The sequence below is a fragment of the Elaeis guineensis genome, chromosome 3 (genome assembly GCF_000442705.2).
Source record: "Elaeis guineensis isolate ETL-2024a chromosome 3, EG11, whole genome shotgun sequence".
Classification (NCBI taxonomy): domain Eukaryota; kingdom Viridiplantae; phylum Streptophyta; class Magnoliopsida; order Arecales; family Arecaceae; genus Elaeis; species Elaeis guineensis.
Genome location: NC_025995.2, coordinates 104,374,776 through 104,446,643, shown reverse-complemented (window position 1 = coordinate 104,446,643; position 71,868 = coordinate 104,374,776). Strand labels below are relative to the sequence as shown.

The 71,868-nt window shown below is 36.0% G+C and overlaps 5 protein-coding genes and 1 pseudogene across 8 annotated transcripts in view; all 6 read left to right on the top strand.

The window, feature by feature from the left end:
* Positions 1-2,855, top strand: part of LOC140856305 (LEAF RUST 10 DISEASE-RESISTANCE LOCUS RECEPTOR-LIKE PROTEIN KINASE-like 1.2) — a 3,174-nt gene extending 319 nt beyond the window's left edge. The window contains exons 1-2 of the mRNA XM_073253415.1: positions 1-387; positions 2,755-2,855. The exon at positions 1-387 is cut by the window's left edge and continues 319 nt beyond it. Coding sequence (XP_073109516.1) covers positions 1-387; positions 2,755-2,855 — 488 coding nt within the window. The remainder of the gene's footprint in view (positions 388-2,754) is intronic.
* A 1,621-nt stretch (positions 2,856-4,476) lies between these two features.
* Positions 4,477-5,787, top strand: LOC105041568 (LEAF RUST 10 DISEASE-RESISTANCE LOCUS RECEPTOR-LIKE PROTEIN KINASE-like 2.2). The gene has a single exon (XM_029263424.2). It carries the CDS (start codon positions 4,553-4,555, stop codon positions 5,627-5,629), a length of 1,077 nt encoding a protein of 358 aa, XP_029119257.1. The 5' UTR covers positions 4,477-4,552; the 3' UTR covers positions 5,630-5,787.
* A 14,354-nt stretch (positions 5,788-20,141) lies between these two features.
* On the top strand, positions 20,142-21,265 carry LOC140856304 (LEAF RUST 10 DISEASE-RESISTANCE LOCUS RECEPTOR-LIKE PROTEIN KINASE-like 1.2; annotated as a pseudogene).
* Positions 21,266-24,019: 2,754 nt separating this feature from the next.
* LOC105041264 (LEAF RUST 10 DISEASE-RESISTANCE LOCUS RECEPTOR-LIKE PROTEIN KINASE-like 2.4) lies at positions 24,020-43,198 on the top strand. Of its 3 annotated transcripts, XM_073254217.1 has the most exons (4): positions 30,463-30,601; positions 37,594-38,373; positions 39,879-39,911; positions 41,912-43,198. In XM_073254217.1, exons 2-4 carry the CDS (start codon positions 37,629-37,631, stop codon positions 43,012-43,014), a joined length of 1,881 nt encoding a protein of 626 aa, XP_073110318.1. In that variant the 5' UTR covers positions 30,463-30,601; positions 37,594-37,628; the 3' UTR covers positions 43,015-43,198. The 3 variants fall into 3 exon arrangements, with proteins under 3 accessions (XP_073110317.1, XP_073110319.1, XP_073110318.1); XM_073254216.1 differs by lacking the exons at positions 30,463-30,601; positions 37,594-38,373 and adding an exon at positions 24,020-25,024; XM_073254218.1 differs by lacking the exon at positions 37,594-38,373 and having other exon boundaries at positions 29,138-30,601.
* A 1,729-nt stretch (positions 43,199-44,927) lies between these two features.
* LOC109505683 (LEAF RUST 10 DISEASE-RESISTANCE LOCUS RECEPTOR-LIKE PROTEIN KINASE-like 2.3) lies at positions 44,928-63,880 on the top strand. Of its 2 annotated transcripts, XM_019849500.3 has the most exons (3): positions 44,928-45,665; positions 46,994-47,032; positions 62,662-63,880. In XM_019849500.3, the coding sequence occupies exons 1-3, from the start codon at positions 44,960-44,962 to the stop codon at positions 63,780-63,782; spliced, it is 1,866 nt and encodes a 621-aa protein (XP_019705059.1). In that variant the 5' UTR covers positions 44,928-44,959; the 3' UTR covers positions 63,783-63,880. The 2 variants fall into 2 exon arrangements, with proteins under 2 accessions (XP_019705059.1, XP_019705060.1); XM_019849501.3 differs by lacking the exon at positions 46,994-47,032.
* Positions 63,881-65,341: 1,461 nt separating this feature from the next.
* LOC105041569 (PR5-like receptor kinase) lies at positions 65,342-70,110 on the top strand. The gene is given in 4 exon segments (XM_073254215.1): positions 65,342-66,092; positions 67,574-67,612; positions 68,891-69,802; positions 69,805-70,110. Coding segments are annotated over 4 exon segments (1,761 nt in total). The 5' UTR covers positions 65,342-65,377; the 3' UTR covers positions 69,900-70,110.
* Positions 70,111-71,868: the final 1,758 nt, after the last annotated feature.

Here is a 71,868-nt window from a genome sequence, read left to right as displayed (position 1 = left end):
CCCATCTAAACGTCTCACTTGATCTCTCACCATTCAACTTTAGCTCGGCCAATACGGCCCTATTCTTCTCTTATTGCCCAGAACCACCGCCGAATCAGTATAGAGTACCTTGTGCTTCTACCAATACTTCTGTCTATCTTGGTGGTAGTATAATGCCCAGCCACATAAATTCATCGAACAGTTGTGATATTGTTGTTGCACCAGTCTTGGCCTATCCAGGAGCTAATAGCAGCGATTATGCGACCCTTCTAAAGAATGGATTTCTTTTAGACTGGACGGTCCCCGATTGCACGGCGTGCAAAACAAGTGGAGGCAGGTGTGGGTATGCGAACGCGACACAGCAATTTATCTGCATTTGTGCTGATGGAGCCTATTCCACAATCTGCGGTAAGTCTTTTGTCTCATATTCTTATAGTTCCTTTGCCATGGTATGGAGCAACGACATGTGGATGTGATTAAGACGACCACTTCCAAGAAATGTCATAAAAAATTTCACTTGTATCAATTGAGTCCATGATCATATTTTCGAGTTCTATTGTTCTCTGCTTCTAGGCTTACTACATAGTATCAAAAATCTTGTAGCATTTATGAGATTCCACTTACCAGAGTTCTAATTCATCTCCTTTAAGGGAGTAAGGATATGGAATGTAGCTCTCCTGTTAACTGAATCCCCGTTTTCTGGATCCTGTTTTCCTGCATATCTTCTTCTATGTGGTGTGTAAGTTACTGCATGTTGTTGCTCCGCTGAGGCCTTCTCTCACTGCTGTCCTCCTTCTCACGTGATACTCCTTAACGATGTCAATTTAACGTTTAATCTAAACTTACCAGCAAGTATGGCTTCCTTTTCTTCTTCCTCCTCTCCCGTCTTTCTTTCTTTTCTTTCTTTTTTTTTTTTTAAGGATGAGGAAGGGGACCGAACGAGCGTGACTTCCTTGATCCATCAACTTGGTTCTTCCTTGTTATCAGGGTATGATCTGTCATTATCGAAAACATTTTATGACCAAATCTCAACTTGGAACTCATCCTCCATGGATCAGTTCCCATTTCTGAGTCTAAAACGGCTTTTGGTAGTAGGTTAATTTCCAAATTAGCTTCTTGTTGAGCTGCTGCTTAGGACTGCCTTGATATTTTTTTTCCCTTTTTTCTTTTCTTTTTAAAAGAAAATTGCATAAAGCACCACTGTTTCGTAAGGAAGACGAAATGATCGCAGAGGGGTCCAGTAAAATCCCTTGTAAACAGCGGCAAAAAAGGAAAAACAAGATTTAATGAATTTAAAAAAAAAAAAAAAAAACAAAACAATAGGAGAGAGAAGGAACAAAGAAGTAGATCACGACGACCTGGAATCAACTGGCTGATTGGATTGAGCAGCACAACATAGCCTCTTGAGCAAATATGTTGACCTCTCTAGCAATCTCTTGCAAGGGTCTTAAATGAAAAACAAGAAAGTTGGTCAAGGCTGCAGAGTCTGCACCAACTGATCTAATTGGTCCAACTCTTTTTAATTTGGGCAAAACAATCAATCGACCCAAACTAATATTTTGTTTTGCTTTCTTCCATTGCTTTTACACCTCCCAAAGGGTGACCATAAATTTAATGAACCACCTCTGTTGCCATGTATATATTATGAATTTAATAAAATGGGGGTAGCTCACCTGCCTCCTACATCAATCAAAAAAAAAAAAATTTCAGTGAACTAAGGAAGCTCAAATCTAGTCCATCTATCCATGACCATCTTGAGCAAATTGCATTGTAGATGAATTATTTGACATAGTCGATGGTCTCTTTTTAAAGAGTACATAGTCGATGGTCTCCGACATTTGGTTGGAATACAAGATTATGAGTTATGCCTGAGATAGTTGACATAATTTTGAATTCTTGGAATGCAGAATTGATGCGATTTGGGTTTTAACTACGTCAAGAAGCAATTTCTAGTTCATTAATTCAGAACAACAGGGTGCTGTCTCTAAGAAATAAATTGGACGAATTCACAATCTAACCAGAAATTATGGTCCTCTTTTGAAGTAGAAAATTAAACAAAGCCATAAATTCAATCCTCTAAAACTTTATCACTGAAAAAGATGCCTCTGAAAGGAAAACTTTAATTTGCCCCTTCTTTCACCCTTTCGGCTCCTTTTTCACTTTTTGTGTTGCTTACAAAGACCAAGTATTGACACCGTTTTCGTTAACTTGGTTCCAGGGGTGAAATATCAATTTGACCAGAGTAGGATAAAATAGAATAACAAGAGATTAAAAAACTTGGTGGGTGGTATTATGTATCCCATTGAACGCTATAAGAGAGAAAGAAGTAAACAGTACCAAAATTTTGTAGTTATGATACTAGAACTTGTAAGTCTTCAATCCATATGATTAAGAATTAATAGACATGATATAAGATACTTGGTTGATTTTTATCCAAAAAAAAAAAAAAAGAAGAAGATACTTAGTTGATTTACCATGTTTTATGTCAATCTTGTGCTAACTGAAACATTTATATTTGCAGAAGGCAATTCGGCTAACAAGAGAAAGATTGTAATAGGTACATCCTCTTCACCATGGCAACCTCTTAAAGATTTTTCTTCTTGAACTACCAATGGATTCTTTTTTTTTCTTTGAATATTGGACAGCATGCTATTTGCTTAAGGTATTCAAGATATTCTGGACTTTCTAGCAGCAGAAAACAATTTCTCTAATTCTTGATGCCAAATTTTATTGTCAATGAAGAAATGCATTACCATTAAATTGCATGTCTTTCAGCATCTCCACATCACCCTGTTTTATCAAGTAACGTCTTCAGCATCAGCTTAGGCTGTGATGTTGATAATGTGAGGAAACCTGGAGGCGCTAAATCTGCATAGTCATAATAATCTTCTTCCATGGATTTATGGAAGTACATCAGGTGAACCACGTCAGAAATAAGGCACCCAAATGCATGAATTGACTTCTTAAATGCACCCAAAGATGTGATAAGAAGTTGAAATAATTGAACCATGTTTTACACGTAAGAATATGTCAGGCACTAATTTTCACTTATGAGTTCTACTATTTACACATGGTTAGTTAATGTGCTCTGTTTGTTGTTTGTTATGAGGAAAGTATCCTTAATCTGTCTACACATAATTTTGAAGAGCTGTATCAACGTCATTTTAGACAGGAGTATTATGTTTTTAGTATCCAGGGATCTCTAGAGTTTTCTCCTTGATATCCCTTGGTCAAGGAAAATGTTACCATACCTATCCATGGAAACACCACTGGATAGAGGTGAACCTTTCCCTTTGCAAGTTTGAGGGTTCCATCTGTTTATCCATATAACCTTTGGTTTTTGTACCCTGAATTCTCTTTTGGACTCTTTTCAGTCAAAAAAGAATTCTCTTTTGGACTGTCAATGTAATGTAATGCTATCCATTGACATTTTATTTCAGAAAAGAATGTTTATCCATTGACATTTTCATTGCATAACATGTTTTATCTCCACGATCATTCTTATGAAGGAAAAAAGATCATGGAAAAAGAAAATATCCAAAGATGACAAGAAAGAAGACAGGGAAGAATAAGAAGAAGACCCCTATCATTCTTAAACGAGAAAACGTATGATAGCAAAAGGAATGGAAGAAGGAGAAGAAGTAGAAGAAGAAGAAGAAAGATGAAAGAATTGTTGAAATGCTTGAGACTACTCAAGTTTGGCAAATCCATCCTTTAAGCCACAAGCTTTATTCAATTCTATGAAGAAATTGCCAACTATCTCTGCAACAAATGTTATCCAGAAAACAATGGAACAATGGATTTGCCAGCTTTAATAAACCACGACTTTCCTAAGGCAGATGTGTACAACCCAAATTAGCTAACATAAGCAGGAACCAGCTTAATATTATTTGCAGCACTAGACTTATTGACATCAAACCCTAATGCCCAATCTCTGATGTCGATGTTTTTTTTTTTTTTTTTTTTTTTTTTTTGAGAGCATCCACTACATGAGAGATTGGACTAGAGCATTAGATTTATTTAGAAGTTTTTTGTGACAAACTATCTACTAGATTGTGTCTTATGGTCAGATTAGATAGACAACTTCCTAGAAAAGGAATTCTTTTCAGCTACTGTAATTGGTGCAAAACATAACGGAACAGAGTGCTAATATTTTTCATAGAATTTTGTGTTGATCCTTTCAGGGGCACGAAATTTTTATGACCAACATTCTTTTTTCACTTCTAACTTACAGTTGAATGTTTTCCTAAAAGAAACTTGAAGATAAAACCACCTAATTCTTAGTGGGAAAAAAATACTAATCACGTTATTTTTAAGACCCCAGATTCATTTTATGTATTAAGAGCTTAATCTTCTTTTAAGGTTTCAAAGCTCGTTGTTCTTACGTTTCTTCCAATCATGTTAAGCAGTAGATCTGACAATTTCAAAGCATATGGAAAACAACTTTCGCAGAATTGATATTTTCTCACTGCATATCCCCTGTTCCTTTTCAGGTTTAACAGCAGCAGTTTCTGGTTTCCTACTGGCGTGCACTTTATTCTTTCTCTATCGGTTTCAGCACAACAGACTTCCCATGTCAATCCTATTTTGGAAAAAGATATCAGACAATGCGAAGAACATTGAAGCCTTTTTAGAGAGTTATGGATCCCTTGCTCCAAAAAGATACAGGTACAGTGATGTGAAGAAAATAACCAAATCCTTCCGTGACAAACTTGGCCACGGTGGCTATGGAACTGTGTACAAAGGTTGTTTGGACAATGGTTGTTTGGTGGCTGTGAAGATGTTAAGCAGCTCCAAGGGCAATGGCGACGAATTTGTTAATGAGGTTTCCAGCATCGGCAGGACCTCTCATGTGAACATTGTCAGTCTTCTAGGATTTTGCTCAGAGGGATCCAAAAGAGCTCTCATTTATGAATTCATGCCTAATGGATCTCTGGATAAGTACATCTATTCAGAAAAACCAGAAGCAACTCTTGGATTGGAGAGCTTATACCAGATAGCGATTGGCATTGCCCGAGGATTAGAGTACTTGCATCGAGGTTGCAGCACACGTATAGTACATTTTGATATCAAACCTCATAATATACTACTCGACCAGGAATTTTGTCCCAAGATAGCCGATTTTGGGTTGGCTAAGTTGTGTCCACCAAAAGTAAGCATACTTTCCATGGCAGATGCAAGAGGAACAATAGGATATATTGCCCCCGAAGTCTTCTCCAGGAATTTTGGAGTTGTCTCTAGTAAATCTGATGTGTATAGCTACGGAATGATGGTGTTAGAAATGGTTGGAGGACGTCAGAATATTGAAGTCAATGACAGGAATACAAGTGAAATTTATTTTCCACACTGGATTTACGAACATCTAGATCAAGATGGAGATTTACAAGTTTGCGGAATAACAAAGGAAACGGACGAAATTGCAAGAAAGATGGTCTTAGTTGGTTTGTGGTGCATACAAACACAGCCAAAAAATCGACCTTCTATGAGCAAGGTTGTAGATATGTTGCAGGGAAGTGTCGATGACTTGCGAATGCCTCCAAAGCCATATCTCTCTGCTCCTTCAGAATCAGAATCAGTAATTGCTTCACCATCAGAACCAGCATCCGAACTTGGTATTGTGGAGTTGATGAACTCTTTGGATCATTTATAAAACATTCCTGAACGGCAGTGTTGAAGTGTTTTCAAGTCTGTACATAATTTGGACCCTTAGCATGTATCTCATGCTCTAATGGATAATGAGGTCGTGATCTCTTTTAGACAAGTGGATGCTACATAACTTGATAGGCAAGCACCTGCAAGAAGCCATTTTGGGTGATATATGTGAACGCTCTCTGTAAGAACCTGGTCCCTTTTATTTTTCCTGCATGAATTTTAAAGCAAACAAAAGAAGCAAAAGAAACGCGGGGGGAATTCACCTCCTCTCCCTGAATTCGGCATGAACAGAGATTCTAGGGCTCGATGGAGCTCTAGATACTGGCTACAAATCTCCTCCCTTCTCCCTCTAAGCTAAGTCATCCCTCATCCTCGATTCATCGCCGGCGAAATCCATACGTTTTCCTTTGTTTTCCGATGAGCTTCCATTTTCTCTGGGAAAGAGAACCAAATATCTCACTGGAAATTGAGGTAATAGAACTCTAAACCATTGCTTCCTCTTTTACCGTCCTAAGGCTGCCATGTCTGGCCGGTTTTGAGCCGGTTGATTGTCAGAATTTCCTTCCGATTTCTTTGAATCCTAGCCTCCCCTATTTTTGTTTTCTTCTTTCCTTCCGTTGGAGAAGCCACGTCATCGACCATGCTCTGGCTACCGAAGGTTGAAGCCACTAGGGTTCACTACCGCCAGATGTTGCTAATTGGGGGTCGCCTCCATGGGAGGTGGTTGGCCTCAAAAAAAAAAATTTTTATATAAAAAAAAATTTAAAAAATAAATAAATAAATAAATAATTTCATCTCTTTTCAATCTTCTCTCTTTCACTCTCTACTATATTATGTAGAAGAGCAATTGCTAATAAAAAAATGTCGAACTAAACATCTTGGTCTCAAATTCGTAGATCGAGAAGTAGTTCAATATGAATATGAGATAAATAGAGATAAAGATCTCTTTATATAATCATCTGTATATATGTTTTTGTACCAGATATGACAATTTGGGCACTATTTGGATCTATAATTCTTTATTATATAGGTATCACATGTTGACTATTTTAGTTCATGAAAATATTATATTTGAGTTTTTTTTTGAAATTAAGCAAGACATATCATCCAAATTAATGAATGGTGTATTAATTGTGTAAGAAAATTTAAGCTAGCAATGATATGAATTATTGGTCACGGACCGCATCGTGATACCTTTGATTGCCAGTTATGGACTGAATCATGACATCCTGGTTTGCCACCACAATCAAAACGTGGATTTTCTAGTTTATCACCACAGACCAAAATACAGATATCTTGATTTGTCATTGCGGACTAAAGCGCAGATATTATGGATCGCTACCACAAAGCAAAGTGGTTTATGGTTTGCCGGTCATAGGCCGAAGTGTGAGCATGATTAGTCAAAATTGAAGGACAACTATTGATTTAAAATATATTAATGAAATATAAATGATATGTCATACAAAACCATTGCTGATATTGATGATGGATTTGTGATAATATATGATTCATGATCTATGTTGAGTTATATTGCATGCTTGATACGAGATTTTATAATTTATGATTTCTCTTGGATAGTTATCTATTCATTATTTTTGAATTATAATATTATATTGATATATATATATATATATATATATATATATATATGATGGAACTTTTATTAGACCGTAAAGCTCACACCTCTAATTCTCTGACTTTTTTTTTTAGAATTATAGGATGTGCAGTTTTGGTCGAATTGGATGTGAAATTTGAATACCAGAATCATTAGTTCATTAGTTAGTTCAACATCTAATAGCGATGAATATTTGAACAAGGTTATTTAACTATCATGAATCTATCTAGTTGATATATTTGATCATTTATTATTTTAAATAAAATTTGATTTTATTGGAGATTTTGTGTAATCACGATGTTTAGGATTGAATCAGGTACCAGATTAGGAATGTGACACTCTCTCTTTGAAAATTCAACAACGTATGGACTGACGTTCAGAGTTTCAGCCGTTGGACAAAAGCTGTCGCACCTTCTACTAGGGGTGGCAACAGGTTCGACATGGGTTGACCAATATCTGTACCCACTCTGTCAGAAAAATATTCATGCTCATACCCATTCTGTACCCATCTCAGGTCGGATCGGGTTGGGCTCTAAGAACTGATCGGGTCAGGTCAAATATAACCGAATCCCTATACAGTATAAAAAAAGAGTTTGTAATGGAATAGAGCCTAAATTTTTTTGTAGCCAAAGAAGAATCCTTTCAATCAAAAATCTCCAACCCTACAAAACATCATGCTTCTATTAAGATTAAGCTCTCAAAACCTTAAGGAACCAACTCACACTGCCACAACTCAAACAGAATATAACACCCGGCCCATTTGAGCCCTAGACCAAGCCCAAAGCCCATATATAAAAAAAGAGAGAACAAAGAAGACTTTCGCTGGGAGTCTTCTTCCACCCAAATCACTGGAGGAGAAGTTGAATCTGAGGGGGATTCGACCTCCCCTCCACTTTATAAGACCCCCTCTCCCCCTCCTCAACAACCCATGATGATCACCGGTCTCTCTCTCTCTCCTTTCTCCTTGTTTTCTCCAATTGAAGTCAAGGTCTCCCGTACTCGTGCTCGCCAAAAATTAGAGCCGACGACGCTGTTAAAGCTTGAGGTAAGCCCTTCTCCTCCTTCCTCTCTTCCTTCCCCTCCTTTCCATGGCTTCGTGCACCCTCGTCGGCCTTCGAGATCGTCGAAAAATCTATAAAAAGGATGAATCCTGTTTTGCTCTGTTTCGGTCAGACTATTTCTTCTCTTTTTCGGCCACCGGCGCCGTCGGTTGCGGCGTCTCATCCCTAGGATAGGATCCTCATCCCTTTATCTCTCTTCCCTGAAGGTATTGGCCGTCAGAGACCGACCAATGATCGAAAAATAAAAGAAAAAGTAGCGATCCCCTATTTTTCCGATCTCTTTTTGATTTCTCGCTAGCCGAACCTTCCCGCTGGCCATCCTTTGCTCCACCGCCACCTCCACCTGCTGCCGGACCTCCGATGAAGCCGTCACCCTCACCGGAGCCAAGCTGGAGCCCCCTCGTCTGTCCCCTGTTTTGGCCCAAGGGAGGTCGTGGGAAGAAAAGGAAAAAAAAAACAAAAAGAAAGAAGAAGAAAGAAGAAAAAGAAAAGAAAAAGAGAAAAAGAAAAAGAAAAATAGAAAGAGAAAAATAAAAAAAAAGAAGAAGAGAGAGAAATTTTCTCTCTCTCCTCTCCCTCCTTTCTCTCTCTTTCTTCTTTCCTCTCTCTACATTCTCTCTATATTTTCTCTCTCTAGATTCTCTCTCTAGACCTTTCTCTCTCTTTATGAATTTTATCTCTCTAGTGTCTTTCTCTCTCTGATTTCATCACGAATCCTAGGATAAAATTGATATGAAAATATGATGACCTGAGATTACTCCAAAATTCGTGCAGTAGATTAGATTTCGATCTGATCTTTATTCAAAATTAATAACATCAATCATGGTTAATTTATATTGAGTCATCCTGATATGACCTCTGATGATCTCGACCATGATTGCCTCATCGGAAGGATAGAAAGATTCTATCCCCACTTTCTCTCTCTACTTTTTTTCTCTAAAATTTTCTCTCTCTTCATGGATTTTCTCTCTCTAGAAGTCTTATGGATCAATGGAGGATCCAAATATTTAGACAAATCTTAATTTTGATTAATCTTGAGAGAGGTCTTAGATTTGTGTTATTAAGATTGATTATCGAATAATTTTTTTCATATATGATTTTTATACTTGATTAGGATTATGAAGAGATGATTGTCTGTATATGATATCGAGTAAAATATTTTGTTAAAGAAATTCATAAATCAAAGAAGAACATTGATTTCTGTGCTTGGATCAGTCACCGGTAAAGGTAAGAATCCCTGTACATGATCATCATTATATATGTTATTTTATCATTAATTTTATCTTATTGATTTTGCATCGTTGGATTTAAGATCGATGAATTTGTTATATCTGAGATACTATTATTTATTTATGTGATTTTGAGCATGAGTATGTTATATCAATACATATGTATCAGCGATTGATGGCATGATTATATGGGTATGACATATTTATTACACAGCAAAATTTGAATTGATTAATGAAGTCAAATATTATAATTTCATGAAAATAAAAAGAAAAAAAAATATGATTTGGACTGACCTTATCATGTGGAATAGCCTGCCAGGAGCTTATGTCTGGGACAGCCCCCACAGGCTTATGTGTGAAAGAATCTAATCCGAGAAAGATCATGAATGATTTGATCCGAGAAAAATCATGACCACTTTGATCCGAGAAAGATTTGAATATTTTGATCTGAGGAAGATCACAGAAATCGATCCGAATAAAAGATCGTCGTATGATCCTGGTAGTCCAAAGCCAATCGTTGATTAAAATTGAATGATGTGATAATAGAAGAAAATAGAAAGATAAGACATGAAACAATCGTTGAATAAAATTGTTTCGCTTATTAACATATGATAATGCATCTCTTTTGATAAAATAGATAATCTATAAATATTTGCAGTATTCTGGACAGTGAATATTGGCTTTTATATGTTATTGCTTATCTTTATTTTCAGATTATATTATTATATTGGTGTGATATGAAAATTTTTATTGGGCTGTAAAGATCACACTCCTTCATCTTTTTTTTCTTTCCAAAGTTACAAGATGTCCATGGTTGGCTATGGTATAGATTTGTGAGTGAGCGGATGCATAGATAGAGTACCGTTGATACCTAATCAGAGGATTGAAGAAATGTTACTTGTAATTATGCAAGTTTTATGAATTATTATTGAAATTAAATATTATGGTTGATAAGGTTGTAATGATTTAATTTGGCCTTGCATATTCTTTAGGGCTTGCTCTAAGGAGTGTGCGGCCATTACGTATCCGATCCGAATGTTGGGTTCGGGATGTGACAGAGTGGTATCAGAGCTTAGGTTTAAGATCATCAGAAATTATGAAGAGATATTAAAACTTTATGTAAGATCAATAGGATGTGACAAAGTGGTATCAGAGCTCAGATTATGATCATTAAGGATTATAATATAAGTGATTTAAATATTATAGAGTAATAAAAGAGTTTAGGTTATGATCATTGAGGATTATGATATAAGTGATTAGGATTTGATAAAATGATATTAGAGCATAAGTTTAAGTCACTAGGGATTATGAAATGATATCAAAACTTTATGCATGATCAATAGGATGTGACAGAGTGATATCAGAGAATATGATAGAACAGTACTAGAGCTCAGGTTTAAGGTCACTAGGGATTGTCATATAAGTGATATCAAAACTTTGAGATTATAATCAATAGAGTATGATTGATAATATCAGAGTTTAAGATTATGATCATTAAAGGTATGATAGAATGATATTAGAGTTTAGGTTATGATCACTAGAAAATATGATTTAAGTGGTATTTGAGTTTAAGGTTATAATTATTCAGAATTATAATTTTAGTGATATCTGAACTTAGGTTATGATCATGAGGAACATGATAGATATAAAAGAGAAGATTCAATATTTAGATTTCGAATCAATAGATATTAAGATGAAATTTATGCATAAGTGGCATATGATATCTATAATAGAATTGACGAGTTATATCTTGGATTTCAATTAGTAGGGTGGCCTGAATATAAGAAGAGTTGACCCTGGAAGGAAGCGGGAGGTATTGATATGTTATGTTGAGTATACTCGATGATTTTAGAATGCTAAACTTATATGGAAGGAAATCATGATAACTTTTTTGATTTTGATATTAATTATCTGAGCATTATAAATTTTAAATTTATCAGAAGGAAGTTAGGATATGGTCTAAGAAGAAATTTCATCATATGAGAGAGAAATATTTTTGAGTATTGAACCTATAAGAGGATCATATATGAAACTCAATCTTAAATGAAAAAATATACTTGAATTTTATTATGAGAATATGAGATACACATCTTGGTGAAATCTTTGGTTACTCAAAATATCATATTCTGAATATGATTCCTTGATCTTTCAAGTTGCATTGAATTTCAAGTCGAAAGTTTACTTTTCTAAGGGGATCAAAAGTATTTTAATATTATTATTAAATTAAAAAAAAAATTATTTTGTCAGAGTATGATATACAGGTTGTTGGTGCAGAATCCCGTCGAAGTCGGAGAAGCTGGAGCTGAGATGACCGCGGTCGCCGCCAGAACCTGCAAGGAAAGTCTAAACCGAAGTTGGGGATGCTCCGGCAAGATCCTCCGATGCTCAAGTCAGTACTCTGCTTCAACAGAAATAGAGTGTTCGAGCAAAAATTTTAACAGAGTTTCGAGATAGAGTTTAGAGCTTAGAGAAGAACGTATCTAGGGGTCCCTTTTTATAGACGGAGAGCGTAACTGATTGACAGTGACATCTGTAACTGTCTGGTAGTGGGCCGTTCAGAGCCACGCGGAGTTTGTTACGGAGAGTAGTAGCGTCAGGCGCCGTTCAGAGTCACGTGGAGTTTGTTACGGAGAGTGGAGTGGTGTCTGTTGTCGCGACTTGCCAGAGAGTGGTGGAGCCATGTGAAATCTATTGCAGAGAGTGGAGTAGGATGTGGCCATTTTTGTGACTTGTCAGAGAGTTCGGATCTGTCGGCTGGAGCTCGGCTGAGATATCTGATGGAGCAGAATGGCTCTCTATCTCGTCGATCTAGGAGAAGCTCGAATATTTTTGAGATTGCTGATGAGTCTACTGTTGTCGGATGCCTCGGACGCTGATGCTACAGGCGGGAGTCATCTGCTGTAGAAGCTCGGATGGAGACTTCTGTTGGTGAAGTCCGGTAGGAGTTCGATTGCTAGAGAAGCCCGTCTAGGATTTGTCTGATGTGGAAGCTCGTCTGAAGATTATCTATCGAAGAAGTCTGGTTTCATGAAGGATTTGGTGGAGGGTCGGCCGGCGGTGGACTTCAGATGGCCTTGGAGAGGTTTGTCCGCTGGAGGAGTCTGAGAATCCTATGGAAGTCTGGATAGCATTGTGGAAGTCCGGCTGACGCTATTGAAGGCTGATGGCTGGGAAGGTTCGGCAGACACCGGAGACGATCGGCCGTTGTAGAAATCCAGCTGCTGGAGTCTGTCTGTTGTAGAAGCTCGTCCGAAATCCATCCGCTGTGGAAGTTCAGACGGAGTCCGGTTCTTGTAGAAGGCTGAAAGGAGGCCGCTTGTTGTAGAAGCTCAGTCGAAGATCAGTTATCGTGGAAGCTCGGAGTAGTGACCTAGCTAATGGAGTCTGCCCCGTTGTAGAAGCTCGTCTGGGATCCGTCCATTGTAGGAGCTCAGCTGGGATCCGGCTATGAAGAAGCTCGACTGAAGTCCACCATTTGCAATAGAAGTTCGAAGTAGATCGCTTACAGTAAAAATTCAGAGTAGAGATCCGGCTGGTGGAGCACTTCCGTTGTCGAAATTCGTCTGGGATCCCTCCACTATGGGAGTTCGACTGGAATCCGGTTCTCATAGGAGCTTGGATGGAATCCAGAAGATGGTCGACCGTCGTAGAAACTTGGATGGAGTCTGATTACTGTAGAAATCTCATTGTCGGAGAAGCTCAAACACTGACGAAGTCCAGACGAAGTTCGGAGTAGAGTCGTCCATGGCCAAAAAAAGTCTGGAAGAGATTCGGAGAATAGTCGATCACCATAGAAAATCGACTGATAGCGGAGTTCAGAGGGCATTTGGAGCAGTCCGATAGATGAATGGGGAAGCTCATTATCGAAGAAGTCCGGATGGTCGAGGGAGTTCAGAAAGACGTCACACAAGGTCGGAAGCCGAAAAAGTCCTGGAAGGGTCGGTCTTTTACAAACTTTGGCTGGGGGTATTTTATACCCAACACAGGTTATAATGAAATCTTTAATAATTTGTATTACTATCTGTAGATTAATTTTTTTTTTAATTTTTTTTGTGATTGTTGAAGATGGTGAAGTGTATTAATTATTTAAGCCAAAGTTTAAATTTTGTTTTTAAATTGAACTAAGACATCTTGCTAGTGTTAAATTTTGAATGACTTATACAAGGGATAAGATTTTGTATGGATTTATTGATTAATATTAAGGGTTGTGATGAAAGGAGCTCTATAAGAAATAATCAAGTTGATTCTACTTAAGGATATTGGCTTGAGTTCTTCTAGTTTGTCAAGTTAGAATTAATTCTTTTAAAAAAAAAGATTGATTTAGAAATTATCTAAATGATTGTAAGGTAAATCTAAGGTTAACTCCAATTGATTCTAGATATGTTGGATTCTTGAAGAGTGATGAAACTTATGCAATGATTTCAAACATAGGAAGTGGATCAAGATTTAATTTTTATATGCTATACCCAAAGATAGTAAAGATAAAGAAACTTAAAATTTTGCCCTAAGTCTTATATGAAATTTGAAGATTGGATCTATCCTGGATTGATCTAACATATAAGGATATTTTTATCTTTGATAGACTTATATAATTTGATAAATTAAGATCAGAGTGCGCAGCAAAAGCGTGGTGGATTAAATTGATTAGAAATATTAATCTTTTAAATCAAAAGATATTATGATGAAATACATTAGTTGCAAATAAGGAAGGATTTTATTGATAATAAAAGGATGCTATAAATTTTGATCTAATCTGATCATAGCCGAATAATTTTTGTCAGTAGGTTGCTTCATTGTAGATAATATCAAGAAATTCTAGATATCTCAAGTTTATTAACAGCTTGATAGTTCTGATATTAGTTCAAACTTAGAATGTCCTGACATAGATCTTATATTTTTTTTTAAAATTTAATATTATTACTTGGACTGATATAGAAGATTGAGATTTTCTTAAGATGAGAGTCTACATATAAAATTTGTTGGAAGGTCAAGAGAAGAAAAAAATCGATGATTGTGAAGAGTGCCCGATGTTTGACCTTTATTTATTTTTTTTTCAAGGGTAGTCTAAGATAATTATGAATTTCAAGTGGAATGTATTAGATAAATAACGGTGGTATATTAATACAAGTCCAAAATATTACAGTTCTTCAAAAAGTTGAGAAATCAATAAGAGGAGATGAATTTGAAATTTCAAATAATTTTTGTTATAACAAGATCATGAGAAATAAATAATATATAAGATATTATTGTAAGCTTGAGAATGACATGAAGAATATATATTTTGAAATATGTATTTTGAACGACATAACTTAATTTCAAGGATGAAATTATTGAAGGGGGGAGAATGTAACACCCGGCCCATTTGGGCCCTGGACCAAGCCCAAAAGCCCAAAGCCCATATATATAAAAAAAAATAGAACGAAGAAGACTTCTGCTGGGAGTTTTCTTCCACCCAAATCATCGGAGGAGAAGTCGAATCTGAGGGGGATTCGACCTCTCCTCCACTTTATAAGATCCCCTCCCTCCTTAACAACCCATGATGATCATCGATCTCTCTCTCTTTTCTTTCTCCTTGTTTTCTCCAATTGAAGTCAAGGCCTCCTGTACTCGTGCTCGTCGAAAATTAGAGCCGACGACGCTATTAAAGCTTGAGGTAAGTCCTTCTCCTCCTTCCTCTCTTCCTTTCCCTCCTTTTCATGGCTTCGTGCAACCTCGTCGGCCTTCGGGATCGCCGAAAAATCCATGAAAAGGGTGAATCCTGTTTTGCTCTATTTCGATCGGACTCTTTTCTCTCTTTTTCGGCCACCGACATCGTCGATTGCGACGTCTCATCCCTAGGATAGGATCCTCATCCCTTTATCTCTCTTCCCTGAAGGTATTGGACGCTGATGACCGGTCAATGATCGAAAAATAAAAGAAAAAGTAGCGATCTCCTATTTTTTCGATCTCTTCTTGATTTCTCATTGGCCGAACCTTACCGCCATCTATCCCTTGCTCCACCGCCGCCTCCACCTGCTGTCGGACCTCCGATGAAGCCGTCGCCCTCATCGGAGCCAAGCTGGAGCCCCCTCGTCCGTCCCCTGTTTCGGCCCAAGGGAGGCCGTGGGAAGAAAAGGAAAAAAAAAAAGAAAGAAGAAGAAAGAAGAAAAAGAAAAGAAAAAGAGAAAAAAAAAGAAAAAGAGAAAGAGAAAAAAAAAATAAAAATAAAAAAGAAGAAGGAGAGAGAGATATTTTTTCTCTCTCCTCTCCCTCCTTTCTCTCTCTTTCCTCTGTCCTCTCTCTACATTCTCTCTACATTTTCTCACTCTAGACCTTTCTCTCTCTTTATGGATTTTATCTCTCTAGTGTCTTTCTCTCTCTGATTTCATCATGAATCCTAAGATAAAATTGATATGAAAATATGATGACCTGAGATTACTCCGAAATTCATGCAGTAGATTAGATTTCGATCTGATCTTTATTCGAAATTGATAACATCAATCATGGTTAATCCATATTGAGTCACCCTGATATGACCTCTGATGATCTTGACCATGATTACCTCATCGAAAGGATACGAAGATTCTCTCCCCACTTTCTCTCTCTACTTTCTCTCTCTAAAATTTTTTCTCTCTTCATGGATTTTCTCTCTCTAAAAGTCTTATAGATCAGTGGAGGATCCAGATACTTAGATAAATCTTAATTTTGGTTAATCCTGAGAGAGGTCCTAGATTTGTGTTATTAGGATTGATTATCAGATAATTTTTTTCATATATAATTTTTATATTTGATTAGGGTTATGAAGAGATGATTGTCTGTATATGATATTGAGTGAAATATTTTGTTAAAAAAATTCATAAATCAAAGAAGAACATTGATTTCTGTGCTCGGATCAGTCACCGGTAAAGATAAGAATCCCTGTACATGATCATCATTATATATGTTATTTTACCATTGGTTTTATCTCATTGATTTTGCATCGTTGGATTTGAGATCGATGAATTTGTTATATCTGAGATACTGTTATTTATTTATGTGATTTTGAGCATGAGTATGTTATATCAATACATATGTATCAGCAATTGATGGCATGATTATATGGGTATGACATATTTATTACACTGCAAAATTTGAATTGATTAATGAAGTCAAATATTATAATTTCATGAAAATGAAAAGAAAGAGAAATATGGTTTGGACTGGCTTTGTCATGTGGAATAGCCTGCCAAGAGCTTATGCCTGGGACAACCCCCACAGGCTTATGTGTGGAAGAATCTGATTCGAGAAAGATCATGAATGAGTTGATCCGAGAAAGATCATGGTCACTTTGATCCAAGAAAGATCATGAATATTTCGATCTGAGGAAGATCACAAAAATCGATCCGAATAAAAGATCGTCGCATGATCCTGGTAGTCCAAAGCCAAAACCAAAAAGAAAAAGATTAAAGACGATGTGATAATAGAAGAAAATAGAAAGATAAGATATAAAATAATCATTGAATAAAATTATTTCACTTATTAACATATGATAATGCATCTCTTTTGATAAAACAGATAATCTATAAATATTTACAGTATTCTGGACAGTGAACATCGGCTTTTATATGTTATTGCTTATCTTTATTTTTAAATTATATTATTATATTGGTATGATATGAAAATTTTTACTGAGCTGTAAAGCTCACACCTCTTCATCTTTCTTTTCTTCTCAGAGTTACAAGATGTCCATGGTTGGCTATGGTATTGATTTTTGAGTGAGCGGATACATAGATAGAGTACCATTGATACCTGATCAGAGGATTGAAAGAATGTAAATTGTAATTATGCAAGTTTTATGAATTATTATTGAAATTAAATATTATGGTTGATAAGGTTGTAATGATTTAATTTGGCCTCGCATATTTTTTAGGACTGCTCTAAGGAGTGTGCGGCCATCACGTATTCGATCCGGATGCTGGGTTCGGGATGTGACAAAATGGTATCAGAGCTTAGGTTTAAGATCACCAAAGATTATGAAGAGATATTAAAACTTTATGTAAGATCAATAGGATGTGACAAAGTGGTATTAGAGCTCAAGTTATGATCATTAAGGATTATAATATAAGTAATTTAAATATTATAGAGTAATAACAGAATTTAGGTTATGATCATTGAGAATTATGATATAAGTGATTAGGATTTGATAAAATGATATTAGAGCATAAGTTTAAGTCACTAGGGATTATGAAGTGATATCAAAACTTTATGCATGATCAATAGGATGTGACAGAGTGATATCAGAGAATATGATAGAACAGTACTAGAGCTCAGGTTTAAGGTCACTAGGGATTGTCATATAAGTGATATCAAAACTTTGAGATTATAATCAATAGAGTATGATTGATAATATCAGAGTTTAAAATTATGATCATTAAAGGTATGATAGAATGATATTAAAGTTTAGGTTATGATCACTAGAAAATATGATTTAAGTGGTATTTGAGTTTAAGGTTATAATTATTCAGAATTATAATTTTAGTGATATCTGAACTTAGGTTATGATCATGAGGAACATGATAGATATAAAAGAGAAGATTCAATATTTAGATTTCGAATCAATAGATATTAAGATGAAATTTATGCATAAGTGGCATATGATATCTATAATAGAATTGACGAGTTATATCTTGAATTTCAATTAGTAGGGTGGCCTGAATATAAGAAGAGTTGACCCTGGAAGGAAGCGGGAGGTATCGATATGTTATGTTGAGTATACTCAATGATTTTGGAATGCTAAACTTATATGGAAGGAAATCATGATAACTTTTTTAATTTTGATGTTAATTATCTGAGCATTACAAATTTTAAATTTATCAGAAGGAAGTTAGGATATGGTCTAAGAAGAAATTTTATCATATGAGAGAGAAATATTTTTGAGCATTGAACCTATAAGAGGATCATATATGAAACTCAATCTTAGATGAAAAAATATACTTGAATTTTATTATGAGAATATGAGATACACATCTTGGTGAAATCTTTGGTTACTCAAAATATCATATTCTGAATATGATTCCTTGATCTTTCAAGTTGCATTGAATTTCATGTCAAAAGTTTACTTTTCTAAGTGGATCAAAAGTATTTTTATATTATTGTTAAATTAAAGAAGAAAATTTATTTTGTCAGAGTATGATATACAGATTATGATAAAATCTTTAATAATTCGTATTACTATCTGTGGATTAGTTTTTTTTTTAATTTTTTTTGTGATTGTTGAAGATGGTGAAGTGTATTAATTATTCAAGTCAAAGTTTGAATTTTTTTTTAAATTGAACTAAGACATCTTGCTAGTGTTAAATTTTGAATGACTTATACGAGGGACAAGATTTTGTATGGATTTATTGATTAATATTAAGGATTATGATGAAGGAAGCTCTATAAGAAATAATCAAGTTGATTCTATTTAAGGATATTGGCTTGAATTCTTCTAGTTTGTCAAGTTAAAATTAATTCTTTTAAAAAGAAAGATTGATTTAGAAATTATCTAAATGATTGTAAGGTAAATCTAAGATTAACTCCAATTGATTCTCAATATGTTAGATTCTTGAAGAGTGATGAAACTTATGCAATGATTTCAAACATAGGAAGTGGATCAAGATTTAATTTTTATATACTATACCCAAAGGTAGTAAAGATAAATAAAGTTAAAATTTTGTCCTAAGTCTTATATAAAATTTGAAGGTTGGATCTATCCTGGATTGATCTAACATATAAGGATATTTTTATCTTTGATAGACTTATATAATTTGATAAATTAAGATCAGAGTGTGCAGCAAAAGCATGGTGGATTAAATTGATTAAAAATATTAATCTTTTAAATCAAAAGATATTATGATGAAATTCATTAGTTGCAAATAAGAAATGATTTTATTGATAATGAAAGGATACTATAAATTTTGATCTAATCTGATCATAGCCGGATAATTTTTGTCAGTAAGTTGCTTCATTGTAGATAATACCAAGAAATTCTAGATATCTCAAGTTTATTAACAGCTTGATAGTTCTGATATTAGTTTAAACTTAAAATGTCCTGACATAGATCTGATATTTTTTTAAAAATTTAATATTGTTACTTGGACTGATATAGAAGATTGAAGTTTTCTTAAGATGAGAGTCTACATATAAAATTTGTTGGAATGTCAAGAGAAGAAAGAAATCGATGATTGTGAAGAGTGTCTGATATTTGACCTTTATTTATTTTTCTATCAAGGGTAGTCTGAGATAATTATGAATTTCTAGTGGAATATATTAGACAAATAACGGTGGTATGTTAATACAAATCCAAAATATTACAGTTCTTCAAAAAGTTGAGAAATCAATAAGAGGAGATGAATTTGAAATTTTAAATAATTTTTGTTATAATAAATTTATGAAAAATAAATAATATATAAGATATTATCGCTTGAGGATAACATAAAGGATATACATTTTGAAATATGTATTTCAAATGACATAACTTAATTTCAAAATTTACTTAGGGAAACAACCTCGTGAGCCCATACTACGATACCAAGAAGTCGACGGGATTTGAATTACCTGCGCGGGCTCTTGCCTTCGAAGTTTCCCTGTCCCGTTTCAAATCCAACCATGGAAATAAATAACTGTAATGCAAGAGACCTGCTTATGAAGGAAAAAATTTGCGTTTCTTCCCACAAAGAAACGTGTACCTGCAATCCCTTCACCATTTCCCTTCTCCTTTTTTTCTTCATATCATCATTCCTGCCGGCTTGTTTCTCCGATGCCTCCTTGCATCAATACACGGATTGCTCTCCGGCCCCCTTTACCTGCGGAAACCTCAACATCAATATCTCCTACCCGTTCCGGTTAGGTAGCCGTCCTGACTACTGTGGCTACCCGGGCTTCGAGCTCACCTGCACCAACAACTCCGCTCTGACGATCCGCATCAACAACAAGCGCTACCAGGTGATGCACGTCGATTACTCGAACCGGCTTCTAACCATCGTCGACCCCGATTTCATCGGTCAATCCTGCCCCCGGCCACATGAGAACACCACCTTGGATCTCCACCGCTTCAGGTACTCCGACAGTGACCAGAACCTGACCGTGTTCCTCAACTGCACTCTCTCTCTTCTCCGATGTTATACAGCATCGACTGCCTCGTTAATGATACCGCCAGGGCCGAGATGCGATCTTATTATGGGATCCAGAACGGTAGTTTGGCTGGTCTTGGGGGGATTTGTGGTGCCACTGTGCTCGTTTCGGTGAGTCAGACGGCTGCAGGCCTTCTGATGAACGGCAATTTGAGCTTTGGGGGCGCGCTGCGGGAGGGGTTCACAGTGAGTTGGAGGGCGGGAAGAGCGTGGTGCGGCGAGTGTGTCGACTCGGGTGGGTTTTGTGGATTTTATTCCAATTCCACCGATGATCGACCCTGCTTCCGCGCCAGTCGTTTGGCTAATGGCTCGTGTTCGGCAGTAGGTTGGTTTCTCGGACCCTCCACCGCATGGTCTCCAATGTAACTCCTCTCCGATTCCAGCTCTATTTCTCTTTCTATAAGTAGCCTCTCCTTAATAAACACAGGTGGCTGGTTCTCTCAGAAATCTTTTCAACCTCAAAAAAACAATGGAAGAACAGCTTCGGAATTGGCAATCATGAGATTAAGGAGCTTTAGAATGATTCTGTGGTTTCCTTGCCTCTTAAAAAAGGGGGCATGTCAGCGACTGTAAAAAATTTAGTTATGGAATCACTTTCTTCTTGTACTAACCTTGTCCTTTTATGGTCTGTACTGTTCCAGGCAGGAATTCAAGTAAGAAAAAGATAATAATAGGTACCACTTGATCCCAGCCAATCCCTTTTCATATCTTTTTCCCAATTTTTACTGCTTCTGTAACAATGTTAGAAATAAAGAGAATAGCTAGATGAAAAATAACTTAAAGCTTACTAGGTTTTAGCAACTAAAACAAATGGCATGCTATTTGATCGAATTGACGGTTGTACTAAAAAAAAAATTAGCAAGCTTTTTAAAATTTTTTCTTCAATTCATTTCAAAATACTTCAATTGGTATGCAAGAAATAGGCCAATTATGGAAGAGAAGATTGCTAGCCTTGCTATTCTGTTGCTGCTTTTGTACCGTGCCACGTGTGGGGAAGAAATATTCTGGTTCTATTATTTGGTTCAAAATCTGGTTTAGGAGGCTTTTGAATCTAGGTCCTTGGGATGGCTGCTGCCCCCATCATTCTTTTCTCCTTTCTCGATCTCCCCTACTGCCATCACCGCCCCCCTTCACTCTCAACCCCGATGATGGATGCTCCCTCCTCTCCCGCTCTTAGATCTCTCCCTCCTCTCCGTCCTCCGCCAAGCCCCCGACAACCCCATTGCCTTCTCTACTAGTCTCAACCAGCCTTCTCCCTTCCTCCCTATCGACGATCCTATTGACTTCCCTCCTCCCACACTGGCATACCTCATGCAGCCTCCTACCCCATGCAGACTCCTAATGATGGAAGAAACAGAGGAAAAGCGTCGGGGGCAAACCCTAGCCATTCGATTTGGTCTCTCCAAGCCTCCTCCCACCCGATGGAGACTCTTGTAGATGGAAGAAATAAGGGGATATTTGGTTCACAATTAGAATCGGAATTGAAATTGGAATGGAAATGGATTGGAATCGAAATCAAAATGGCCAAATCATCCGAAATATTTGATTTGTGATCGAAATCAGAATCGAAATAGATGATTCCCATTATTGTTGTTTGGTTTATATAAATATAGAAATCGAAGTCAACTCAAATTTTTATTTTTATTTTTAACTAAAATTTTTAAAAATTAATTATTTTAAAAATTGATATTAAATAAAAATTAAACATAATAATATCTTTAATTTTTTTTAAAAAAATTCATTTTTTTTGCAACTAACGAGGGTTCCTCTCTCGAGTCTTATCGGCCCAACCGGTGAAGAATTCCAAGACGAAGGAGGCCAGAAAGCTGGCAAGGGCGCGATGCTACGAGCGTGCTGCCGGCCACTGGAGCGATGGCTCCTATGACACTTGGATCTGAAGCCTCACATCTCTGACGACTTCTCCATCGCAATCGTCCAGACCAACTCCTCCTTGGAGGACAAGGGCCAGGTCCTCACCTCCCCCTTCGCCACCTTCGTCGGCATCTTCGACAGGCACGGCGGCTCCGAGGCCTTTCACTTCATTAATAACCATCTCTTCCCCCACCTCCAGAGTACTCCACCATTTGCCCCTCATAGAAGAGGTTTTTACTCGATCTATTACTCTAAATTGGTAGGTTTTTTGACAGAGTTCACATCGGAGCAAGGGGGATCTCGAGAGAGATGATAAAGAAGGCATTCGATGCGACAGAGGAGTTCTTGCACCTGGTGAAGCGGTCGTGACCGTCGCGACCGCAGATTGCATCGGTGGGATCGTGCTACCTCGTGGGAGCAATCGTCGACGACGTGCTCTACGTAGCGAACTTGGGGGACTCGTGGGCGGTGCTCGACCGGTGGGGGCCCGACGAGAGGGTCGTGGTGGCGGAGCGATTGTCGAGGGACCACAACATCGCCAAGGAGGAGGTCAGAAAAGAGCTCGCGGACAATTTTTTTTTTTAATCTCATTTCACTGGAATGAGATTTTGATTCCATTGGGATGAGTTCGGATTCAGCAACGAATGGGAATTAGAATGAAACTCTCCTTAATTAAACAGTTGGAATGAGAGTCATCTATTTCAATTCCTATTCCAGATCTTAATTACCCCAACCAAACACCACCTAAAGAAAAAAGATCGGAAGACCCTAGCCCTTCGATTTGACTACTCCAAGCCTCCCACACGGCACCTAATCAAGACTCCCGAGGATGGAAGAAAACACAGAGGAAAAATTGGGGGAAAACAAAAGAAAAATAAAAAAAATTAAAAGATAAGACCTTCCCACATAGTTTGACCATTGTTTTTCTTTTACACTTCTTTTTCTATTCATTTCATGCTCTGTTTCAGAGATCTATCACATGTGATTGAGCATTTGAGAGAAATCGAAGCACTTGAGCATAGATTGACTGAGCTTTGAGGTATTGAGAGAGATCTAATCCGATCCAATTCCATCCAACTTTATCTGACCCGATCAGGTGGGGATACCCAAGCCAACCAGATCTCGTCCACATCCTCTATTTTACACAACTCGATCTGACCCGAAACAAATATGAGGTCGATATGGATGTGGGTTTTTCATATCGAGATAGATACGGATATTGATCAATTCAATCTATATCCGGACCATTGCCATCCCCAGCGTAGAACGGTTATAATTTATCTGAAAACAGGACCGATGTCATCGTCAGCTAGCTAGACGCGTGCCTATGTTGTTCATACGCGAACCGATTGACTCGACTCAGTCAGACAACCAATATTCCACACGGCACATAAGATTCAACCAGTGAGAGAAGAAATATCTGTCCCCAGCCCTGCCTTTTTATATTTGGCACCCAACCCCGCCTTGACCGGCATGCCTGCCATCTAGATGGTGGGGCTCCTCCCTTCTGATTTCGTCCTCTCTTTTTGTAATTTTCTGCTATGAGTAATTGCTTGGAGCCGCCATCTTCTGTTCCACCTTCTCTATTTTTCTCATTTAAACAATTGATAATATGCCAACAACATGAGAACCAATTCATCTCAGTGTCCTTCTATTTCTACTGTTCAAAGTTGCTCTGTTAGCTCCTCAAAGCTGTCGAACCAATGAGGCAAAAGGAAGACAAAATGTTTCTTCTCCTTCAACAAATGTTTCTTCTTCCCTTCCTCCCTGTTCTCTTCTTCACTTTCTCATCGCTGCTGCCTTCTTTCGCTGATGCAACCTACAAGCAATACTCGGATTGTGCTCCGACTCCCTTCACCTGCGGAGACTTGTCGATCAATGTGTCCTATCCTTTTCTTATACATGGCCGTCCCGACTATTGTGGCCACCCAGGTTATAACCTCACTTGCGACGACAAGTTCATCATGATCCAAATAGACAACATAGAGTACCAAGTGAAGGGCGTCGACTACTCGAACAGCCTTCTGACCATCGTAAACCAAAAATATGTTGGCCAGTCCTGCCCCAAGCCAGACGAGAACACCACCTTGGATCACCTCCTCTTCGAGTACTCAGACCGTGACCAGAACCTCACCGTGTTCCTGAACTGCAACAGCTTAATTCCTAACCTACATGATATTGGTTGCCTGAGCGTCTTTGACCACAAAACCAGGCTGTACTGGTATTATTGGTTCGACAACTATAGTTTGCCAGGCGTGTGTCAATCGTTTGTGACTCTTCCGATGAATCAGACGGTTGTGGAGCTATTGATGAGTGGTGGTATGTCCTTCGACGACGCGCTGCAGGAGGGGTTCAGCGTGAGGTGGACGGTGGGAAGCGGGTGGTGCAAAGGCTGCATGGACTCCGGTGGATTTTGTGGGTACGATTTAGACGATGATCAACCCTGCTTCTGTCCCAACGGATTGTGTAACGGCACATGTTCTAAAGGTATGTATTCGAAGTTGTTCTCTTTCAAGTAGTTACTCAATTCATTGTCGACAGAACTTGGAGATCGAAGGCAAATCACACAGCTTTATGTTTTGAGAAACATGAGCTTTGTTATAGGTGCCATACTTATATAAAAAAGATAAAAATTTTCAGAAAAGAGCCAAGAAGCCATGGAATTTAGATATAGTACAAAGTCATGTCTGATGAATTAGGTTGATCAGAAGCGCATGACCTGTTCATCCTCAAGCGCATATATTTTTATCATCTCCACTGCTAGCTCTCAGATTTTCCCCCCATATTTCTGATTTTTAGACGTATTGCAACAAATTATTTAGATATTTATGAAATCAAAAGGACAAGATTATAAGATTTTATGTGTCCATTTCAGCTATCCTGATGTCCATGTAGTTTCCTTGCATCTTGACACGGAAGCATAGATGACTGTTTATCCAATACATAGGAGTCATAAAGAATGAAGATTAAAGAAGACGGAGATGCAAAGAGCTCTTTTCCGGAATAATACAAAAAAAAAAATTAAATATCAAAATAATTCAAAACTTAATTTTTTTATCAAATTAATGCAAAAGGAAAAAATGCCATTTTGAATGACGTTTTTTCCCCCTTCCACGTCACCCTTTTTTCCACGATGGCATCGTCCCCAAAAAAAAAACGAAACGCCAATTGAAATGGCATCTTTAAAAACACCATTTTGAATGGCGTTTTTAAAAACGTCATTCAAAATGGCGTTTTCAATTTTTTCCACAAAAAAAAAGAAAAAAAATCAGAAAATAATCGAAAAAAAATTTTAAAATTTGAAATTAATAAATAAATTAAAATTTTAATTTTGATTGAAATTTAAAATATAAATATTTGAATTTGTAATTCAAAAAATAAATAAATTTAGATATTTTTTTTTCAAATTTTTTTTAAAAAATGTCAAAAAAAATCTTAAGAAATTTAAAAATAAAAACTATCATAGAAAATGGAAAAAAAAAGAAAGAAATATGAAAGAAATAAAAATTTAAAATTTAATTGAAAAACATCACTTCAAATGCTTGTCAAAAAAATTAAAAAAAATTAAAAAATAAAATGTACTATTAAAAAATAAAAATTTTTAAAAAATCAAAAAAATAAGAATTATGATTTAAAATTTTAAAAAAAAATAAAATTTTAAAGATTAATTAAAATAAAAATATTATTTCAAATTACTTTCTCAAATTAAAATTAATTTATTTAAAAAAGATTCGAAAAAATTTTTAAAAATAGCCTAAAAAAATTTCATAAAAACATAAAGAATTCAAAAAAATAGAAATTATAATTGTAATTGAAGAACAAAGTTTATAATTTTTAATTTTAAGAAATAAGAATTATAATTGTAATTGAAATTAAAAATAACATTTTAAATAACTAAATTAATTTAAATATAATTTTTTAAAAAATATTTTAAATTAAAAAAAAAATATGTAATAGAATGTCAAAAAGATAAAAATGGAAGAAAACTAAAATTAAAATTTAAAATTATAAAAATTATAAATTAAATTAAAAAAATATATCATAAAAGAATAAAATTAAATTAAATTAATTATAATTTTTTTTTAGAGTATTTTATAAATATGACTTAAAAAAATTTAATTTGAATTAAATTTTGATAAAAAAATAAATACATAAAAAAGTTAAAAAATGAGGAAAGATGTGGAAAAAAAAATTGTAAATTGAACTTAAAAAAAAAAAAAATTTTTTAATTATTGTAAAAAAATTATCTCAAGAAAAGAAAAAAATATTGTAAAAAAATAAAAAATATCCTAAAAAAGAAAGAAAGGAAAAAAATAGAATTGAAAAAAAATAGATATTGTAATTCTAATTGAAAAATAAAATTTTTAATTTTAAAAAATAAAAATGATAATTATAATTGAAATAAAAAATACTATTTTAAATAATTAAATTAATTTAAACATAATTGTTTAAAAAATATTTTAAGTAAAGGAAAAGAATACGTAATAGAATGCTAAAAAGATAAAAATAGAAGAAAACTGAAATTATAATTTCAAATGATAAAAATTTTAAAATAAATTTAAAAAAATATCATAAAAAAATAAATAAATAAATAGTAATAAAATAGGAATTATAATTATAAATAAAAAAATAATTTTAATTTAAATTAAAAATTATCATTTAAATTATTATTTTCATTATTTAATTAAATTTATTTATTAAAAGATCACAAATAGATAATTAAAGAAATTAAAAAAAATTAAAAAAACTAAAAAAAAATTAGGGTATTTTTTATTTTTTTACAATATTTTTTCCTTTTCTTCAGATAATTTTTTTACAATAATTTAAAAAAAATTATTTTTTTTAAAGTTCAATTTATAAATTTTTTTTCCACATTTTTCCTCATTTTTTTAACTTTTTTATGTATTTATTTTTTTATCAAAATTTAATTCAAATTAAATTTTTTTTAAGTCACATTTATAATTATATAATTTTTCTATTTTTTTACGTTTCTTTCTGTTTTTATGAAATTTTTTTAGGCTATTTTTAAAATTTTTTTTGAATCTTTTTAAAATAAATTAATTTTAATTTGAGAAAGTAATTTAAAATAATATTTTTATTTCAATTAATCTTTAAAAAAAAATTTAATTCTAAATTATAATTCTTATTTTTTTGATTTTTTTAAAATTTTTAATGGTACATTTTATTTTTTAAATTTTTTTTTAAATTTTTTTGACAAGCATTTGAAATGATGTTTTTCAATTAAATTTAAAATTTTTATTTCTTTCATATTTCTTTCTCTTTTTTTTCATTTTCTATGATATTTTTTATTTTTAAATTTCTTAACATTTTTTTAGACATTTTTTAAAAAAAAATTGAAAAAAAAATATCTAATTTTTTTTTTGAATTACAACTTCAAATATTTATATTTTAAATTTCAATTAAAATTAAAGTTTTAATTTATTTTTTAATTTAAAATTTAAAAAAAAAATTTCCATTCTTTCCTGATTTTTTTTCTTTTTTTTTGGTGGGAAAAATTGAAAGCCATTCAAAATGGCTTTTTTAAAGACGTCATTTAAATTGGCGTTTCATTTTTTTTTTGGGACGATGCCATCGTGGAAAGAAGGGTGACGTGGAAGGGGGAAAAAATGTCATTCAAAATGGTGTTTTCCCCTTTTGCATTAGTTTGGTAAAAAAGTTAGGTTTTAAATTATTTTGATAATTATTTTTTTTTTTGTATTATTCTGGAAAAGAGCTCGAGATGCAAAGGTTCCACTCCTGGAGCTTATTATTTATAAAAAAGATATTGGAGTGAATCAAAAATAAATGATGAATTGCTAGGGAAAATATATTAGGGAGATCAAGTGATGATAATTAGATTCTCAAGAAGGGGTTTATGAGCATATTGCCATGAAGCAAGCAATGTTTCTGATCAAAAGGAATTATATAAAACCAATTTCATTTTTGATAGGAAAAAAATATAGTAACATTATGGACATAATGCAACATATGAAAGGAAATAAGATATAACAAAATAGGATCTTACTTAAAAAAACTAGTTGAAAGATGTTAGTTAAGTTTCTTGGCTCTATTTTAGTATCAAGATCTTTCTGGCGCATGACTAATATGGGACTGAATATGTATTCATGCTCAAAGAAGTGGCATAGCACGTTTTATGCCATCTGCTTAGTTTTCACTTATTAAAGAGTTAAATGGGCCGCTAAGCCTCATATTTACATACCCTTTAGGCTACACCACATCACACAGATGATGCAAATATGACTTTGAATCAGCCTAGGTGCTAGGTTAGGGATAAGGCATTAGAGAAATTATATTCTAGATTGTATATCACAGTTGACCTTGCCTAACAAAACACCCAGGTAACATGGGCTAAGTTATAGTCTAATCAATTTCCAATTTGGGCCATGGACTGTGCCAAGTACGTTGCTCTAAATCAAGAAGCAGGCTTTTGCATGCAATCCTTTCCCCTAGCACCCCCAGCAATAAAGTTGGCTAAACGGTACGCATGACATGAAAGTGGACGAAGGTTAGGGCATTGATGAGAAAAAGCATAATAGCATTTCCATGAATGAGTTTAGGATGGTCAAAAAAGTGTTGCAGGTTCATGTCACAAACCAGTCTAGAAACGTATCATGCATGGGAGGGGGTGTTGCATGGCCATGGCACAAGACGATTCTAATTTCTATCGAGGGAATCCTGTAAGTGATATGGAAGTTTCCTTCCCAACAATTAAGGGCCGAGGCCTTTGAATTTTATTCTTTTGAGGAAATCTGTCTTTCCCAACAAGGACCAAGGAATGTGAATTCCGTGAGCATCCATCTACTTGGGACCATGGCGCTCAGAAGGTCTCCATGTTTACACTTCGCTGAAGACCGAAAACACCGCTTCTGATTTCTGGACACCCGGTTAAGGTTGCCCCAACCTGAAGCGACGCTAGGTCGCCAGGCCCCCTTTACCAGGTCCAGTTAAAAATTGATGGGCTTCAGTTGATGGCCCAGAATTAATACTCCTTGCGGTCCATTTGATGATTCTCCAAATCCACCCAACCAGCACCTGCCAGGTGTTCTATTGGTGGCGGCCTGGAACCGGAGAACCACACACACATCCATTGGTCAACAAGTTGCTCTCCACAGGAACAAGAAATATCAAACGCCTCTCGTCCCTCACCTGCTTTGAATGAATCAGCCTACCCGTTTTCTTTATTGGCCCTACTTCCTATCTCTTTCCTATTGACTAGGATTCTCCAACCCCATCTGCTCATCTAGTCGTCTCTAATGTCCATAGCTTTCTTCCCATGCCAAGGTTCCTAGCATTAGGTAACAGAAACCAGGATGTACCACTCATACTCCCTGCTCTCACCCATCCTTCTCCTCATGCTTTCTTTGCTTTCCAAAGCCGATAACGGAACCCTATTCATAGAATGCGTTTCCGCTGCTTCGTACGACTGCGGACGCAACCATTATAACATCACCTACCCATTCCGGCTACTTGACAGTCCTGAGAAGTGCGGCCTTCCAGGGTTCGAGCTCGCTTGCAACACGGATCAATCCCTTCTGACAATTAATATGGGCAAGAAGTCCTACCGAATCAAGAGCATCGATTACGCGAACAGAGTCCTCACAATCATCGACCCAGATCTCACTGGAGAAGACTGTCCTCGTACCTTCACCGACCCCATCATCAACTCCTCCATCTTCAGCTATGCCAGGCTCGATTTCAATCTCTCCTTCTACTTCAACTGCACCTTTGACCCCTCTCTCGACGGGTTCCATCCAATCGCCTGCCCAACCGGAGGGATTCAGCCGCATTCATACTATAGTTTGCTCGAGCAGCCTCCTCTGGGGCAGTGGAACCCGTTGGGGTGTAGCTCGATGGGAATCTTTCCTATAAACCGGACGATACATGAGTTGTTGTGGTCCGGGAAGACTTTTGGGGAGGCGATGCAGGAGGGCATCAGCGTAACGTGGACGGTGGGGCAGAGAGCGTGCCAAGGCTGTCAAGATTCTGGCAAGGTCGATCCCCGAAGACCGACGGGGGCTGCCAACTGTGCTGACGCCTGTGGGGGTATGCCTTACCTTCTTCTTCCTTCTTTGTCTTTCATCGTTTCAATTAACTGAAACAAAAAACTGGTTAGGAATCGAATCCATTTTGCCTTTGCTCCCCCTTTCTCAGCCTACATCTTGAAACAGCATGGATCCGTGCTGTACCAAACCAATCGCCAATCGGTATTTTCTCAGATACCGATTCAACGGATCTTGCCAGTGATTATTATAAGTTGTATCGGCTAATATAATTATTTTGAAAGTTTTCTATTATATTATTTTCTATGTGATTATTTTTAATTAATAAAATTAATATTATTATTTTGTTATAGTCGTAATATAATATGGAAAAAATAGCATTTGCTTTTTGACTTTTCATTGTTCATTCAAACAAAATTATATTTTATTCAATTTTTTTTAAAAAAAATTGATTTTCTAATAATGGTCTTATAAATAATATTATTATTTAACGAATGCTACACTTTACCGTTCTGACTAGTCTAGTCACCATAAGTCAAGCATGCATACGTCACAAGATTAGGCTTTTTTTATTTATTATTATTATTGCAGATCTTATATTTTGTATATGCTCCTTCAAAAAGAAAACATTGGAAGATAAAACTATACATCAACTTGGACAAGGAGTATTAATCAAGCGACACTATTTCTTCTTGAATAAGAAGCCAAGGCTTTTGATATTTACTATCATTAGTGGAATTCTAGGTGATGGATGGTTATTTAAATTTTATTGAATAGGATTTTAAGTTCATACCAAAAAATTGAAAAAAAAAGATTTTAAGTGAATGAAATCAAATTTTCAATTAGACGGTATGGATTATTCATGTCTCCAACAATTTGACAAAAACATAACAATGATGCTATAGAGCACTTGTTTCATGTCCACGAAAAGTTTCATGTATTATGGGGCAAGAGAGTACTAATATATTTTTAAAAAATTAATATGATAAATGATTAGTGTGATGTGCTACGGTGATTGATAATTGTTGTCAAATAAAACAGGGAAGATCACATAAACACAATGACGTATTTAAAACAACATCATCAAAAACATAAAAATCCAAAAGTCTACACAGCCTGATCGACATTAATACAAAGACATATTTTAGTGGTTACTGGCCCCCATTCTCTGTTGGTCAACCAAGTCATTCTTATGAATTACGGCTCTAATTGCTAAGATAAAGTTATATTTTTTTTAGTTTAGAATTAAAATTTTTAAATTATCAATTTTAAGGTTTGAAAGCGACTTCATGAATTTTAACTACACCATTGACAATGAGGTGAAAATTATGCATCTAAAAATCTAGCATGGATTACAAGTGCCAGTCAGTCCTGAATGGAAATTTCATTTCCACTTTTCGTTAACGCTAAACCGCGTCTCGGTGCGTGCATTTTCTCTGTACACGACCTGTGTGCGTTCTCTGCACATGGACTTCCACAGCCCATTCATTTCGGACTAAAAAGGAAGACTTTCGGAAATAAGACTGGTCAAACCGCCATCAATCACCCATCCCCTTCTCATGCCTGAAACGCACATTCTTTTCCGTTTATGCTCTGGCTCTCTCCTTCCTCATTTTTTGATTTGACCTTGCTCATTCGAAAATATATCGGAAACTCGTCAAACCAATCATTTTTATCACGAGTGCTTTTTTTAAATAATATAAAAAAATTATTTATATAAATAATATAAATTTGAATTTATTTATCGATTTGATGCAAAAATTTGAAAATATCATTTTGAACGACGTTTTATTATCTACGTCATCTACCCCCAATTTTTACGTAGACCATACGAAAAAAAAAAAAAACCGTCATTTGATATGATGTTTTTAAAAACGTCATTTCAAATTATATTTTTAAAAACATCATATTATTTGACGCTTTAAATTTTTTTTAAAAAAATAAAAAAATGAGTAAAAAATAAAAATTTTAATTTTAATTTTTTTAAAAAATAAAAATTATGATTTTGATTAAAATAAAAATTAATTTTTTTTATTTCAAATTATCTTTTCAAATTAACTTTTTAAAAAAATATATGAAATAACTTATGCTGTCGAATCATCTACGGACTGAACGATCCGCTCAACCCTCTCATCTGGATACACAGATGGGCCTGAAAAGAAAGTATCATACTCATGTGGCCAACTGGTACCCGGTGATGTCATCTAGGGGATGTAGGAAGAAGAAAGTACTGCCATCTGTGGATCAAAAGGCGATGGCATCTGTGCAGCATCTAATGATAACATCTGCGAAATATGTGATGATGGCATATGTGGAACATATGGTAACGACGTATATCTCATATCTGGCGCATCGACTGCTTAATACCAAGACGCACAGCTATATGGATTAACACCAATCGCCACCAATGTTCCAGAATTTGTTCTCTCTATCTCATGCAGTATCCGAATCCGTTCATCCTCATCAGTCGTAGATAAAGCAAGACGAGCATCCAACACAAGATCCAACATAGAATCAATCTACAAAATTAAAATAAAACAGTCAATATACTGTAAAATATAAAACAAAAATATAACACAAACAACATAAACTAATTTTTGTAGTCTTACCAAAAGATGCATAGCAGAACTCTCACCCTCGTATTCGGAAACTGCATACCGAGATTGTCCAATGACTCGCATTATAATACTAAAAATCAAGCCATGTAGTCATCGGTATATGAACGACCTCTCAAAATGGGATCATCATGAACAATATAATCTCAACGTGCATCCCAAATATCGATATACACTGCATGTCTGATACGCCAGTCAATATGAGCTCTACCTCGTCGATCAATACAATGAAGTCCCTAGCTGGTATCAAACTGCTCTGGGATGTCCTGAATCTGACCAAACTGTCGCAGAACACGATCGGAAAGATGCCACTCTACCACATCAAAACAAATAAGTGGCACCCTAGCAGTCCATATATCATGTCCAACTGTACACATCTGCGACAATATAGCCAATATCTCATCTGTATATGGCTCCCATAAAAACTGATAGAGTTAAAATAAAAAAAATTAGTAAGCTAAAATTTTAATAGATTATGACAACTGTAAAATGATATTTGTAAAAAATTTGAAATTTACCCATCTATATGTATCAACTAATGTATCCAACTAGCACCTATAAATCCGTGCCACTCTCGTCGATACGTGATGAACGTTGAATGCAACATTCCATCTGTTTCACAATCTACTCATGTTAAATAAATTTTATCGAATTTAAAATAGTAAGTTTCAAATAATAAAAATAATATTTTTATACCTATATCCCAATGGTCCGTCTAGTCTGAATGGAATATTAGGATCATGCTGCTCTGATGGCATCTCGAGCAACTGACGTCGTAATGGACTAATAGTCGGGAATTGCATTAATTCTATAGGTTAACTACATTAATCAAATGATATGCAAAAGGGTCCGAAAAAAATTTCGACAGCATTTTCTCTTAGTTTTTCCCACACGACTAAAAATATATGAGGAGAACTAAAGAAAAATACTGTCCGAAATTTCTCTCGAGCCTTCCGCATATCATTCGAATAATATAATTACCTATAGAATTAAATGTAATTTTCAAACTGTCTAAACTGGACAATCAATTGACCAATGTATATATTTTACGGTATCTGTATAAAAATATATAATCAAATATATATTTTATATGGATATCGTAGAATATCCTACATTGCTCAACTGATAGGTCTACGTTTTCATAAAATGCTTAAAATTTTTAAATTATGATCGAATCGAATTTTAAAATAAATCTTAATCTAATGAGATAAAAATAAAAAATTAAAATTAATAAGATAAAAATTAAAATTAAAAAGATTGAAATAGAAAGGTGCCGCAGGGCCGCACGGACCCACCGTCGGAGGGCCACTGAGGTCGGCCGTCGGGGCTCGCCACCGGGTCCCGCCGCCGCGGATCGAAAGAGAAGGGTGCCGCAGGGCCACACGGACCCGCCGTCGGAGGGCCGCTGGGGCCCTCCATCGTGGATCGAAAGAGAAGGGCACCGCAGGGCCGCACAGGCCTGCCGCCGGAGGACCGTCGGGCCCACCGCCGCGGATCGAAAGAGAAGGGCACCGCAGGGCCGCACAGGCCTGCCGCCGGAGGACCGTCGGGCCCACCGCCGCGGATCGAAAGAGAAGGGCACCGCAGGGCCACACGGGCCCACCGTCGGAGGGCCGTCGGGGCCCGCCGCTGCGGATCGAAAGAGAAGGGCGCCGGAGGGCCGCCAGGGCCCGCCGCTAGCCGTCTGTCGTCGGCGGCTAAGGAAAAAGAGGGAGAGAGAGAGAGGAAGAGGGAGAGGAGGGGCCGGCCAAGGGAAGGGGATCGTCGGGACCCGCCGTGAGGGGCCGCCGCCGACCGTCTGTCGCCGGTGGCCAAGGAAAAAGAGGGAGAGAGAGAGAGGAAGAGAGAGAGAGGAAGAGGGAGAGGAGGGGCTGGCCAAGAGAAGGGGATCGTCGGGGTCTGCAGCGGGGGGCCGCCGTCGGGGCGCGTCGGCCGCCGCCAGCTGTCTGTCGTTGGTGGTCAAGGACAAAGAGGGAGAGAGAGGAAGAGAGAGAGAGGAAGAGGGAGAGGAGGGGGCCGGCCAAAGGAAGGGGAGGGCTAGGGCCCGCCGCCGGCCCTCTGACGCCGGCGGCCAACGAAAAAGAGGGAGAGAGAGAGAGGAAGAGGGAGAGGAGGGGTCGGCCAAGGGAAGGGGCCTGTCGCGGGGGGCCGTCGCCGGGGCCGCCGCCGGCCGTCTGTCGCCGGTGGCCAAGGAAAAAGAGGGAGAGAGAGAGAGAGAGGAAGAGAGAGAGGAGGGGGCCGGCCAAGGGAAGGGGCCCGCTGCAGGGGCCCGCTGTCGAGGCACGTCGGCCACCGCCGGCCGTCTGTCACCGACGGCCAAGGAAAAAGAGGGAGAGAGAGAGAGGAAGAGAGGAAGAGGGAGAGGAGGGGACCGACCAAGGGAAAGGGAGGGTCGGGGCCCACTGTCGGGGCACGGGGCCTGTCGTCCGGGCGCGCGGCCCGCCGTCGACCCTCTGACGTCGGTGGCCAACGAAAAAGAGGGAGAGAGAGAGGAAGAGGAAAGAGAGAGGAGGCAACTCACTACCGTCGGGAGCTCGCCGTCGTGCCGCTGGAGAGAAGAAAATGCCGGAGATTGCCAGAGAAAAGGGAGAAGAGAGAGAAAATACCATTCCCTTTGGCATTTTCTTCTTTTCTTTTCTCTTTTCTTTTTTTTATAATTTTTTTAATTTTTTTTAATTTCTTTAGTTATTTTTATGTGATTTTTTAATAAATAAAATTAATTAAAAATATGGATAGTAATTTGAATGATAATTTTTTATTTGAATTAAAGTTAAATTTTTTTTAAATTTATAATTATAATTTTTATTTTTTTACTATTTTTTCCCTTTTATTCACTTCTTTTATGGCATTTTTTTTGAAATTCAAATTAAAATTTTTATAATTTCAAATTATAATTTTAATTTTCTTCCATTTTTATCTTTTTGACATTTTTTTTATTTAGAATATTTTTAAAAAAATTAAATTCAAATTAATTTAATTATTTGAAATGATATTTTTTATTTGAATTATAATTAGAATTTTTATTTCTTAAAATTCAAAATTATAAATTTTATTTTTGAATTAGAATTAGAATTCCTATTTTTTTCAATTCTATTCTTTTCCCTTTTTTCTTTTTTTATGGTGTTTTTTATTTTTGTACACCAATTTTTTTCTTTTCTTCAGATATTTTTTTTAAAAAATAATTTAAAATAGAGAAAGTAATTTGAAATGATATTTTTTTATTTGAATTAAATTTAAATTTTTTTTAAAATTTTTAATTTATAATTTTTTTTCACATTTTTTCCTCTTTTTTTCACTTTTTTATGGCATTTTTTTCTTTTATCAAATTTGAATTCAAATTAAAAATTTAATTTTTTTAATTTAAAATTATAATTACAAATTTTTTTATTTTTTTATTTTTTTTTATGAAATTTTTTTAGAATATTTTTTTTATTTGTTTGGAATATTTTTTAAATAAATTAATTTGAAATGGAGAAAGTAATTTGAAATGATATTTTTTATTTTAATTAAAATTTTATATTTAATTTTTTTAAATTTTAAATTATATTTTTTTTTATTTTTTAAAATTTTTAACTTTTTTATGACATTTTTTATTTTTTAAAATTTTTTTTTTGAACATCTTTTTTTTAAATTAATTTGAAATGGGGAAGAATTTGAAATGATGTTTTTTATTTGAATTAAAATAAAAATTTTAATTTTTTTTAAATTTAAAATTATAAATTTTATTTTTTTCATATTTTTTTCTCATTTTTTCTTTTTTATTATATTTTTAATTTTTTTAATTTTTAAGATTTTTGTTTAGATATTTTTTAAAAAATTAATTTGAAAATAAAAAATATATTTAAAATTATCTTTTTTATTTGAATTAAAAATTTAAATTTTTATATTTTAAAATTCATTCAAAATTAAAAATTTTATTTATTTATAAATTTTTATTTATAAATTTAAAATTATAAATTTTATTTTTTTATTTTTTTTGAAAAAAAATTAGAAAACGTCATTTTAAATGGTACTTTTAAAAATACCGTTTAAAATAATATTTTTTATTTAGATGACGTCTATGTGAAAAATAGGAGATGACGTGATAATGATAAAATATCATTCAAAATAATATTTTATTATTTTTATATCAAACTAATAAATAAATTTAAATTTATATTATTTATATAAATATTTTTTTTTTTTTTTTTTGTATTACTTCAGAAAAGAACTTCCTTCAAGAACCCACGGCGTGGACCTTATTTTCTTGTCTGTTTGATCATATTCCCGATAGACTTTAATGAGTTGCATCGAGAGAAACGTTTGTCAGCACTTCCATTCAACATACGACTTTTTAGGCATCAATTTGGAAAATGAGACTTCCAAAGGAAAGTCAAAACACTCAACCATCACCCTCCTCTTAAAATTCTCTGTTCTCCAGGCCGTTTGGGCTGTCTCTCTCTACGCTGATGCCAAATGAATCCCAACCTACTGCTACAATTCAAAGGGCTCTTCTCTATCTCCTTTTTCTTCATCAACATCTACTCTTTGGAGAGAATAGCCGCAGCTGCCAATCCGAAGATAGGGGATTGCGAGCCAAAGAGCTGTGGGAGCATCGACAACATTAGCTACCCGTTTTGGATTGAAGGGCAACAACCAGACTACTGTGGCTATCCCGGTTTTAATGTGAACTGTTCTGATGGCATCCCTTATCTCCAAGTGCCCTACGGAGATTGTCGGATCCTAGACATCTTCTACAATAACGAATCCATCTGGCTTTCAGTTTCAGAAGCCAACCTCTTGGACCATGTTTGCTCGAATTCGTTTTTTATTGGCGATTCTCCCTTCGCTGGCTCATCTTTCAAAATTAGTGCGGTCAACAAGAAACTTCTCATCCGCAATTGCTCGAGAGAGCAGGACGGTTCCTTCAGATTACCTTGCGATCCTAGGAACATTTATGTTGCTTATATCGGCGACGATTACTTCAAGCCAGACCCCCCGATATCAGGGGATTGTCAGACCACGAAATTACCAGTCTCGGGGTATGCAGGAGCAGAAAGCCGGGATTATGAGAAACTTCTGGGGTATGGATATCTGTTGGATTGGGATGCACCGAATTGCACGGCCTGCAGAGCAAGCAAAGGCCAGTGTGGATATGATCGAAGCAACAACAGCTTCATGTGTATTTGCCCCGACCGGCGCCATCGTACAAGATGCTTTAGTGAGTTTCTTAGATAACTTTCGAGTTCCATTCCATCTCCAGGTTTTAATACTTAGATGACATCCAACTGAACCAGAATTCTAGGTTTTTCCTCTGTTTTGAATTTTTTATGGGCATTCAACTATGATCATTACCGTTATTACTAAAGAAAAATAGATATGAAATTCTTCTAATGTTGTTTGAGAAAACCTTTTAAATATTTTTAAATATGAAATTCTTTTAAAGGTGATTAGAGAATTCCAAAAGTCAGGAGATAAGATTATACGAAGACGAGGTTCATGTGTACTTGCCATGATCGGGCCCATGGTAGAAGTTGCAGTGTGTTTCTCGGATAACTACGGGCTCAGTGGGTTATAGCCAAGCGAACCTATGCGGTTATTGGTTTAGGTCTGTTTTGAGCTTTTCGTTGCCATTCAACTAATTACCAAATTCTTTTAGATGTGATTGCAGAAGCTTTGGACTCAAATGAAACAACAATTCTACCCGAATAATTATGTAAAACTAATGTCACATGCTACATAAGACTGGTTTCTCTTATCTGAGAAGGACTTTGCTATCCACTGCATTTTTTTTTGGCTCATTTAATAGATCTTTCCCCTACTGTTTTGATTCTATCAATTCAGATTCTTTAGTGGCTTGATCGGCAAATTTCCTTTTGGAAGTCCTCCACTGTGTTCCAAACTAACTCATAATTCATAAATTAGTTTTAACTTCATTTCTTATTCTGGGGATATCAAAAAAAAAAAAAAAAAAAAACGATCAATAGGATCATGCAGTGGGGAGGATCCGAATATTAATTTGATAAAAAATTCATAGAAGAGATAAGCCTTCTTGTACTTTTTTTTTTTTTTTTGACAAAAGCCTTCTTGTACTTTTTTTCGGACAAAAGCCTTCTTGTACTTGACACATATTTACTTGGGTGTTTTCACGGATCACACTTTGTGCCATGTCTTGTTTCTGGTTGTTTTTCTCTATATGTTGGGTGGGATTGGGTATCTTGCTTCTCTATTGTTAGTTCTCTTGTTGTTAACTGGAAACCATCCTAACATGATAAGGATGATGGCCTTTATCTATTGCCTGCCGGTTACACAATTGGAACTTTTCCCATACTGCTCAAACAAAGCACTGCAAGAGATTTGAAGTGCATATGCGACTATGGGTGCCCTGTTGATAAATTCAACAGCAAATAACTCCGACCTCTCATATGTGTTTCTGTTAACATTCTTATATAATTTTTTTCTTGGATAGATCCTTTTATTCTTTTAAACATCTTAAATTCATGCTTCATTTATGATAATGCCTAAATAATTATGTATTATTCTGCTGTTGTTTGATAGGTTGAATCAGATAAATTTTAAATCTCAGGAAGATTATGTATGATAGTGCATTGATACTGTTTCCATGAAAAATAAAGCATTGATACCTAGTAGGCCATTCCTCTTTTTATGTGATCAATTTTTGTCTTGTGCTAACCTCGTCCTTTCATTGGCTCATATTTGTTGCAGGCAGCAAAAGTAGCAAGAAGAGGATTATAATAGGTAAGTATTTCATTCCAGCCAATCCCTTTAGATAGTTATTGTCTTTTCCTTCTTTTTTTTTTTGGCTGGGGGATTATGGGTGGAGGTGGGGGCTTCTGGGGTGCTAGATGAAGAATGACCAAAACAACAGACTATAACATGTAAATAAGTAGCATGCTATAAGATACAAACAATTTGCTATAACTGAATGATCTAAATCCAAATATAGTAACTTTTAGGTTTTTATCTCCGGATAAGAGAGACAATCTCTATTTTAGAGTTATTAGTGTGAGGACCGATGCAGATGCATGTTTAGTCCTGTATTGGTTATTCACTCAGGAGATCTCGGGTACTTACACATGACACAAGAACTCCAATAATATCTTTCGACTAGTTTTTTTAGATAAAGTCCAGAATGTCACAATGGTATTAGAGTCGAATCGGCCCTTGACTAATATGGACTAGAGGATATTACAATATAGATCTATTTAGGTTGACCATGAGTGAATTGTGATATTTGCTATTAGATTTGAATGAATTTAGACCCTTAATATGGCAAAGATGCTAAGGTTTAAATAGAACGAGTATGTAAAGATCCATGCGGGCATGTGTTTGATCACACATTAGTTATTCGTTGGGAAGATCTAAACAATATCTTCTCACTAACCTTTTTGGATGAAGTCTTAGATTATTACAATTAGTGCCACAAAGTTTCCAATAGGGCAGTCCCTCAATTATGATTTGTGTTTTTAAAATCTAATCGTATTCCATTCTAAGCTCACCTACGAATCTCAATCTGCTTTTGAAAACAAACTCCAGCTTGGTGAGGTGGGCAACCAGTAGATATTACATCTTTGTGGAGATGTTCGACTTCAAGCCAAAATTCAAGTTTCCAGATAGGGATCTTAATACACCACTGCCTTTGGTTTTAAATTGGAAGATTTTTTTTTGGTGAATATGTGAAGATGTGACAAACCTCTGCAGTGCCAGTGATGGTTTCCAATGAACTCAGCCAATCAAGGATCAACATTCACCTAACATTGATTAGTTCCAATGCAAAAGCATGATGTTGAGCTTCATACATTCGAAATTCTGGGAAAACGACGATGATCACTCAGACAAGGATGTTAGATGTGCTCAACTAATGAGGAAATAGTTGACCATCTTATTGCTTGCCTCTACATTTAAGAAGTCTGGAGACCATTGTTTTGATCTTAACAATTATATGCATAGCCACCTCATCCTTTTGGTTGCTTGTTAGTAGCAAATAAACCAGATAAGTGAGCATGTGTAATAGTAGTTTGGATGTCAAGCATATGAAATTATACTTTCAAGAATACTCAGCAGCAATTATTGACAGTTAAGGATTATAGCATTTAACCAACAGAATTGTTCTTAAAGATAGCTATATGATTATGTCTTTCATTGCACAATTACTAAGGCTGAGCTATTGACAAAGAACAGAACAGAACAGAACAAAGTAATTGCATAAAACCTATAAGAGGCCTTGAATCTTTTTTTTTTTTAACAGTATTCCATTCATTTTTTTGTTTTTCTTTTCTTTTATTTCTTTTACATAATTGAAGGTTGAGGTACCTACTTATCGGACAGAAGCAAAAAAATAGATGAAGAAGAAGAAGAAGAAGGAATCATGTAGCTTTTAGGCCCGTTTGCTGAAGCAGAATTTTAATGCTCAAGATCACCATAGGCATTCTAAGAGTTATTCATTCTCGTGTTTCCTTTAATATATTATTAATTATCAATTAATAATGTTAAAAGTTATTCCTAAAGATCTTCTTAGCATTGAAGAAGAAGAAGAGGAAGAAGTAATCATGTAGCTCTTAAGCCCATTCCCTGAAACAGAAGTTTAATTTTCAAGATGACCATAGTCATTCTAGTTGTTATTCATTTTCATGTTTCCTTTGATCTTATTAATTATAAATGGATAATGTTAAAGGTTATCTGTAAATATCTTCTTAGCATTGGCATTTTTTAGTCATGAATTCATGCTCTCTTTGTAGGTTCAGCAGCAGTTACTGGTGGTCTCCTTCTGGCATGCCTTCTATCCTTTCTCTATTTATACCAGCATGAAAAACTTCCCAACTCAATCTTCTTTTGGAGGAGAAAATCAGATAATTCACAGCATATTAAAGCTTTTCTGGAGAGATATGGATCCCTTGCTCCAAAAAAATACAGGTATAAAGATGTGAAAAGGATCACCAGAAAATTTCATGAAAAATTAGGACAAGGTGGTTATGGCACTGTATTCAAAGGAAGTCTCATGGATGGTCGTTTGGTTGCTGTAAAGATCTTATCCGACTCCAAGGGTGATGGAGAGGAATTTATCAATGAGGTTGCAAGCATAGGTAGGACCTCTCATGTGAACATTGTTAGTCTGCTGGGCTTTAGTTCAGAGGGGTCCAAAAGAGCTCTTATTTATGAATACATGCCTAATGGGTCCCTAGATAAGTACATATACTCAGAGAAATCAATTCTTGGATTGGAGATATTATACCAAATAGCAATTGGCGTAGCCCAAGGTTTAGAATACCTTCATCGTGGGTGCAACACACGTATAGTACATTTTGATATTAAACCTCACAATATCCTCTTAGACCAGGAATTTTGTCCGAAGATATCTGATTTTGGGTTGGCTAAGTTATGCCCACCAAAAATTAGTATACTTTCCATGGCAGATCCTAGAGGAACGATCGGCTTTATTGCCCCAGAAGTCTTCTCAAGGAATTTTGGGGTTGTCTCCAGTAAATCAGATGTATATAGCTATGGAATGATGGTATTGGAAATGGTTGGTGGAAGAAAGAACCTAGATGTTGGAGCTGGGAAAACTAGTGAAATTTATTTTCCACATTGGATTTATAAGCATATTGAGCGAGATGGAAATTTGCAAGCTTACGGTGTAACAGCAGAAACTGAAGAAATTGCAAGAAAGATGATATTAGTTGGACTATGGTGCATACAAACACAGCCAGAAAGTCGACCTTCAATGAGCAAAGTGGTAGATATGTTGCAGGGAAGCCTAAGTGACTTACAAGTGCCCCCAGATCCGGTTCTATCTTCTCCTCAAGGATCACTGATTGATTCTTCAGCAGAAACAACTCACTGAATTTTTTGATACCCGTGGGAAGTATGAATTTTCTTTTGGTGTAGTAAACAACATATGATTAAACTGACAACCAAAAAATATGGAAGCTTAACTGAAATCATTTACTTTTATACTTTTACAGATGATTTATGTACATGCTTCCTTCAACTGTCATTCTTACAGCAATTAAGCATTGCATTCTCTCTGTGTTTTCTCAAAAAATAACTCTCTGCATGTGGGTCTGCAGACTTTAAACAACAAGCCAGTAATGCAAATTGATTGACAAAACAAGCAAGGATTACTAGGTCATGCATAGATGATGGTGAAAGAATGTATTTTGCTGTAGAACGTGATCTTTGTATGTTGCCAGGTGTTTAGCTACTGACAGAGATGAGAGAAGATATTTTTCTGCTAGAGGCCGTTGCACCAATTAAGTTTTCCTTTTCTTTTCTTTCTTTTCCCATTCAACAGACATTTAGGCTACATGCCAGTGATCATATAGCAAGTGCCAATTGCTTGTTCATGTCTTCAAATGTATATGATCAATTACTGTTCCTTTCTGTCCAAGAAATAATGTGAGAGTTCTATCATATTAGCCACTGCAATTGGGGAAGCAGAGAGACGAGCTTCTTAAAACCGTTGATAGTATTGTGGTAAACATATTGTGCAGCTGCAGGTGTAACTTTGCAAGCAGGCAAACAAAATAGTATGATTGGAAGACTCTGAGCTGATTCTGAATACATTTTGCCGGGGAAAATGTGTGGCATCATTTGTTGTTGTTATTTTGAATTTTCATTGCTCTAGAAAATGTCGTCATAATAAGATTTCTATAGCACCTGATCTATGACATATTTCTATGTCTTACATTGTGATAAAAAAGTTAAGCCGGTTTACGGACCAGAATTCTTGCCGACGGGGTCTTGTGAACTCATCAGTTGAGGCAGATATCAAGTCATGGGTCATTACATCTATGGCAACACTTCACTGGTGTGAGCCGTGGGGAGAATACGAGGTCAAGAAGTCAGCCTTGCTACTGAAACAAATAAATAAAGCAGCTAAATTTACCAAATGCCAAGTTACAGCGTATAATAAAACATAATAAAATCTTACCAACTTGACCCATCAGGTGCACATCCATGTTTCACAGTAAAAGATCATGACTATTTCATCATTTACATTTTGGTCACCGATCGATTCATCTTCCTAAAAAGAAGCTGCACCCGGGCAACAGTCTTATGTAAATCCTCCAATCCTTCAGGTCTTGGGAACTTCTTTGCTCTACCAAGAACAGGAGCAGTCACAACCACCTCTAGAGTCACCTAGCATCTCTTGCTGGTCATTCGCCTGGTTAGTATTTGGATGGTGGGCCTCTCTTTTTAACTACCCCTCTCAACAGGTCTTCTGCTCTGTTTCAGGATGTATCTCAAAGTTTCTGTCAATCATCTGTCTAAACTGTAGCCTCCTATAAATGTCCTCTTGTGCATAGCTCTGTAGATAACCGTTTCTAATAAAGTTGGGTGGCTTTTGCTTCCCTTTACCTCAAAAAGATAGCTCCAACAACGAATTTAATGTCACCTAATAGTTAACACTTGGCAATCCTCTCAACTTTGTTGCAATAACTGGTGTTCAAGCATCATATTCGGGTGCATGCGGGTGGAAACGCTCAGTATATCCATGAGAGCCGGACGTTCCTCTGCTAGAAATAACCCTAGATTGTGAAGATATTATTGTTGCCACTTTGTTACTCGGAGCACGATGCCCTTTGAGTTATTCAATCACGCGTCTCTAGTCCTCGGTCCCAACTTTCAAGTCAACGGTCAGTCATGCAATGCTGCCAAAAGGCCACTGTCTATCCGCATTCGTAAAAGAAATATATAATTATCTTTTGTAGTGTAGTAGTGCAGATCATCGTGTTGTTTCGTTTTTTTTTTTTTTTTTTTGAGAGAGAGAGAACGTGTTGTTCCTTATGGCTGCTACCTTTTATTCCCTGGTTTCCCCTTTCTTCATCTTCTTTGTTTTCCCCAATCTTTCTTGCTCATGCCCACCGGCTGCAGTGTTTCCATCATGCGGCAATGGTTCTATTGAAGTAAGGTTTCCTTTCTACACAAACACCACCAATCCTGAATGCAGAGGGCATCATATGGTCTTCTGTGATGGCTCCACACCTCTAATCCAATTTCATGGGTATGAGCGCTGGTACGTCTTGAAAACAATCGACTACACTCTTCGTTTCACCATAGTTCAAGACCAAGAGTTCGGCAATGGCTTGCGGATACCCGACTGCAATTTACGTTATGAATTTGATCCTCCAATTCCTCTATCCGAGAATTTGTTCCTTCCTCAGTTTGTCAGCCCGAACCAATCATTCTTCAATTGCGAGCTGAGTGGTTATAATTCTTCTGCCGACATCTTCGACGAAATCTATAATCGTAGTCTTTGCAAAGATTACCAGCTTCAATTTTCCGATAAATTAGAGGATGAAGGACCTGATCAAGCTGAGTGTTGGACCAGTCCTAACCCATTGTTTGAGTGGCAGCTTTCTTTCGGTGAAGATGGTGATGATCTCTCTCTAACATATGCTAGTTACTCGCATCAACGGGATGGGAATTTGGCTTGCTTCAAACATGACACTGGAACAGATTCCACGTGCCTATGCAACAACGAATGCGAAAGTAAATTTCTACAACCTTCTGTTTTTGTCAATTTTTTATGATGTTTTTAAGCATCTAGAATATCATGTCATGTAGTGGAATCTTTGCTTGCTGCTTGCTTCAGACAAACTAGTTCATTACTTTGGATCTGGTAGTTCGAGATTTATTATAATTGGCAGTTATGAAGATGTTTTTTTGAAAAAAAATGGAAGCTCCAGGACTTTATGAACCGTAAACAAGAACAAGGAAAACCCTCAAAGATAGTAATCTAACACGTCAGGAATTTCCTTTTTTTTTTTTTTTTTTATTGAAAGGGAGGCAAGATGAGCCACCCGTTTTTTATTAAACCAATAGAAAAAATTACATTAGAGCTCAGAGCAACGAAGGATCACAGGATTTAGGAGAAAAAACAGAGAACATAGGAAAAGTAAAAAACACAATCTTCCAAACCAACAGCGGCAGCTCAGCATGAATATCAAGCTGAAATATACAAGATGCTCTGTTCCAGAAATGACCTTGCCAACACTAACTAGCCATTGGTCAATTGCTATGAATCCAGGCCCTTAAGAGGCTGCTTCAGAGCCTCCTGTCTTTTGTTTCCCGAACTCTTTTTTTGTTTCCTTAACTCTAGCTCAATGTTTCTCCTTAAAAAAATTTCTTTATGACTTCAATCCTCCAATTCCTCTATCTGACACTCATCATTCATCAATATCTGTGCCACTACCAATCCTCGTTCAATTACAAGCTGAACAATTATGATTTCTCTGCCAACATCATTGATAAACTCTTTACCTGCACTCTGTGGAAAGATTAAAGTTAAGATAAACTAGAGAATGAAAGACACATCCTGCTGACTCGTTGGGCCCTTTAGAATCCCTTACTGTCTGCCAGTTACAACAAGTCAAACTTCACCTGAATTCTTCAAACATAGCACCATGGGAGCTTCCTAGTTCAAAAATATATTCTCAATTTTGCACCTTTATATTTCCTTCTCTGTTTTAATCTTTTTCCCCAAAGCATCTAAATGGTCACGCCTCATATGTTGGAGGTACTTCTACTTGCTTGCTTTAACCTATGTGATTAATTTACGAAGTTCTAGATAGAAGTTAGAAGTTCATCTAAGTGGCACAGTTGATAGAAGTTTTTGGATTTTGCTAATAGAAAGATGTGAGTCTGAAGTTGAGACATAATAATGGGACTGTAAATATCTTCCCCCAATAATGGGGAAAACAAAAAAAGAACGATGAGACTGTAAATGAGCACTAATATGTTTCTGTGACTTTTAAGATATGATTCTACTTTCTATTATTTTAGTTATGTACTGATACTTGTTGGCTGGTATTTTGAAGCTGGAGAAAAGGGGAATCTGAAGAGGAAGCTTCTGATAGGTAACAAGAATTCCTCTCTGACCCGGTCACTGTCTTTTCAGATGGCTCTGTCTATAATGTTTCTGTTAACAATTTTTAGGATGTATAAAGTAATAGTTTAAACTCTGGTTGTACATATCCTTTTTCAATTGAATAAAGTTGCTGGTGACTAATGTGGCACTCAGCCCATAAGTCTCCATTGTCCTCTGAAAAAAAAAACAGTGAGAGAAATAGTTCCATTAGTACTTTGGTCTACACTCACGGTGCAAACGATCTGAGCCTGAGTATTAGACTACTTTGCTTGACTTGACTTGGCTCGATATATTAGAACAACTGCTCAAACTCTTTGCTTGAGCTTGAGTCGAGCTTCACATTAAGTGCTCAAGCTCAGCTCAGCTAAACTATGAGCCAAGTCTAGCTGAGCTTTCCCAACTGATGTTCAGGTTCAACTCATTTACAGGGCCAGCTCTAAAGAAAGTTTGAGCTTGGCTCATTTTCAAACTGAGCTGATCTCGAGCGGCCCAAGATGGGTCACAAATGAGCAGCTTGGTTTTTTGTTTGCCGCCCTATAAACACCGTATTAAAATGTGTTTGGACAAAATGTATGTAGGTATGCAAATACAAGGGTGGCCACTGTTATTGGACTAGATTATATTTTTGGCCACCCTTGCAGCACCTAAAGGCTTTTCATAAGCTTACTGACAACCTTATTGCTACTGTCTATTACATTCATTGTCTTGGCACCCTTGTTGTTCTCTCAATGAAAGGCGCCCAGGTGGGTAAACTACTCTCCCCCTAGCAATTAAAAATATAAAAAGGAGACCTCTAGTTTTTGTTTCATATTTAAAGATATAGTGCGCCACTCGTGTTGCTCCTAAATTCTTCTTGCCAACGTGGCTGGAGGGGATTTGTGTCGTAACAGGGTTGTGTGATTTTAAAGGGGTCAGCCAAAAATTGTCACGCCTCGAACCCAACATCTGGGTCGGATACGTGATGACCGCATACTCCTTAGAGCAAGCCCTAAAGAATATGCAAGGCCAAATTAAATCATTACAACTTTATCAACCATAATATTTAATTTCAATAATAATTTATAAAACTTGCATAATTACAATTAACATTCCTTCAATCCTCTGATCAGGTATCAACGGTACTCTATCTATGCATCTGCTCACTCACAAATCCATACCATAGTCAACCATGGACATCTTGTAACTCTGAGAAGAAAAAGAAAATAAAGAGGTGTGAGCTTTACAGCCCAGTAAAAATTCTCATATCACACCAATATAATAATATAATCTGAAAATAATGATAGGCAATAACACGTAAAAATCGATGTTCACTGTCCAGAATACTGCAAATATTTATAGATTATCTGTTTTATCAAAAAAGATGCATCATCATATGTTAAATAAGTGAAACAATTTTATTCAACGATTGTTTCATGTCTTATCTTTCTATTTTCTTCTATTATCACATCATCTTTAATCCTTTCTTTTTGGCTTTAGCTTTAGCTTTGGCTTTGGCTTTGGCTTTGGCTTTGGCTTTGGCTTTGGACTACCAGGATCATGCGACGATCTTTTATTCGGATCGATTTCTGTGATCTTCCTCGGATCGAAATATTCATGATCTTTCTCGGATCAAAGTGGCCATGATCTTTCTCGGATCAAATCATTCATGATCTTTCTCGGATCAGATTCTTCATGATCTTTCTCGGATCTTATTCTTCCACACATAAGCCTGTAGGGGCTGTCCCAGGCATAAGCTCCTGGCAAGCTATTCCACATGACAAGGCCAGTCCAAACCATATTTCTCTTTCTTTTTATTTTCATAAAATTATGATATTTAACTTCATTAATCAATTCATCTTTTGCAGTGTAATAAATATGTCATACACATAATCATGCCATCAATCGCTGATACATATGTATTGATATAACATACTCATGCTCAAAATCACATAAATAAATAACAGTGTCTCAGATATAACAAATTCATCGATCTCAAATCCAACGTTGCAAAATCAAGGAGATAAAACCAACGATAAAATAACATATATAATGATGATCATGTACAGAGATTCTTACCTTTACCGGTGACTGATCCAAGCACAAAAATCAATATTCTTCTTTGATTTATGAATTCTTTAACAAAATATTCCACTCAATATCATTTGCAAACAATCATCTCTTCATAACCCTGATCAAGTATAAAGATCATATATGGAGAAAATTATCGATAATCGATCCTAATAACACAGATTGAGGACCTCTCTTAGGATTAATCAAAATTAGGATTTATCTAAGTATCTAGATCCTCCACTGATCCATAAGACTTCTAGAGAGAAAAAATCCATGAAGAAAGAGAAAATTCTAGAGAGAGAAAGTAGAGAGAGAAAATGGAGAGAGAAATCTTCGTATCCTTCAGATGAGGCAGTCAAGGTCGGGATCATCAGAGGTCCTATCAGGGTGACTTAACATAAATCAAGTGTTACAAATTTTAAATAGAATCGGACTGGGATCAGATCTACTGCACGAATTTCGGAGCAATCTCAAATCATCATATTTTTATTTCAAATTTATCCTACGGTCTGTGATGTAATCAGAGAGAGAGTAGAAAGATTCTAGAGAGATAAAATTCACAAAAAGAGAGAAAGATCTAGAGAGAGAAAATAGAGAGAGAAAATGTAGAGAGAGAAACTGGAGAGAGAAGGTAGAGAGAGGAGAGAGAAATTTTTTTTTCTCTTCTTCTTCTTCTTATTTTATTTTTTTTTCTTTCTCTTTTTCCTTTTTTTTCTTTTCTTTTTCTTTTTTTTTCCTTTTTCTTTTCTTTTTCTTTTTCCTTTTTCTTTTCTTTTCTTTTCTTCTTCTTCTTCCTTCTTCCTTCTTCTTTTCTTCTCTTTTCCCGTGGGTTCCTTTGGGCCAAAACAGGGACCGTGAGGTCCCCTTGTTGGTTGGCCGGGCTCCGACGAGGGGGGGCGACATCCACTCGACGGCGACAAAGCAAGGTCGGTCGGCGGCGAGATTTGGCCAGCGAGCCGAAGGGTTTTCGAAAAAAACAGAGGACCGTCCCTATTTTTTTTTATTTTCCGGTCGTTGGCCGGTCACCGACGGCCAAAACTTTCAGGGAAGGAAGAGTGAGAGATGAGGGTCCGATCTCGGGGATGGAACGCCGCAACCGGCGGTGCCGGTGGCCGGAAAAGAGAGGGAAGAGTCCGGCCGAAACAGAGCAAAAACAGGGGTCATCTTATTCTTGGATTTTCCGGCGATCCTGACGGCCGGCGAGGAGTTTAAAAATATGGGAAGAAAGAGAAGAGGGAGAGGAAGAAAGATTGAATCCTTACCTGAACTCCGGGGCTTCTTTGACCTTCAATTTCCGGCGAACACGAGAAGAGGCTGCCGCGGCTTCTTCGGAGAAAAGAAGAGAAATCGGGCTCGAAGATCACCGGTGGAGGATCTTGAGAGAGGGAGAGGCTTATTTATAGGGGATACTAGAGTTCTAAAAGGCCTAGAGTTCTTCTCCGATCGGGATTCATCGGAGAAGAAGACTCCTTTCGGGAGTCCTCCTTCCGTCCTTTTTTTTTTATCTGAGTTATTACATTCTCACCTCCTTAAAATAATTTCGTCCTCAAAATTAAGTTATGTTGTTCTAGATACCTATTTCAAAGTATACATTCTTCATGTCATTCTCAAGCTTACAATAATATCTTATATATTATTTATTTCTCGTGATCTTGTTATAACAAAAATTATTTGAAATTTCAAACTCATCCCTTCTTATTGATTTCTCAACTTTTTCGAAGAACCGTAACATTTTAGACTTATATTAATATACCACCATTATTTATCTAATACATTTCACTCGAAATTCATAATTATCTCAGACTACCCTTGATAGAAAATAAATAAAGGTCAAACATCGATCACTCTTCACAATCATCGATTTCTTTCTTCACTTGATCTTCCAACAAATTTTATATATAGACTCTCATTTTAAAAAAATCTCAATCTTCTATATCAGTTTAAGTAACAATATTAAATTTTTTTTAACAACATGAGATCTATATTAGGACTTTCTAAGTTTGAACTAATACCAGAATTATCAAGCTGTTAATAAACTTGAGATATCTAAAATTTCTTGGCATTATCTACAATGAAACAACTTACTGACAAAAATTATCAGGCTATGATGATCAGATTAGATCAAAATTTATAGCATCCTTTCATTATCAATAAAATCCTTCCTTATTTGCAACTAATGTATTTCATCATAATATCTTTTGATTTTAAAGATTAATATTTCTAATCAATTTAATCTACCACGTTTTTGCTGCATACTCTGATCTTAATTTATCAAATTATATAAGTCTATCAAAGATAAAAATATCCTCATATGTTAGATCAATCCAGGATAGATCTAACCTTCAAATTTTATATAAGACTTAGGGCAAAATTTTAAGTTTCTTTATCTTTACTACCTTCAGGTATAGCATATAAAAATTAAATCTTGATCCACTTTCTATGTTTGAAATCATTGCATAAGTTTCATCACTCTTCAAAAATCCGACATGTCTAGAATTAATTGGAGTTAATCTTAAATTTACCTTACAATCATTTAGATAATTTTTAAATTAATCTTTTTTTTTAAAAGAATTAATTCTAACTTGACAACTAAAAGAACTCAAGCCAACATCCTTTTGAGTAGAATCAACTTGATTATTTCTTATAGAGCTCTCTTCATCACAATCCTTAATATTAATCGATAAATCCATAGAAAATCTTGTCCCTTGTATAAGTCATTCAAAATAGCAAGATGTCTTAGTTCAATTTAAAAAATATATCTAAATTTTGACTTGAATAATTAATATACTTCACCATCTTCAATAATCACAAAAAAAATGTAATCCAAAGATAGTAATATGAATTATTAAAAAGATTTCATCATAACCTGTATATCATTCTCTGACACAATAAATTTTCTTCTTTAATTTAACAATAATATCAAAATACTTTTGAACCACTTAGAAGAGTAAGCTTTTGACTTGAAATTCAATGCAACTTGAAAGATCAAGGAATCATATTCAGAATATGATATTTTGAGTAACCAAAAATTTCACCAAGATGTATATCTCATATTCTCATAATAAAATATAAGTATATATATATATATATATATTTTTTTATCTAAGATTGGGTTTCATATATGACCTCTTATAGGTTCAGTGTTCAAAAATATTTCTCTCTCGTATGATGAAATTTCTTCTTAGACCATATCCTAACTTCCTTCTGGTAATTTAAAATTGTAATGCTCAGATAATTAATATCAAAATCAGAAAAAGTTATAATGATTTCCTTCCATATAAGTTTAGCATTCCAAAATCATCGAGTATACTCAACATAACATATCAATACCTCCCACTTCATTTCAAGGTCAACTCTTTTCATACTTAGGTCAACCTTACTAATTGAAATCTAAGATATAACTCGTCAATTCTATTATAGATATCACATGCCACTTATGCATAAATTTTATCTTAATATCTATTGATTCGAAATCTAAATATTGAATCTTCTCTTTTATATCTATCATGTTCCTCATGATCATAAACTAAGTTCAGATATCACTAGAATTACAATTCTGAATAATTATAATCTTAAACTCAAATACCACTTAAATCATATTTTCTAGTGATCATAACCTAAACTCTAAAATCATCTATCATACCTTTAATGATCAAAATCTTAAACTCCGATATTATCAATCATACTCTAGTGATTATAATCCCAAAGTTTTGATATCACTTATATGACAATCCCTAGTGACCTTAAACTTGGGCTCTAGTACTGTTCTGTCATATCCTAATCACTTGTATCATTGTCTCCAAATGAACATAACCTAAGCTCTAAGCTCAGATATCACTCTGTCACATCCTATTGATCTTACATAAAGTTTTGATATCACTTCATAATCTTAGTGATCTTAAACCTAAGCTCTGATATTATTCTATCACATCCTAATTATTTATATCGTAATCTCCAATGATCATAACCTAAGCTCTATTATTACTCTGTAATATTTAAATCACATATATTATAATCCTTAATGATCATAACTTGAGCTCTGATACCATTCTGTCACGCCCCGAACCCAACACCCGGGTCAGATACGTGATGGCCGCACACTCCTTAGAGCAAGCCCTAAAGAATATGCAAGGCCAAATTAAATCATTACAACCTTATCAACCATAATATTTAATTTCAATAATAATTCATAAAACTTGCATAATTACAATTAACATTCCTTCAATCCTCTGATCAGGTATCAACGGTACTCTATCTATGCATCCGCTCACTCACAAATCCATACCATAGTCAACCATGGACATCTTGTAACTCTGAGAAGAAAAAGAAAATAAAGGGGTGTGAGCTTTACAGCCCAGTAAGAATTCTCATATCACACCAATATAATAATATAATCTGAAAATAATGATAGGCAATAACACGTAAAAGTCGATGTTCACTGTCCAGAATACTGCAAACATTTATAGATTATCTGTTTTATCAAAAGAGATGCATCATCATATGTTAAATAAGTGAAACAATTTTATTCAACGATTGTTTCATGTCTTATCTTTCTATTTTCTTCTATTATCACATCATCTTTAATCCTTTCTTTTTGGCTTTAGCTTTAGCTTTGGCTTTGGCTTTGGCTTTGGACTACCAGGATCATGCGACGATCTTTTATTCGGATCGATTTCTGTGATCTTCCTCGGATCGAAATATTCATGATCTTTCTCGGATCAAAGTGGCCATGATCTTTCTCGGATCAAATTATTCATGATCTTTCTCGGATCAGATTCTTCATGATCTTTCTCGGATCATATTCTTTCACACATAAGCCTGTGGGGGCTGTCCCAGGCATAAGCTCCTGGCTAGCTATTCCACATGACAAGTTCAGTCCAAACCATATTTCTCTTTCTTTTTATTTTCATAAAATTATGATATTTAACTTCATTAATCAATTCATCTTTTGCAGTGTAATAAATATGTCATACACATAATCATGCCATCAATCGCTGATACATATGTATTGATATAACATACTCATGCTCAAAATCACATAAATAAATAACAGTATCTCAGATATAACAAATTCATCGATCTCAAATCCAACGTTGCAAAATCAAGGAGATAAAACCAACGATAAAATAACATATATAATGATGATTATGTACAGAGATTCTTACCTTTACCGGTGACTAATCCAAGCACAAAAATCAATATTCTTCTTTGATTTATGAATTCTTTAACAAAATATTCCACTCGATATCATTTGCAAACAATCATCTCTTCATAACCCTGATCAAGTATAAAGATCATATATGGAGAAAATTATCGATAATCGATCCTAATAACACAGATTGAGGACCTCTCTTAGGATTAATCAAAATTAGGATTTATCTAAGTATCTAGATCCTCCACTGATCCATAAGACTTCTAGAGAGAAAAAATCCATGAAGAAAGAGAAAATTCTAAAGAGAGAAAGTAGAGAGAGAAAATGGAGAGAGAAATCTTCGTATCCTTCAGATGAGGCAGTCATGGTCGGGATCATCAGAGGTCCTATCAGGGTGACTTAACATAAATCAAGTGTTACAAATTTCAAATAGAATCGGACTGGGATCAGATCTACTGCACGAATTTCGGAGCAATCTCAAATCATCATATTTTTATTTCAAATTTATCCTAGGATCTGTGATGTAATCAGAGAGAGAGTAGAAAGATTCTAGAGAGATAAAATCCACAAAAAGAGAGAAAGATCTAGAGAGAGAAAATAGAGAGAAAAAATATAGAGAGAGAAACTGGAGAGAGAAGGTAGAGAGAGGAGAGAGAAATTTTTTTTTTCTCTTCTTCTTCTTCTTATTTTATTTTTATTTTTTTTCTTTCTCTTTTTCCTTTTTTTTCTTTTCTTTTTCTTTTTTTTTTTTCCTTTTTCTTTTCTTTTTCTTTTTCCTTTTTCTTTTCTTTTCTTTTCTTCTTCTTCTTCCTTCTTCCTTCTTCTTTTCTTCTCTTTTCCCATGGGTTCCTTTGGGCCAAAACAGGGGACCGTGAGGTCCCCTTGTTGGTTGGCCGGGCTCCGACGAGGGGGGGCGACATCCACTCGACGGCGACAAAGCAAGGCCGATCGGCGACGAGATTTGGCCAGCGAGCCGAAGGGTTTTCAAAAAAAATAGAGGACCGTCCCTATTTTTTTTTTTATTTTTCGGTCGTTGGCCGGTCACCGATGGCCAAAACTTTCAGGGAAGGAAGAGTAAGAGACGAGGGTCCGATCTCGGGGATGGAACGCCGCAACCGACGGTGCCGGTGGCCGAAAAAGAGAGGGAAGAGTCCGGCCGAAACAGAGCAAAAATAGGGGTCATCTTATTCTTGGATTTTTCGGCGATCCTGACGGCTGGCGAGGAGTTTAAAAACATGGGAAGAAAGAGAAGAGGGAGAGGAAGAAAGATTGAATCCTTACCTGAACTCCGGGGCTTCTTTGACCTTCAATTTCCGGCGAACACGAGAAGAGGCTGCCGCGGCTTCTTCGGAGAAAAGAAGAGAAATCGGGCTCGAAGATCACCGGTGGAGGATCTTGAGAGAGGGAGAGGCTTATTTATAGGGGATACTAGAGTTCTAAAAGGCCTAGAGTTCTTCTCCGATCGGGATTCATCGGAGAAGAAGACTCCTTTCGGGAGTCCTCCTTCCGTCCTTTTTTTTTTTATCTGAGTTATTACATTCTCACCTCCTTAAAATAATTCCGTCCTCGAAATTAAGTTATGTTGTTCTAGATACCTATTTCAAAGTATACATTCTTCATGTCATTCTCAAGCTTACAATAATATCTTATATATTATTTATTTCTCGTGATCTTGTTATAACAAAAATTATTTAAAATTTCAAACTCATCCCTTCTTATTGATTTCTCAACTTTTTCAAAGAACCGTAACATTTTAGACTTGTATTAATATACCACCATTATTTATCTAATACATTTCACTCGAAATTCATAATTATCTCAGACTACCCTTGATAGAAAATAAATAAAGGTCAAACATCGATCACTCTTCACAATCATCGATTTCTTTCTTCACTTGATCTTCCAACAAATTTTATATATAGACTCTCATTTTAAAAAAATCTCAATCTTCTATATCAGTTTAAGTAACAATATTAAAAAAAATTTAACAATATGAGATCTATATTAGGACTTTCTAAGTTTGAACTAATACCAGAATTATCAAGCTGTTAATAAACTTGAGATATCTAAAATTTCTTGGCATTATCTACAATGAAACAACTTACTGACAAAAATTATCAGGCTATGATGATCAGATTAGATCAAAATTTATAGCATCCTTTCATTATCAATAAAATCCTTCCTTATTTGCAACTAATGTATTTCATCATAATATCTTTTGATTTTAAAGATTAATATTTCTAATCAATTTAATCTACCACGCTTTTGCTGCATACTCTGATCTTAATTTATCAAATTATATAAGTCTATCAAAGATAAAAATATCCTCATATGTTAGATCATTCCAGGATAGATCTAACCTTCAAATTTCATATAAGACTTAGGGCAAAATTTTAAGTTTCTTTATCTTTACTACCTTCGGGTATAGCATATAAAAATTAAATCTTGATCCACTTTCTATGTTTGAAATCATTGCATAAGTTTCATCACTCTTCAAAAATCCGACATATCTAGAATTAATTGGAGTTAATCTTAAATTTACCTTACAATCATTTAGATAATTTTTAAATCAATCTTTTTTTTTAAAAGAATTAATTCTAACTTGACAACTAAAAGAACTCAAGCCAACATCCTTTTGAGTAGAATCAACTTGATTATTTCTTATAGAGCTCTCTTCATCACAACCCTTAATATTAATCGATAAATCCATAGAAAATCTTGTCCCTTGTATAAGTCATTCAAAATAGCAAGATGTCTTAGTTCAATTTAAAAAATATATCTAAACTTTGACTTGAATAATTAATATACTTCACCATCTTCAATAATCACAAAAAAAATGTAATCCAAAGATAGTAATATGAATTATTAAAAAGATTTCATCATAACCTGTATATCATTCTCTGACACAATAAATTTTTTTCTTTAATTTAACAATAATATCAAAATACTTTTGAACCACTTAGAAGAGTAAGCTTTTGACTTGAAATTCAATGCAACTTGAAAGATCAAGGAATCATATTCAGAATATGATATTTTGAGTAACCAAAAATTTTACCAAGATGTATATCTCATATTCTCATAATAAAATTTAAGTATATATATATATTTTTTTTTTTTCATCTAAGATTGGGTTTCATATATGACCTCTTATAGGTTCAGTGTTCAAAAATATTTCTCTCTCGTATGATAAAATTTCTTCTTAGACCATATCCTAACTTCCTTCTGGTAATTTAAAATTGTAATGCTCAGATAATTAATATCAAAATCAGAAAAAGTTATCATGATTTCCTTCCATATAAGTTTAGCATTTCAAAATCATCGAGTATACTCAACATAACATATCAATACCTCCCACTTCATTTCAAGATCAACTCTTTTCATACTTAGGTCAACCTTACTAATTGAAATCTAAGATATAACTCGTCAATTCTATTATAGATATCACATGCCACTTATGCATAAATTTTATCTTAATATCTATTGATTCGAAATCTAAATATTGAATCTTCTCTTTTATATCTATCATGTTCCTCATGATCATAAACTAAGTTCAGATATCACTAGAATTACAATTCTGAATAATTATAATCTTAAACTCAAATACCACTTAAATCATATTTCCTAGTGATCATAACCTAAACTCTAATATCATCTATCATACCTTTAATGATCAAAATCTTAAACTCCGATATTATCAATCATACTCTAGTGATTATAATCCCAAAGTTTTGATATCACTTATATGACAATCCCTAGTGACCTTAAACTTGGGCTCTAGTACTGTTCTGTCATATCCTAATCACTTGTATCATTGTCTCCAAATGAACATAACCTAAGCTCTAAGCTCAGATATCACTCTGTCACATCCTATTGATCTTACATAAAGTTTTGATATCATTTCATAATCTTAGTGATCTTAAACCTAAGCTCTGATATTATTCTATTATATCCTAATTATTTATATCGTAATCTCCAATGATCATAACCTAAGCTCTATTATTACTCTGTAATATTTAAATCACTTATATTATAATCCTTAATGATCATAACCTGAGCTCTGATACCATTCTATCACGCCCCGAACCCAACACTCGGGTCGGATACGTGATGGCCGCACACTCCTTAGAGCAAGCCCTAAAGAATATGCAAGGCCAAATTAAATCATTACAACCTTATCAACCATAATATTTAATTTCAATAATAATTCATAAAACTTGCATAATTACAATTAACATTCCTTCAATCCTCTGATCAGGTATCAACGGTACTCTATCTATGCATCCGCTCACTCACAAATCCATACCATAGTCAACCATGGACATCTTGTAACTCTGAGAAGAAAAAGAAAATAAAGGGGTGTGAGCTTTACAGCCCAGTAAGAATTCTCATATCACACCAATATAATAATATAATCTGAAAATAATGATAGGCAATAACACGTAAAAGTCGATGTTCACTGTCCAGAATACTGCAAACATTTATAGATTATCTGTTTTATCAAAAGAGATGCATCATCATATGTTAAATAAGTGAAATAATTTTATTCAACGATTGTTTCATGTCTTATCTTTCTATTTTCTTCTATTATCACATCATCTTTAATCCTTTCTTTTTGGCTTTAGCTTTAGCTTTAGCTTTGGCTTTGGCTTTGGCTTTGGACTACCAGGATCATGCGACGATCTTTTATTCGGATCGATTTCTGTGATCTTCCTCAGATCGAAATATTCATGATCTTTCTCGGATCAAAGTGGCCATGATCTTTCTCGGATCAAATCATTCATGATCTTTCTCGGATCAGATTCTTCATGATCTTTCTCGGATCATATTCTTCCACACATAAGCCTGTGGGGGCTGTCCCAAGCATAAGCTCCTGGCAAGCTATTCCACATGACAAGGCCAGTCCAAACCATATTTCTCTTTCTTTTTATTTTCATAAAATTATGATATTTAACTTCATTAATCAATTCATCTTTTGCAGTGTAATAAATATGTCATACACATAATCATGCCATCAATCACTGATACATATGTATTGATATAACATACTCATGCTCAAAATCACATAAATAAATAACAGTGTCTCAGATATAACAAATTCATCGATCTCAAATCCAACATTGCAAAATCAAGGAGATAAAACCAACGATAAAATAACATATATAATGATGATCATGTTCAGAGATTCTTACCTTTACCGGTGACTGATCCAAGCACAAAAATCAATATTCTTCTTTGATTTATGAATTCTTTAACAAAATATTCCACTCGATATCATTTGCAAACAATCATCTCTTCATAACCCTGATCAAGTATAAAGATCATATATGGAGAAAATTATCGATAATCGATCCTAATAACACAGATTGAGGACCTCTCTTAGGATTAATCAAAATTAGGATTTATCTAAGTATCTAGATCCTCCACTGATCCATAAGACTTCTAGAGAGAAAAAATCCATGAAGAAAGAGAAAATTCTAGAGAGAGAAAGTAGAGAGAGAAAATGGAGAGAGAAATCTTCGTATCCTTCAGATGAGGCAGTCATGGTCGGGATCATCAGAGGTCCTATCAGGATGAATTAACATAAATCAAGTGTTACAAATTTCAAATAGAATCGGATTGGGATCAGATCTACTGCGCGAATTTCGGAGCAATCTCAAATCATCATATTTTTATTTCAAATTTATCCTAGGGTCTGTGATGTAATCAGAGAGAGAGTAGAAAGATTCTAGAGAGATAAAATCCACAAAAAGAGAGAAAGATCTAGAGAGAGAAAATAGAGAGAGAAAATGTAGAGAGAGAAGGTAGAGAGAGGAGAGAGAAATTTTTTTTTCTCTTCTTCTTCTTCTTATTTTATTATTTTTTTTTTTTCTTTCTCTTTTTCCTTTTTTTTTCTTTTCTTTTTCTTTTTTTTTTCCTTTTTCTTTTCTTTTTCTTTTTCCTTTTTCTTTTCTTTTCTTTTCTTCTTCTTCTTCCTTCTTCCTTCTTCTTTTCTTCTCTTTTCCCGTGGGTTCCTTTGGGCCAAAACAGGGGACCGTGAGGTCCCCTTGTTGGTTGGCCGGGCTCCGACGAGGGGTGGCGACATCCACTCGACGGCGACAAAGCAAGGCCGGTCGGCGGCGAGATTTGGCCAGCGAGCCGAAGGGTTTTCGAAAAAAACAGAGGACCGTCCCCATTTTTTTTTATTTTCCGGTCGTTGGCCGGTCACCGACGGCCAAAACTTTCAGGGAAGGAAGAGTGAGAGACGAGGGTCCGATCTCGGGGATGGAACACCGCAACCGGCGGTGCCGGTGGCCGGAAAAAAGAGGGAAGAGTCCGGCCGAAACAGAGCAAAAACAGGGGTCATCTTATTCTTGGATTTTCCGGCGATCCTGACGGCCGGCGAGGAGTTTAAAAACATGGGAAGAAAGAGAAGAGGGAGAGGAAGAAAGATTGAATCCTTACCTAAACTCCGGGGCTTCTTTGACCTTCAATTTCCAGCGAACACGAGAAGAGGCTGCCGTGGCTTCTTCGGAGAAAAGAAGAGAAATCGGGCTCGAAGATCACCGGTGGAGGGTCTTGAGAGAGGGAGAGGCTTATTTATAGGGGATACTAGAGTTCTAAAAGGCCTAGAGTTCTTCTCCGATCGGGATTCATCAGAGAAGAAGACTCCTTTCGGGAGTCCTCCTTCCGTCCTTTTTTTTTTTTTTTTTTTTATCTGAGTTATTACAAAAATCATGGTGTGCCACACTAGCCGCTTAGTACCATAGTGGCAGTAGGAGTGGAGTTATGGTATGGGTATGGTGCCACCCCTAGCTTCCTTAAAACTCTCTTTCGATACTAAATAAACTTTCTTAACCGCTTTGGATTATCCTTCTGAGGAAAGTCCTTTTTGCATCTCTTCTCTCTTCCTGAAGTTAGGTGGAGCTCTGCTCTCTCTCTCTCTCTCTCTCTTTGATGTAAGCTCAGCTCCTTTTCTCAAGAGGGAAAACAGAAACTACGGTGCCATACCATTTTCGACAGTAACTTTAATTGGGGCTATCTGTTTCTATTAATGTTCTCAATTCTGCTATTGGCAATTAAATAGCTTTTAAGTTGGCTGACCTATTAGGTTCCTCATATTTATATTTCCGGGTGGCATGAATGATCGATACATCCATGAATGGTCAATGACACATTATGAAAGAACTATTGAAGAGGGAGTTCTATTTAATCATCCATTCACAAACCAGATGAGTGGAAGAACAGTGACTATAACTAAAATATTAGTTGAACCTGTCGGTGTTCTTATTGAAAAAAAAGCTGCACATGAAAACTTCCCGAATGAGCATTAGCAATTTGTCAACAAAAAATATTGGATGATAGAATATGGATAATTCGAGTTTCCAGAGAGGGATCACGCTACTGCATCTGGTTTTAAATTGAAAGGTTTTTATTGGAAAATATACGAAGATATATCAAACATCTGCGGTGCCAGTGATTGTTTCCAACGAACTCAACCAATCAATGATCAACATTCACCTAATATTGATTAGTTCCAACGCAAAAAACATGATGTTGGGCTTCATACATTCGAAATTCTGGGCAAAAAGGGATGATAACTCAGACAAGGATGTTAGATATGCTCAACTAATGAGGAAATAGTTGACCATCTTCTCATTGCTTGCCTCTACATTACAGAAGTCTGGAGACCATTGTTTTGATCTTAAAAATGATAGCCATAGCCACCTCGTCCTTTTGGCCGGTTGTTAGTAGCAAATAAACAAGATTAACTGATCATGGGTGATAGTAGGTTGGATGTCAAGCATATGAAATTATACTTCCAAGAATACTCAGCAGCAACTATTGACGGTTTTGGATTATAGCATTAATTAACCAACAGAATTGTACTTAAAGATAGCTATATGATTAGAACAGAGCAGAACAAAGTAATTTGCATAAAAACTAGAGGACGCCTTGATTCTTTTTTTTTTAACAATATTCAATTTGTTTCTTTTCTTTCTTTTTCAAAATTGAAGGTTGAGGCACCTACTTATTAGACAGAGTGAAAAAATAGATGAAGAAGAAGAAGTAATCATGTAGCTCTTAAGCCCATTCCCTGAAGCAGAATTTTGATGTTCAAGATCACCATAGGCATTCTGAAAGTTATTCATTCTCATGTTTCCTTTAATTTTATTAATTATAAATTGATAATGTTAAAGGTTATTCTGAAAGATCTTCTTAATATTGAAGAAGAGGAAGAAGAAGTAATCATGTAGCTCTTAAGCCCATTCCCTGAAGCAGAAGTTTAATTTTCAAGATGACCATAGGCATTCTAGTGGTTATTCATTTTCATGTTTCCTTTAATCCTATTAATTATAAATTGATAATGTTAAAGGTTATTTGTAAATATCTTCTTAGCATTGGCATTTTTAAGTCATGAATTCATGCTCTCTTTGTAGGTTCAGCAGCAGTTACTGGTGGTCTTCTTCTGGCATGCCTTCTATCCTTTCTCTATTTATACCAGCATGAAAAACTTCCCAACTCAATCTTCTTTTGGAGGAAAAAATCGAATAATTCACAGAATATTAAAGCTTTTCTGGAGGGATATGGATCCCTTGCTCCCAAAAAATACAGTTATAAAGATGTGAAAAGGATCACCAGAAAATTTCGTGAAAAATTAGGACAAGGTGGTTATGGCACTGTATTCAAAGGAAGCTTCATGGATGGTCGTTTGGTTGCTGTAAAGATCTTATCCGACTCCAAGGGTGATGGAGAGGAATTTATCAATGAGGTTGCAAGCATCGGTAGGACCTCTCATGTTAACATTGTTAGGCTGCTGGGCTTTTGTTCAGAGGGGTCCCAAAGAGCTCTTATTTATGAATACATGCCTAATGGTTCCCTAGATAAGTACATATATTCAGAGACATCAATTCTTGGATTGGAGATATTATACCAAATAGCAATTGGTGTAGCCCAAGGTTTAGAATACCTCCATCGTGGGTGCAACACACGTATAGTACATTTCGATATTAAACCTCACAATATCCTACTAGACCAGGAATTTTGTCCGAAGATATCTGATTTTGGGTTGGCTAAGTTATGCCCGCCAAAAATTAGTATACTTTCCATGGCAGATCCCAGAGGAACAATCGGCTTTATTGCCCCAGAAGTCTTCTCAAGAAATTTTGGCGTTGTCTCTAGTAAATCTGATGTATATAGCTATGGAATGATGGTATTGGAAATGGTTGGTGGAAGAAAGAACCTAGATGTTGGAGCTGGGAAAACTAGTGAAATTTATTTTCCACATTGGATTTATAAGCATATCGAGCGAGATGGAGATTTGCATGCTTATGGTGCAACGGTGGAAACTGAAGAAATTGTAAGAAAGATGATATTAGTTGGACTATGGTGCATACAAACAAAGCCAGAAACCCGACCTTCAATGAGCAAGGTGGTAGATATGTTGCAGGGAAGCCTAAGTGACTTACAAATGCCTCCAACTCCGGTTCTAACCTCTCCTCAAGTACTATCTTCTCCTCAAGGATTACTGATTGATTCATCAGCAGAAACGACTCCCTGAGTTTTTTGATACCTGTGGGAAGTATGAATTTTCTTTGGGTGTAGCAAACAACATATGATTCGACTTACAATAAAAAAAATATGGAAGGTTGACTGAAATCATTCACTTTTATACTTTTAGAGATTGTTTATTTATGTACTTCCTTCAACTGTCATTCTTACAGTAATTAAGCATTGCATTCTCTCCGTGCTTTCTCAAAAAATAACTCTCTGCATGTGGGTATGCAGACTTTAAATAACAAACCAGCAATGCAAATTGATTGACAAAACAAGCAAGGATTACTTGGTCATGCATAGATTGTGGTGAAAGTATGTATTTTGCTGTAGAGCGTGATCTTTGTATGTTACCAAGTGTTTAGATACTGACAGAGAAATGGGAGAAGATATTTTTCTGATACAGTCCGTGCACCAATTAAGTTTTCTTTTTCTTTTGTTTCTTTTCGCATTCAACAGACATTTAGGCTACATGCCAGTGATCACATGGCAAGTGCCAATTGCATGTTCATGTGTTCAAATGTACGTGATCAATTACTGCTCCTTTTCTTCCCAAGAAATAAGGTGAGAGTTCTATCACATTAGCCACTGCAACGGGGGAAGCAGAGAGACGAGCTTCTTAAAACCGTGTGGCAGTAAACATATTGTGCAGTTGCAGGTGTAACTTTGCAAGCACACAAATAAAATAGTCGGATTGGAAGACTCTGAGCTGATTCTGAATGTATTTTTCCAGGGAAAATGTGTGGTATCATTTGTTGTTGTTATTTTGAATTTTGATTGCTCTATAAAATGTCGTAATGAGATTTCTATAGCACCTGATCTACCACCTTTTTCTATGCCTTACATTGTGATAAAAATAGTTAAGCCGGTTTCGGGACCAGAATTCTTTCCAACGGGGTCTTGTGACCTGTTGAGGCAGATATCAAGTCATTGGTCATTACATCAATGGCAAGAGTTCACTGATGTGAGCCTTGGGGAGAATACAAGGTCGGGAAGTCAGGAGACAAATAAATAAAGCGGCTAAATTTACCAAATTCCAAGTTACAGCGTATAATAAAACATAATAATATCTTACCAACTTGACACATCATGTGCACGTCTATGTTTCACAATAGAAGATCATGACTATTTCATCATTTACGTTTTGGTCACCAATCGATTCATCTTTCGAAATATAGTGACCGTCCGGTTGGAAAATTCTGAGGCTCGATAGTCCATCAACGAACTAAATGTCACCTAATAGTTGACACCTGGCCACCCTCTCAACTTTGTTGCAATAACTGGTGTTCATGCATCCCATTCGGCTGCAGGCAGGTGGAGACCCTCAGTATATCCGGGAGAGCTGGACGTTCCCCTGCTAGAAATAACCCTAGATTCTGAGGATATTACTGTTGCCCCCCTTGTTAATCACGCGCCTCTAGTCTTCGGTTCCCGCTTTCAAGTCAGCGGTCGGTCGTGCAATGCAGCCAAAAGGCCACCGCCTATCCGCGTTCGTAAAAGAAATATATAATTATTCTTTTTTGTAGTGGAGTGGTGTATATCATCGTGTTGTTTCGTTGTTATTTTTATTTTTTTTTTGAGAGAGAAAACGTGTTGTTCCTTATGGCTACTACTTTTTATTTCCTGGTTTCCCCTTTCTTCGTCTTCTTTGTTTTCCCCAATCTTTCTTTCTCATGCCCTGCGGCTCCTGTTTTTCCATCATGCGGCAATGGTTCTATTGAAGTAAGGTTTCCTTTCTACACAAACACCACCAATCCTGAATGCAGAGGGCATCATATGGTCTTCTGTAATGGCTCCACACCTCTCATCCAATTCCATGGGCATGAGCACTGGTACGTCTTAGAAACAATTGACTACGCTTATAGTTTCACCAAAATTCAAGACCAAGGGTTCGGCAATGGCTTGCGGATACCAGACTGCAATTTACGTTATGTATTTGATCCTCCAATTCCTCTATCCGAGAATTTGTTCCTTCCTCAGTCTGTCAGCCAGAACCAATCATTCTTCAATTGCGAGCTGAGTGGTTATAATTCTTCTGCCGACATCTTCCACGAAATCTATAGTCGTAGTCTTTGCAAAGATTACCAGATTGACTTTTCCAATAAATTAGAGGATGAAGGACCTGATCAGATGGATTGTTGGGACAGTCCTAGCCCATCGTTTGAATGGAAGCTATCATTCGGCGAAGATGCTGATAACCTTTCTCTCATGCACGCCGTTTACTCGCATCAACGTTTTCCATGGAACGAGGGTTGGAGATGCTTCAAACCTGACAGTAGAAGAGATTCCACATGCCTATGCAACAACAGATGTGAAAGTAGATTTCTACAACCTTTTGTTTCTGTCATTTTTTATGATATTTTTAAGCATCTAGAATATCATGTCGTGCAGTGGAATCATTGCTTGCTACTTGCTTCAGTCAAACTAGTTCATAACTTTGGATCTAGTAGTTCGAGATTTATTCCAATTGGCAGTTATGGAGATGTTTTTTCTAAAAAAAAAGAAGGAAAAATAGAGGAAGCTCCGGGATTTTATGAACCGGAAACAAGAACAAGGAAAACCCTCAAAGATAGTTATCTAGCATCTCAGTACTTTCTTGGTTCTTTTTCTTTTTGATTGAAAGGGAGGCAAGCTGAGCCACCCGTTTTTTATTCAACCAATAGGAAAAAATTACATTAGAGAGGAGCAATGAAGGATCACAGGATTCAGGAGAAAACAGAGGACATAGGAAAAGTAAAAAACACAATCTTCCAAACCAACGGCAGCAGCCCAGCATGAATATCAAGCTGAAATATATAAGATGCTTTGTTCCAGAAATGACCTTGCCAACACTGACCAGCCATTGGTCAATTGCTATGAATCCAGACCCTTAAGAGGCTGTTTCAGAGGTTCCTTATTCTATGTCTCTTCTTCTTCTTCTTCTTCTTCTTCTTTTGGTCTTCTGTTAGGCTTGTACTCCTGTCTTTTGTTTCCTTAACTCTGGCTCAATGTTTTTCCTTAAAAAATTTTCTTTATGAATTCAACCCTCCAATTCCTCTATCTGGCGCTCTTCATTCATCAACTTCTGTGCCGCTACCAATCCTCATTCAATTACAAGCCGCACAATTATGATTTCTCTGCTGACATCATTGACATGCTCTTTACCTGCACTCTCTGGAAAGATTAAAATTAAGATGAACTAGAGAATGAAAGACACATCCTGCTCACTCATCGTGCCCTTTAGAACCCCTTGTCTCAGTAGAAGCTATCATTTCATGAAGACCATAATTGCCTCTCCACTGTCCGCCGGTCAAAACAAGTTGTGCTTTACCTGAATTCTTCAAACATAGCACCTAGGAGCTTCCAAGTTCAAAAATAAATTTCTGAATCTTGCACCTTTATATTTCCTTCTCTGTTATCTTTTTCCCCAAAGCATCTAAAGAATCATCTCTCGTCTGTTGGAGTTACTGCTAGTTGCTTGCTTTAACCTATATGATTAATATATATGTATATGAAGTTCTAGAGAGAAGTTAGAAGTTCATCGAAGTGGGTTCATCTAAGTGGGACAGTTGATAGAGGCTTTTAGATTTTGCTAATAGAAAGATGTTAGTCTAAAGTAGAAAGATAATAATGAGACTGTATATATCTTAGGTCAAAAATGAAAAAAGAAAAAAGGAATGAGACTGTAAATAAGCATTAATATGTTTCTGTGAATTTCAAGATATGATTCTATTTTCAATTATTTTAGTTCTGTCTTCACCTAAAAAAAAGAAGATTATTTTAGTTCTACACTGACATTTCTTGGCTGGTAATTTGAAGATGCAGAAAAGAGCAATCTAAAGAGGAAGCTTCTAATAGGTAACAAGAATACCTCTCTGCCCTGTTCACTTTCTTTTCAAATGGCTGTGTCTATAATGTTTCAGTTAACAATTTGTATGATATATAAAGTGATAGTTCCATTATGATGTAGTAATTTGGTCGACAATTAGGGGTGCAAACAATTGAGCCTGAGTATCAGGCTCCTCAGCTTGGCTTGCTTTGGCTTGATATATCAGAACAATTGCATGGACTCTTTGCTTGAGCTTGAGCCGGGCTTCGGATACATGCTCAAGCTCAGCTCAACTAAACTGAGCCAAGCTTTAGTCAATCCAAGTCTAGCTGAGCTTTCCCACTAAAATTGAATAGAACTGATATTCAGGCTCAACTCATTTACAGAGCCAGCTCTAAAGAACATTTGAGCTCAGCTCATTTTTTGACCAAGCTGAATTCGAGCGGGACAAGACAAGTTGCAGATGAGCAGCTTGGGTTGTTTGCAGCCCTATAGACACTGTACTAAAATGAGTTTGGACAAAATGCAGCTATGCAATTACAAGGGTGGCCACTATTATTAGACTAGGTAATATTGTTGGCCACACTTCCAGCACATAAAAGCTTATCATAATGGCAACCTTATTACTGAGCACATAAGCTTACTGGCAACCTTATTACTGCTGCCTACTGTATTCTTTTTCCAGTATCCCATTTTGTTCTCTTAATGAAAAGCCCAGGTGGATAAAGTACTCTCCCTCTAGTAATTAACAAGATAAAAAGGAGACGTCAAGTTTCATTTCATATTTAAAGATATAGTGCCTCACTCATATTGCTCCTAAATTCTTCTTGCCAACATGGCTGGAGTAGATTTGTGTCATAACAGGATTGTGTGATTTTGAAGGGTTGGCTATGAGATTGTAATGAAGAAATAAAGATATTGATATACCCAAGGTTGGAAACGTCAAAGTTAGAAAAAAAAAAAATGCAGAATTCTGTGAAACTCTCTCTAGAACTTCGTACCGAATAGGAATTTCAAAACTTCTATCAACGGGTGCCTCTTTTCTTCTTCCCTTAAAGGGCTTTGAGCCGTCATACGTTGATAAGACCCATCACGGCTTTAAAACCCTATAATAGATCTTCAATATGCACCAAAGTTAGGCTCAAGAAGCTCAAAAGAATATGTTTTAACTAGGTTTTTGGAGCTCCTGTGCTCTTGGCCTTAAAAGTAATAGTGATTATTAGTGACGTCAAATTCTAGCTGCAAATAATCATGCATGAAGTGGCACTTTCTAATTGCTACCATGTTTTTTGTCCCTTCTTGTTCAGGTTTAACAGCAGGGGTTGGAGGCTGCTTCTTGCTATCCCTCATGTTCCTTCCCTATCTTCACCAGTGTAAAATTCTGATTTGGAAAAAGTCTAACAATGCACGAGATATCGAAGTCTTTTTAGAGAACTGTGGCTCCCTTGCTCCAAAAAGATACAGATACATGGATATGAAGAAAATAACCAAAAATTTTCATGACAAACTAGGCCAAGGTGGTTATGGCAGTGTATTCAAAGGTAGTCTCGATGATGGTCTTTTGGTGGCTGTCAAGATCCTAGGTGATTCTAAAGGCGACGGGGAGGAATTTGTCAATGAGGTTGCGAGCATCGGTAGGACATCTCATGTGAACATTGTCAGTCTTCTAGGCTTTTGCTTAGAGGGGTCCAAAAGAGCTTTGATTTATGAGTTCATGCCCAATGGATCACTGGAGAAGTACATTTATTCCGAGAAACCAACATCTCTTGGGTTGGAAAAACTGTACCAGATTGCAGTTGGCATCGCCCGAGGTTTAGAGTACCTTCATCGTGGTTGCAACACAAGTATAGTACATTTTGATATTAAACCTCATAACATTCTATTAGACAAGGAATTTTGTCCCAAGATATCTGATTTTGGGTTGGCCAAGTTATGCCCGACAAAAGACAGTGCACTTTCTATGTCAGTTGCTAGAGGAACAATTGGTTATATTGCCCCAGAAGTGTTCTCCAGAAATTTTGGAGTTGTCTCTAGTAAATCAGATGTGTATAGCTATGGAATTATGGTATTAGAACTGGTGGGAGGAAGAAAGAACAGAGATGCTGGAGTTGAGAATACAAGTGAAATTTATTTTCCACACTGGATTTATGAGCATCTGGACCAAGATGGAGTTTTACAAGCTTTTGGAGTGACATGTGAAATGGAAGAAATTGCAAGGAAAATGATCTTAGTTGGTTTATGGTGCATACAAACAATGCCAGGAAATCGTCCCTCAATGAGCAAGGTGTTAGATATGTTGCAGGGAAGTGTCAGTGATTTGCAAATTCCTCCAAAGCCATATACATCTTCTCCAGAATCATTTGTCGCTTCTCCATTAAAATCAACTCCTTAAGATGGTAAAATGCTGGGATCATGAATTGTTGGCTCATGTAGTATACAAGAATCAATTCAACTTATTAAAACAAGGATATGTAAGTTTTACTGAAGTGATTGCTTATTTTTCAGTAAAGGTCTGGTCATGTTCAGATGTGCTTGTAACACCCCGGCCCAAAAAGCCCAAAGCCTTACAAAAAAAAAAAAAAAAAAAAAAAGAATGAAGAAGACTCCCGCTGGGAGTCTTCTTCCACCCAAATCATCGGTGGAGAGGTTGAATCCGAGGCGGATTCGACCTCCCCTACATCCTATAAAACCCCCTCTCCTTCCCTCTAAGGTGAGCACCGGATTTTTCTTTTATTTTTCTCGAATTTTTCCGTTGAAGCCGCGGATGTCCTCATCGTGTTCATCTCAAATACTCGCCGGAGACCTCACCGGAGTCGGAGGTAAACCCGTCTTCCCCTTCTTCTCTTCTTTCCTCTCTTTTCCACGGCTTCGTGCACCCTCGCCGGCCGTCAGGATCGCTGGAAAATCCATGAATAAGATGACCCTGTTTTTGCTCTGTTTCGGCCGGACTCTTCCCTCTCTTTTCCGGCCACCGGCGCCGCCGGTTGCGGCGTCCCATTCCCGAGACCGAACCCCCATCTCCCTCTCTTCCTTCCCTGAAAATTTTGACCGCCGGCGATCGGCCAATGGCCGGAAATCACGAAGAAAGGGGACGGATCCCCTGTTTTCTGATTTTTTTTCTTTGTTTTTGCCGCCGTCCTCCTCTTCGCCGCCGGCCGAACTCCATCGTCGGCCGTTGTCAGATCTCCGGCCAAGCCACCGGAGCCCGAGCCACCGAAGGGGGGGACCTCACGGTCCTCCCCTGTTTCAGCCAAGGGAGGCCGCGGGAAGAAAAGAAGAAAGGAAGAAGAAGAAGAAAAGAAAAAGAAAAGAAAAAGGAAAAAGAAAAAGAAAAGAAAAGAAAAAGAGAAAAATAAAAATAAAAATAAAATAAGAAGAAGAAGGAGAGAATTTTTCTCTCTCCTTTCTCTCTCTTTTCTCTCTCCTCTCTCTACCTTCTCTCTCTACATTTTCTCTCTCTAGATTCTCTCTCTAGACTTTTCTCTCTCTTTATGGATTTTGTCTCTCTAGGATCTTTTCTTTCTCTCTGATTGCATCATGAACCCTAGAATAAACTTGAAGATGAAAATAAGATGATCCGAGGTTGCTCCGAAATTCGTGCAGTAGGTCTGATTCCAGTCTGATCCTATTCGAAATTTGTAACACTTAATTCATATTGAGTCACCCTGATAGGACCTCTGATGATCTCGATCATGAGTGCCTCATCGGAAGGATACGAAAGTTTATCTCTCCACTTTCTCTCTCTACTTTCTCTCTCTAGAATTTTCTCTCTCTTCATAAATTTTCTCTCTCTAGAAGTCTTATGGATCAGTGGAGGATCTAGATAATTAGATAAATCCTAATTTTGATTAATCCTAAGAGAGGTCCTCGATCTGTGTTATTAGGATCGATTATCGATAATTTTCTCTATATATGATTTTTATATTTGATCAGGGTCATGAAGAGATACGATTATCTGCATAAGATATCGAGTGGAATATCTTATTAGAGAAATTTATAAATCAAAGAAGAACATTGATTTCTGTGCTTGGATCAGTCACCGGTAAAGGTAAGAATTTCTGTACATGATCATCATTATATATGTTATTTTATCGTTGATTTTATCTCATTGGTTTTGCATCGTTGGATTTGAGATCGATGAATTTGTTATATCTGGGACATTGTTATTTATTTATGTGATTTTGAGCATGAGTATGCTATATCAATACATATGTATCAGCGATTGATGGCATGATTATGTGTATGACATATTTATTTCACTGCAAAAGATGAATTGATTAATGAA

What these genes read in the sequence shown, in the direction of transcription:
- LOC105041568 (XM_029263424.2), top strand. Translation starts at nt 4,553, where the DNA reads ATGTCAATCCTATTTTGGAAAAAGATATCAGACAATGCGAAGAACATT.
- LOC105041264 (XM_073254216.1), top strand. Translation starts at nt 24,241, where the DNA reads ATGAGGCAAAAGGAAGACAAAATGTTTCTTCTCCTTCAACAAATGTTT. An exon ending in TAACGGCACATGTTCTAAAG is followed by an intron (nt 25,025 to 39,878) that starts GTATGTATTCGA and finishes TATTTGTTGCAG; the next exon opens with GCAGCAAAAGTAGCAAGAAG. An exon ending in CAAGAAGAGGATTATAATAG is followed by an intron (nt 39,912 to 41,911) that starts GTAAGTATTTCA and finishes CTCTCTTTGTAG; the next exon opens with GTTCAGCAGCAGTTACTGGT.
- LOC109505683 (XM_019849500.3), top strand. Translation starts at nt 44,960, where the DNA reads ATGGCTGCTACCTTTTATTCCCTGGTTTCCCCTTTCTTCATCTTCTTT. An exon ending in ATGCAACAACGAATGCGAAA is followed by an intron (nt 45,666 to 46,993) that starts GTAAATTTCTAC and finishes GGTATTTTGAAG; the next exon opens with CTGGAGAAAAGGGGAATCTG. An exon ending in GAAGAGGAAGCTTCTGATAG is followed by an intron (nt 47,033 to 62,661) that starts GTAACAAGAATT and finishes CTCTCTTTGTAG; the next exon opens with GTTCAGCAGCAGTTACTGGT.